The sequence below is a fragment of the Camelus dromedarius genome, chromosome 11 (assembly GCF_036321535.1).
Source record: "Camelus dromedarius isolate mCamDro1 chromosome 11, mCamDro1.pat, whole genome shotgun sequence".
In the NCBI taxonomy this organism is placed as follows: Eukaryota; Metazoa; Chordata; class Mammalia; order Artiodactyla; family Camelidae; genus Camelus; species Camelus dromedarius.
Genome location: NC_087446.1, coordinates 70,933,409 through 71,005,497, shown reverse-complemented (window position 1 = coordinate 71,005,497; position 72,089 = coordinate 70,933,409).

The following is a 72,089-nucleotide window of genomic DNA, read 5'->3' as shown; positions in this document are numbered from 1 at the left end:
GTGTGTGTGAAAGCAGTCATTCACCTAGCTTGTTGGGAATACAAAGTTTCTTTTCAGTTGCAAACTCACTCCATAAATATATATGGGTAGGTAAAAGCTCCAACTCGGTTTTACAGTGAAAACTGGTGGAACTTCAAAACAGCACTAGGAAACAGACTGAGAAACCAGAGTAAAAATTTTTCCTGCAACCCGTTCCCTTTGTGCTAGATGAACGAACGTCTCTCCAAATGCTCAGTTCTGAGAGATAAGTGTGTGTGAAAGCCGTGTTTCACCTAGCTTCTTGGGAACACAAAGTTTCTTTTCTGTTCCAAAATCAATTCCATACATATATATGGGGAGGTACTAGCTCCAAATCGGTTTTACAGTGAAAACTGCAGGAACTTGAAACCGGCACTAGGAAACAGAATGAGAAACCTGAGTAAAGTTTCTCCTGCAAACCGTTCCCTTTGTGCTAGATGAACGAACGTCTCTCCAAATGCCCAGTTCTGAGAAATAAGTGTGTGTGAAAGCCGTCCTTCACCTAGCTTGTTGGGAACACAAAGTTCCTTTTCAGTTGCAAATTCCACACCATACATATATATGGGGAGGTACTAGCTCCAACTCGGTTTTACAGTGAAAACTGCAGGAACTTTAAACCGGCACTAGGAAAAAGACTGAGAGACCAGAGAAAAAGTTTCTCATGCAACCCGTTCCCTTTGTGCTAGATGAACGAACGTCTCTCCACATGCTCAGTTCTGAGATATATGTGTGTGTGAAAGCCGTGTTTCAACTAGCTTTTTGGGAACACAAAGTTTCTTTTCTGTTCCAAACTCCATTCCATACATATATACGGGGAAGTACAAGCTCCAACTCCGTTTTACAGTGAAAACTGCAGGAACTTCAAACCGGCACTAGGAAACAGACTGAGAAAACAGAGTAAAAGATTCCCCTGCAAACCGATCCCTTTGTGCTAGATGAAAGAACGTCTCTCCAAATGCCCATTTCTGAGAGATAAGTGTGTGTGAAAGCCGTGTTTCACCTAGCTTCTTGGGAACACAAAGTTTCTTTTCTGTTTCAAACTCCATTCCATACATATATATGGGGAGGTTCGAGCTCCAAATCGGTTTTACAGTGAAATCTGCAGGAACTTCAAACCGGGACTAGGAAACAGACTAGAGACCAGAGAAAAAGTTTTTCCTGCACCCCGTTCCCTTTGTGCTAGATGAACGTAAGTCTCTCCACATGCTCAGTTCTGAGAGATAAGTGTGTGTGAAAGCCGTCCTTCACCTAGCTTGTTGGGAACCCAAAGTTACTTTTCAGTTGCAAACTCCACTCCATACTTATATATGGGGAGGTACTAGCTCCAACTCTGTTTTACAGTGAAAACTGCAGGAACTTCAAACCGGCACTAGGCAACAGGCTGAGAAACCAGAGTAAAAGTTTCTCCTACAACCCGTTCCCTTTACGCTAGATGAACGAACGTCTCTCCACATGCTCAGTTCTGAGAGATAAGTGTGTGTGAAAGCCGTGTTTCACCTATCTTGTTGGGAACACAAAGTTTCTTTTCTGTTCCAAAATCCATTCCATACATATATATGGGGAGGTACTAACTACAACTCGCTTTTACACTGAAAACTGCAGGAACTTCAAACCGACACTAGGAAACAGACTGAGAAACCAGAGTAAAGTTTTTCCTGCAAACCGTTCCCTTTGTGCTAGATGAAAGAACGTCTCTCCAAATGCCCAGTTCTGAGAGATAAGTGTGTGTGAAAGCCATCCTTCACCTAGCTTGTTGGGAACACATAGTTTCTTTTCAGTTGCAAACTCCACTCCATAAATATATATGGGGAGATACGAGCTCAACTCTGTTTTACAGTGAAAACTGGAGGAATTTCAAACCGGCACTAGGAAACAGACTGAGAGACCAGAGAAAAGGTTCCTCCTGCAAACCGTTACCTTTTTGCTAGATGAACGAACGTCTCTCCAAATGCCCAGTTCTGAGTGATAAGTGTGGGTGAAAGCCGTCCTTCTCCTAGCTTGTTGGGAACACAAAGTTTCTTTTCAGTTGCAAACCCCACTCCATAAATATATATGGGAGGTACGAGCTCCAACTCTATTTTACAGTGAAAACTGCAGGAACTTCAAACCAGCACTTGGAAACAGACTGAGAAACCAGAGTAAAAATTTCTCCTGCAACCCGTTCCGTTTGTGCTACATGAACGAACGTCTCTCCACATGCCAAGTTCTGGGAGATAAGTGTCTGTGAAAGCCGTCCTTCACGTAGCTTGTTGGGAACACAAAATTTCTTTTCAGTTGCAAACTCAACTCCATACATATATATGAGGAGGTGCAAGGTCCAACTCGGATTTACATTGAAAACTGCAGGAACTTCAAACAAGCACTTGGAAACAGACTGAGAAACCAGAGTAAAAGTTTCTCCTGCAAACCGTTCCTTTGTGCTAGATGAACGAAAGTCTGTCCAAGTGTCAAGTTCTGAGAGATAAGTGTGTGTGAAAACCGTCCTTCACTTAGCTTGTTGGGAACACAAAGATTCCCTTCAGTTGCAAACTCCACTCCATAAATATATATGGGGAGGTACGAGCTCCAACTCTGTTTTACAGTGAAAACTGCAGGAACTTCAAACCGGCACTAGGAAACAGACTGAGAGACCAGAGAAAAAGTTTCTCCTGCAACCCGTTACCTTTGTGCTAGATGAACGGAATTGTCTCCAAATGCCCAGTTCTGAGAGATAAGTGTGTGTGAAAGCCGACCTTCACATAGCTTGTTGGGAACACAAAGTTTCTTTTCAGTTGCAAACCCCACTCCTTAAATATATATGGGTAGGTAAAAGCTCCAACTCGGTTTTACAGTGAAAACTGCAGGAAGTTCAAACCGGCACTAGGAAACAGACTGAGAGACCAGAGAAAAAGTTTCCCTACAAACAGTTCCCTTTGTGCTAGATGAACGATCGTCTCTCTACATGCTCAGTTCTGAGAGATAAGTGTGTGTGAAAGCCGTCCTTCAACTAGCTTGTTGGGAACACAAAGTTTCTTTTCAGTTGCAAACTCCACTTCATACATATATATGGGGAGGTACTAGCTCCAAATCGGTTTTACAGTGAAAACTGCAGGAACTTCAAACCGGCACTAGGAAACAGACTGAGAAACCAGAGTAAAAGTTTCTCCTGCAAATCGTTCCCATTGTGCTAGATGAACGAACGTCTCTCCAAATACCCAGTTCTGAGAGATAAGTGTGTGTGAAAGCCGTCCTTCACCTAGCTTGTTGGGAACACAAAGATTCTCTTCAGTTGCAAACTCCACTCCATAAATATATATGGGGAGGTACGAGCTCCAACACTGTTTTACAGTGAAAACTGCAAGAACTTTAAACCGGCACTAGGAAACAGACTGAGAGACCAGAGAAAAAGTTTCTCCTGCAACCCGTTCCCTTTGTGCTAGATGAACGAAAGTCTCTCCACATGATCTCTTCTGAGAGATAAGTGTGTGTGAAAGCAGTCCTTCAGCTAGCTTGTTGGTAACACAAAGTTTCTTTTCAGTTGCAAACTCCACTCCATAAATATATATGGGTAGGTAAAAGCTCCAAATCGGTTTTACAGTGAAAACTGCAGGAACTTCAAAACAGCACTAGGAAAAGGCTGAGAAACCAGAGTAAAAGTTTCTCCTGCAACCCGTTCCGTTTGTGCTAGATGAACGAACGTCTCTCCAAATGCTCAGTTCTGAGAGATAATTGTGTGTGAAAGCCGTGTTTCACCTAGCTTCTTGGGAACACAAAGTTTCTTTTCTATTCCAAAATCCATTCCATACATATATATGGGGAGGTACTAGCTCCAAATCGGTTTTACAGTGAAAACTGCAGGAACTTCAAACCGGCACTAGGAAACAGACTGAGAAACCAGAGTAAAAGTTTCTCCTGCAAACCGTTCCCTTTGTGCTAGATGAACGAACGTCTCTCCAAATGCCCAGTTCTGAGAGATATGTGTGTGTGAAAGCCGTCCTTCACCTAGCTTGTTGGGAACACAAAGTTTCTTTTCAGTTGCAAACTCCACTCCATAAATATATATGGGGAGGTACGAGCTCCAAAACTGTTTTACAGTGAAAACTGCGGGAACTTCAAACCGGCACTAGGAAACACACTGAGAGACCAGAGAAAAAGTTTCTCATGCAAACCGTTCCCTTTGTGCTAGATGAACGAAAGTCTCTCCACATGATCTGTTCTGAGAGATAAGTGTGTGTGAAAGCAGTCCTTCACCTAGCTTGTTGGGAACACAAAGTTTCTTTTCAGTTGCAAACCCCACTCCATAAATTTATATGGGGAGGTAAAAGCTCCAACACTGTTTTACAGTGAAAACTGCAGGAACTTCAAAACAGCACTAGGAAACAAACTGAGAAACCAGAGTAAAAGTTTCTCCTGCAACCCGTTCCATTTGTGCTAGATGAACGAACGTCTCTCCACATGCTCAGTTCTGAGAGATAAGTGTGTGTGAAAGCCGTGTTTCAACTAGCTTGTTGGGAACACAAATTTTCTTTACTGTTCCAAAATCCATTCCATACATATATATGGGGAGGTACTAGCGCCAACTCGGTTTTACAGTGAAAACTGCAGGAACTTCAAAAAGGCTCTAGGAAACAGACTGAGAAACCACAGCAAAAGTTTCTCCTGCAAACCGTTCCATTTGTGCTAGATGAACGAACTTCTCTCCAAATGCCCAGTTCTGAGAGGTAAGTGTGTGGGAAGCCGTCCTTCACCTAGCTTGTTGGGAACACAAAGTTTCTTTTCAGTTGCAAACTCCACTCCATAAATATATATGGGGAGGTACGAGCTTCAACTCTGTTTTACATTGAAAACAGGAGGAACTTCAAACCGGCACTAGGAAACAGACTGAGAGACCAGAGAAAATTTCTCCTGTAACCCGTTCCCTTTGTGCTAGGTGAACGAACGTCTCTCCAAATGCCCAGTTCTGAGTGATAAGTGTGTGTGATAGCCGTGTTTCACCTAGCTTGTTGGGAACACAAAGTTTCTTTTCTGTTCCAAACTCCATTCCATACATATATATGGGGAGGTACTAGCTCCAACTCGGGTTTACAGTGAAAACTGCAGGAACTTCAAACCGGCACTAGGAAACAGACTGAGAAACCAGAGTAAATGATTCTCCTGCAAACCGTTCCCTTTGTGCTAGATGAAAGAACGTCGCTCCAAATGCCCAGTTCTGAGAGATAAGTGTGTGTGAAAGCCGTCCTTCACCTAGCTTGTTGGGAACACAAAGTTTCTTTTCATTTGCAAACTCCACTCCATAAATATATATTTGGAGGTACGAGCTCCAACACTGTTTTACAATGAAAACTGCAGGAACTTCAAACCGGCACAAGGAAACAGACTGAGAGGCCAGAGAAAAATTTCTCCTGCAAACCGTTCCCTTTGTGCTAGATGAACGAACGTCTCTCCAAATGCCCAGTTCTGAGTGATAAGTATGTGTGAAAGCCGTCCTTCACCTAGCTTGTTGAGAACACAAAGTTTATTTTCAGTTGCAAACTCCATTCCATACATATATATGGGGAGGTACGAGCTCCAAATCGGTTTTACAGTGAAAACTGCAGGAACTTCAAACCGGCACTAGGAAACAGACTGAGAGTCCAGAGAAATAGTTTCTCCTGCAAACCGTTCCCTTTGTGCTAGATGAACGATCGTCTCTCTATATGCTCAGTTCTGAGAGATAAGTGTGTGTGAAAGCCGTCCTTCACCTAGCTTGTTGGAAACACAAAGTTTCTTTTCAGTTGCAAACTCCACTCCATACATATATATGGGGAGGTACTAGCTCCAAATCTGTTTTACAGTGAAAACTGCAGGAACTTCAAACCGGCACTAGGAAACAGACTGAGAGACGAGAGAAAAAGTTTCTCCTGTAACCCGTTCCCTTTGTGCTAGATGAACGAACGTCTCTCCAAATGCCCAGTTCTGAGTGATAAGTGTGTGTGAAAGCCGCTTTCACCTAGCTTTTTGGGAACACAAAGTTTCTTTTCAGTTGCAAACTCCACTCCATATATATATATGGGGATTTACGACCTCCAACTCTGTTTCACAGTGAAAACTGCAGGAACTTCAAACCGGCACTAGGAAACAGACTGAGAAACCAGAGTAAAGTTTCTCCTGCAAACAGTTCCCTTTGTGCTAAATGAACGAACGTCTCTCCACATGCTCAGTTCTGAGAGATAAATGTGTGTGAAAGCCGTCCTTCACCTATCTTGTTGGGAACAAAAAGATTCGCTTCAGTTGCAAAATCCACTCCATATATATATATGGGGAGGTACGAGCTCCAACTATGTTTTACAGAGAAAACTGCAGTAACTTCAAACCGGCACTAGGAAACAGACTGAGAGACCAGAGAAAAAGTTTCTCCTGCAAACCGTTCCCTTTGTGCTAGATGAACTAAATTCTCTCCAAAAGCCCAGTTCTGAGACATAAGTGTGTGTAAAAGCCGTCCTTCACCTAGCTTGTTGGGAACACAAAGTTTCTTTTCAGTTGCAAACACCACTCCATAAATATATATGGGGAGGTAAAAGCTCCAACTCTGTTTTACAGTGAAAACTGCAGGAACTTCAAAACAGCACTAGGAAACAATCTGAGAAACCAGAGTAAAAGTTTCTCCTGCAACCGGTTCCATTTGTGCTAGATGAACGAACGTCTCTCCACATGCTCAGTTCTGAGAGGTAAGTGTGTGTGAAAGCCGTGTTTCACCTAGCTCGTTGGGAACACAAAGTTCCTTTACTGTTCCAAAATCCAATCCATACATATATATGGGGAGGTAGTAGCGCCAACTCGGTTTTACAGTGAAAACTGCAGGAACTTCAAACAGGCACTAGGAAACAGACTGAGAATCCAGAGTAAAAGTTTCTCCAGCAAACCGTTCCCATTGTGCTAGATGAACGAACTTCTCTCCAAATGCCCAGTTCTGAGAGATATGTGTGTGTGAAGCCGTCCTTCACCTAGCTTGTTGGGAACACAAAGTTTCTTTTCAGTTGCAAACTCCACTCCATAAATATATATGGAGAGGTACGAGCTCCAAAACTGTTTTACATTGAAAACTGCAGGAACTTCAAACCGGCACTAGAAAACATACTGAGAGTCCAGAGAAAAAGTTTCTCCTGCAACCCGTTCCCTTTGTGCTAAATGAACGAACGTCTTTCCACATGCTCATTTCTGAGATATAAGTGTGTGTGAAAGCCGTGTTTCAACTAACTTGTTGGGAACACAAAGTTTCTTTTCTGTTCCAAAATCCATTCCATACATATATATGGGGAGGTACAAGCTCCAACTCGATTTTACAGTGAAAACTGCAGGAACTTCAAACCGGCACTAGGAAAAAGACTGAGAAACCAGAGTAAAAGATTCTCCTGCAAACCGTTCCCTTTGTGCTAGATGAAAGTACGTCTCTCCAAATGCCCAGTTCTGAGAGATAAGTGTGTGTGAATCCGTCCTTCACCTAGCTTGTTGGGAACACAAAGTTTCTTTTCAGTTTCAAACTCCACTCCATAAATATATATGGGATTTACGACCTCCAACTCTGTTTACAGTGAAAACTGCAGGAACTTCAAACCGGCACTAGGAAACAGACTGAGAAACCAGAATAAAAGATTCTCCTGCAAACCGATCCCTTTGTGCTAGATGAAAGAACGTCTCTCCAAATGCCCAGTTCTGAGAGATAAGTGTGTGCGAAAGCAGTCCTTCAGCTAGCTTGTTGGGAACACAAAGTTTCTTTTCAGTTGCAAACTCCACTCCATAAATATATATGTGGATGTACGAGCTCCAACACTGTTTTACAATGAAAACTGCAGGAACTTCAAACCGGCACAAGTAAACAGACTGACAGACCAAAGAAATATTTCTCCTGCAACACGTTCCCTTTGGCTAGATGTACGAATGTCTCTCCAAATGCCAAGTTCTGAGTGATAAGTATGTGTGAAAGCCGTCCTACACATAGCTTGTTGGGAACACAAAGTTTCTTTTCAGTTGCAAACTCCACTCCATAAATATATATGGGATTTACGACCTCCAACTCTGTTTACAGTGAAAAATGCAGGAACTTCAAACCGGCACTAGGAAAAAGACTGAGAGACCAGAGAAAAAGTTTCTCATGCAACCCGTTCCCTTTGTGCTAGATGAACGAACGTCTCTCCACATGCTGAGTTCTGAGATATATGTGTGTGTGAAAGCCGTGTTTCAACTAGCTTGTTGGGAACACAAAGTTTCTTTTCTGTTCCAAACTCCATTCCATACATATATATGGGTGGTACAAGCTCCAACTCCGTTTTACAGTGAAAACTGCAGGAACTTCAAACCGGCACTAGGAAACAGACTGAGAAACCAGAGTAAAAGATTCTCCTGCAAAGCGATCCCTTTGTGCTAGATGAAAGAACGTCTCTCCAAATGCCCAGTTCTGAGAGATAAGTGTGTGTGAAAGCAGTCCTTCACCTAGCTTGTTGGGAACACAAAGTTTCTTTTCAGTTGCAAACTCCACTCCATAAATATATATGGAGATGTACGAGCTCCAAAACTGTTTTACATTGAAAACTGCAGGAACTTCAAACCGGCACTAGAAAACATACTGAGAATCCAGAGAAAAAGTTTCTCCTGCAACCCGTTCCCTTTGTGCTAAATGAACGAACGTCTTTCCACATGCTCATTTCTGAGATATAAGTGTGTGTGAAAGCCGTGTTTCAACTAACTTGTTGGGAACACAAAGTTTCTTTTCTGTTCCAAACTCCATTCCATACATATATATGGGGAGGTACAAGCTCCAACTCGATTTTACAGTGAAAACTGCAGGAACTTCAAACCGGCACTAGGAAACAGACTGAGAAACCAGAGTAAAAGATTCTCCTGCAAACCGTTCCCTTTGTGCTAGATGAAAGAACGTCTCTCCAAATGCCCAGTTCTGAGAGATAAGTGTGTGTGAATCCGTCCTTCACCTAGCTTGTTGGGAACACAAAGTTTCTTTTCAGTTTCAAACTCCACTCCATAAATATATATGGGATTTACGACACCCAACTCTGTTTACAGTGAAAACTGCAGGAACTTCATACCGGCACTAGGAAAAAGACTGAGAGACCAGAGAAAGAGTTTCTCATGCAATCCGTTCCCTTTGTGCTAGATGAACGAACGTCTCTCCACATGCTCAGTTCTGAGATATATGTGTGTGTGAAAGCCGTGTTTCAACTAGCTTGTTGGGAACACAAAGTTTCTTTTCTGTTCCAAACACCATTCCATACATATATATGGGGAGGTACAAGCTCCAACTCGGTTTTACAGTGAAAACTGCAGGAACTTCAAACCGGCACTAGGAAACAGACTGAGAAACCAGAGTAAAAGATTCTCCTTCATACCGATCCCTTTGTGCTAGATGATAGAACGTCTCTCCAAATGCCCAGTTCTGAGAGATAAGTTTGTGTGAAAGCAGTCCTTCAACTAGCTTGTTGGGAACACAAAGTTTCTTTTCAGTTGCAAACTCCACTCCATAAATATATATGTGGATGTACTAGCTCCAACACTGTTTTACAATGAAAACTGCAGGAACTTCAAACCGGCACAAGTAAACAGACTGAGAGACCAAAGAAAAATTTCTCCTGCAACCCGTTCCCTTTGGCTAGATGTACGAATGTCTCTCCAAATGCCAAGTTCTGAGTGATAAGTATGTGTGAAAGCCGTCCTACACATAGCTTGTTGGGAACACAAAGTTTCTTTTCAGTTGCAAAATCCACTCCATAAATATATATGGGATTTACGACCTCCAACTCTGTTTACAGTGAAAACTGCAGGAACTTCAAACCGGCACTAGGAAAAAGACTGAGAAACCAGAGTAAAGTTTCTCCTGCAAACCGTTCCATTTGTGCTAGATGAACGATCGTCTCTCCAAATGCCCAGTTCTGAGAAATAATTGTGTGTGAAAGCCGTCCTTCACCTAGCTTGTTGGGAACACAAAGTTCCTTTTCAGTTGCAAATTCCTCTCCATACATATATATGGGGAGGTACTAGCTCCAACTCCGATTTACAGTGAAAAATGCAGAAACTTCAAACCGGCACTAGGCAACAGACTGAGAATCCAGACTTAAAGTTTCTCCTGCAACCCGTTCCCTTTGTGCTAGATGAACGAAAGTCTCTCCACATGATCAGATCTGAGAGATAATTGTGTGTGAAAGCAGTCCTTCACCTAGCTTGTTGGGAACACAAAGTTTCTTTTCAGTTGCAAACTCACTCCATAAATATATATGGGTAGGTAAAAGCTCCAACTCGGTTTTACAGTGAAAACTGCAGGAACTTCAAAACAGCACTAGGAAACAGACTGAGAAACCAGAGTAAAAGTTTCTCCTTCAACCCGTTCCCTTTGTGCTAGATGAACGAACGTCTCTCCAAATGCTCAGTTCTGAGAGATAAGTGTGTGTGAAAGCCGTGTTTCACCTAGCTTCTTGGGAACACAAACTTTCTTTTCTGTTCCAAAATCCATTCCATACATATATATGGGGAGGTACTAGCTCCAATTCTGTTTTACAGTGAAAACTGCAGGAACTTCAAACCGGCACTAGGAAACAGAATGAGAAACCTGAGTAAAGTTTCTCCTGCAAACCGTTCCCTTTGTGCTAGATGAACGAACGTCTCTCCAAATGCCCAGTTCTGAGAAATAAGTGTGTGTGAAAGCCGTCCTTCACCTAGCTTGTTGGGAACACAAAGTTTCTTTTCAGTTGCAAATTCCACACCATACATATATATGGGGAGGTACTAGCTCCAACTCGGTTTTACAGTGAAAACTGCAGGAACTTTAAACCGGCACTAGGAAACAGACTGAGAGACCAGAGAAAAAGTTTCTCCTGCAACCCGTTCCCTTTGTGCTAGATGAACGAAAGTCTCTCTACATGATCAGTTCTGAGAGATAAGTGTGTGTGGAAGCAGTCCTTCACCTAGCTTGTTGGGAACACAAAGTTCCTTTTCAGTTGCAAATTCCCCTCCATACATATATATGGGGAGGTACTAGCTCCAACTCGGTTTTACAGTGAAATCTGCAGAAACTTCAAACCGGCACTAGGCAACATACTGAGAATCCAGACTTAAAGTTTCTCCTGCAACCCGTTCCCTTTTTGCTAGATGAACGAATGTCTCTCCACATGATCAGATCTGAGAGATAAGTGTGTGTGAAAGCAGTCCTTCACCTAGCTTGTTGGGAACACAAAGTTTCTTTTCAGTTGCAAACCCCACTCCATAAATATATATGGGTAGGTAAAAGCTCCAACTCGGTTTTACAGTGAAAACTGCAGGAACTTCAAAACAGCACTAGGAAACAGACTGAGAAACCAGAGTAAAAGTTTCTCCTGCAACCCGTTCCCTTGTGCTAGATGAACGAACGTCTCTCCAAATGCTCAGTTCTGAGAGATAAGTGTGTGAGAAAGCCGTGTTTCACCTAGCTTGTTGGGAACACAAAGTTTCTTTTCTGTTCCAAAATCCATTCCATACATATATATGGGGAGGTACTAGCTCCAAATCGGTTTTACAGTGAAAACTGCAGGAACTTCAAACCGGCACTAGGAAACAGACTGAGAAACCAGAGTAAAGTTTCTCCTGCAAAACGTTCCCTTTGTGCTAGATGAACGAACGTCTCTCCAAATGCCCAGTTCTGAGAAATAAGTGTGTGTGAAAGCCGTCCTTCACCTAGCTTGTTGGGAACACAAAGTTCCTTTTCAGTTGCAAATTCCAAACCATACATATATATGGGGAGGTACTAGCTCCAACTCGGTTTTACAGTGAAAATTGCAGGAACTTTAAACCGGCACTAGGAAACAGACTGAGAGACCAGAGAAAAAGTTTCTCCTGCAACCCGTTCCCTTTGTGCTAGATGAACGAAAGTCTCTCCACATGATCAGTTCTGAGAGATAAGTGTGTGTGAAAGCAGTCCTTCACCTAGCTTGTTGGGAACACAAAGTTTCTTTTCAGTTGCAAACTCCACTCCATAAATATATATGGGTAGGTAAAAGCTCCAACTCGGTTTTACAGTGAAAACTGCAGGAACTTCAAAACAGCACTAGGAAACAGACTGAGATACCAGAGTAAAAGTTTCTCCTGCAACCCGTTCCCTTTGTGCTAGATGAACGAACGTCTCTCCAAATGCTCATTTCTGAGAGATAAGTGTGTGTCAAAGCCATGTTTCACCTAGCTTCTTGGGAACACAAAGTTTCTTTCTGTTCCAAAATCCATTCCTTACATATATATGGGGAGGTACTAGCTCCAACTCGATTTTACAGTGAAAACTGCAGGAACTTCAAACAGGCACTAGGAAACAGACTGAGAAACCAGAGAAAAAGTTTCTCTTGCAAACCGTTCCCTTTGTGCTAGATGAAAGAACGTCTCTCCAAATGCCCAGTTCTGAGAGATAAGTGTGTGTGAATGCCGTTCTTCACCTAGCTTGTTGGGAACACATAGTTTCTTTTCAGTTGCAAACTCCACTCCATAAATATATATGGGGAAGTACGAGCTCCAACTCTGTTTTACAGTGAAAACTACAGGAAATTCAAACCGGCACTAGGAAACAGACTGAGAGACCAGAGAAAAAGTTTCTCCTGCAACCCGTTCCCTTTGTGCTAGATGAACGAACGTCTCTCCAAATGCCCAGTTCTGAGTGATAAGTGTGTGTAAAAGCCGTCCTTCACCTAGCTTGTTGGGAACACAAAGTTTCTTTTCAGTTGCAAACCCCACTCCATAAATATATATGGGTAGGTAAAAGCTCCAACTCGGTTTTACAGTGAAAACTGCAGGAACTTCAAAACAGCACTAGGAAACAGACTGAGAAACCAGAGTAAAAGTTTCTCCTGCAACCCGTTCCCTTGTGCTAGATGAACGAACGTCTCTCCAAATGCTCAGTTCTGAGAGATAAGTGTGTGAGAAAGCCGTGTTTCACCTAGCTTATTGGGAACACAAAGTTTCTTTTCTGTTCCAAAATCCATTCCATACATATATATGGGGAGGTACTAGCTCCAAATCGGTTTTACAGTGAAAACTGCAGGAACTTCAAACCGGCACTAGGAAACAGACTGAGAAACCAGAGTAAAGTTTCTCCTGCAAAACGTTCCCTTTTTGCTAGATGAACGATCGTCTCTCCAAATGCCCAGTTCTGAGAAATAAGTGTGTGTGGAAGCTGTCCTTCACCTAGCTTGTTGGGAACACAAAGTTCCTTTTCAGTTGCAAATTCCCCTCCATACATATATATGGGGAGGTACTAGCTCCAACTCGGTTTTACAGTGAAATCTGCAGAAACTTCAAACCGGCACTAGGCAACAGACTGAGAATCCAGACTTAAAGTTTCTCCTGCAACCCGTTCCCTTTTTGCTAGATGAACGAATGTCTCTCCACATGATCAGATCTGAGAGATAAGTGTGTGTGAAAGCAGTCCTTCACCTAGCTTGTTGGGAACACAAAGTTTCTTTTCAGTTGCAAACCCCACTCCATAAATATATATGGGTAGGTAAAAGCTCCAACTCGGTTTTACAGTGAAAACTGCAGGAACTTCAAAACAGCACTAGGAAACAGACTGAGAAACCAGAGTAAAAGTTTCTCCTGCAACCCGTTCCCTTGTGCTAGATGAACGAACGTCTCTCCAAATGCTCAGTTCTGAGAGATAAGTGTGTGAGAAAGCCGTGTTTCACCTAGCTTATTGGGAACACAAAGTTTCTTTTCTGTTCCAAAATCCATTCCATACATATATATGGGGAGGTACTAGCTCCAAATCGGTTTTACAGTGAAAACTGCAGGAACTTCAAACCGGCACTAGGAAACAGACTGAGAAACCAGAGTAAAGTTTCTCCTGCAAAACGTTCCCTTTGTGCTAGATGAACGAACGTCTCTCCAAATGCCCAGTTCTGAGAAATAAGTGTGTGTGAAAGCCGTCCTTCACCTAGCTTGTTGGGAACACAAAGTTCCTTTTCAGTTGCAAATTCCAAACCATACATATATATGGGGAGGTACTAGCTCCAACTCGGTTTTACAGTGAAAATTGCAGGAACTTTAAACCGGCACTAGGAAACAGACTGAGAGACCAGAGAAAAAGTTTCTCCTGCAACCCGTTCCCTTTGTGCTAGATGAACGAAAGTCTCTCCACATGATCAGTTCTGAGAGATAAGTGTGTGTGAAAGCAGTCCTTCACCTAGCTTGTTGGGAACACAAAGTTTCTTTTCAGTTGCAAACTCCACTCCATAAATATATATGGGTAGGTAAAAGCTCCAACTCGGTTTTACAGTGAAAACTGCAGGAACTTCAAAACAGCACTAGGAAACAGACTGAGATACCAGAGTAAAAGTTTCTCCTGCAACCCGTTCCCTTTGTGCTAGATGAACGAACGTCTCTCCAAATGCTCATTTCTGAGAGATAAGTGTGTGTCAAAGCCATGTTTCACCTAGCTTCTTGGGAACACAAAGTTTCTTTCTGTTCCAAAATCCATTCCTTACATATATATGGGGAGGTACTAGCTCCAACTCGATTTTACAGTGAAAACTGCAGGAACTTCAAACAGGCACTAGGAAACAGACTGAGAAACCAGAGAAAAAGTTTCTCTTGCAAACCGTTCCCTTTGTGCTAGATGAAAGAACGTCTCTCCAAATGCCCAGTTCTGAGAGATAAGTGTGTGTGAATGCCGTTCTTCACCTAGCTTGTTGGGAACACATAGTTTCTTTTCAGTTGCAAACTCCACTCCATAAATATATATGGGGAAGTACGAGCTCCAACTCTGTTTTACAGTGAAAACTACAGGAAATTCAAACCGGCACTAGGAAACAGACTGAGAGACCAGAGAAAAAGTTTCTCCTGCAACCCGTTCCCTTTGTGCTAGATGAACGAACGTCTCTCCAAATGCCCAGTTCTGAGTGATAAGTGTGTGTAAAAGCCGTCCTTCACCTAGCTTGTTGGGAACACAAAGTTTCTTTTCAGTTGCAAACCCCACTCCATAAATATATATGGGTAGGTAAAAGCTCCAACTCGGTTTTACAGTGAAAACTGCAGGAACTTCAAAACAGCACTAGGAAACAGACTGAGAAACCAGAGTAAAAGTTTCTCCTGCAACCCGTTCCCTTGTGCTAGATGAACGAACGTCTCTCCAAATGCTCAGTTCTGAGAGATAAGTGTGTGAGAAAGCCGTGTTTCACCTAGCTTATTGGGAACACAAAGTTTCTTTTCTGTTCCAAAATCCATTCCATACATATATATGGGGAGGTACTAGCTCCAAATCGGTTTTACAGTGAAAACTGCAGGAACTTCAAACCGGCACTAGGAAACAGACTGAGAAACCAGAGTAAAGTTTCTCCTGCAAAACGTTCCCTTTGTGCTAGATGAACGAACGTCTCTCCAAATGCCCAGTTCTGAGAAATAAGTGTGTGTGAAAGCCGTCCTTCACCTAGCTTGTTGGGAACACAAAGTTCCTTTTCAGTTGCAAATTCCAAACCATACATATATATGGGGAGGTACTAGCTCCAACTCGGTTTTACAGTGAAAATTGCAGGAACTTTAAACCGGCACTAGGAAACAGACTGAGAGACCAGAGAAAAAGTTTCTCCTGCAACCCGTTCCCTTTGTGCTAGATGAACGAAATTCTCTCCACATGATCAGTTCTGAGAGATAAGTGTGTGTGAAAGCAGTCCTTCACATAGCTTGTTGGGAACACAAAGTTTCTTTTCAGTTGCAAACTCCACTCCATAAATATATATGGGTAGGTAAAAGCTCCAACTCGGTTTTACAGTGAAAACTGCAGGAACTTCAAAACAGCACTAGGAAACAGACTGAGATACCAGAGTAAAAGTTTCTCCTGCAACCCGTTCCCTTTGTGCTAGATGAACGAACGTCTCTCCAAATGCTCATTTCTGAGAGATAAGTGTGTGTCAAAGCCATGTTTCACCTAGCTTCTTGGGAACACAAAGTTTCTTTCTGTTCCAAAATCCATTCCTTACATATATATGGGGAGGTACTAGCTCCAACTCGATTTTACAGTGAAAACTGCAGGAACTTCAAACAGGCACTAGGAAACAGACTGAGAAACCAGAGAAAAAGTTTCTCTTGCAAACCGTTCCCTTTGTGCTAGATGAAAGAACGTCTCTCCAAATGCCCAGTTCTGAGAGATAAGTGTGTGTGAATGCCGTTCTTCACCTAGCTTGTTGGGAACACATAGTTTCTTTTCAGTTGCAAACTCCACTCCATAAATATATATGGGGAAGTACGAGCTCCAACTCTGTTTTACAGTGAAAACTACAGGAAATTCAAACCGGCACTAGGAAACAGACTGAGAGACCAGAGAAAAAGTTTCTCCTGCAACCCGTTCCCTTTGTGCTAGATGAACGAACGTCTCTCCAAATGCCCAGTTCTGAGTGATAAGTGTGTGTAAAAGCCGTCCTTCACCTAGCTTGTTGGGAACACAAAGTTTCTTTTCAGTTGCAAACTCCACTCCATAAATATATATGGGGAGGTATGAGCTCTAACTCTGTTTTACAGTGAAAACTGCAGGAACTTCAAACCGGCACTAGGAAACAGACTGAGAAACCAGAGTAAAGTTTCTCCTGCAACCCATTCCCTTTACGCTAGATGAACGAACGTCTCTCCACATGCTCAGGTCTGAGAGATAAGTGTGTGTGAAAGACGTGTTTCACCAATCTTGTTGGGAACCCAAAGTTTCTTTTCTGTTCCAAAATCCATTCCATACATATATATGGGGAGGTACTAACTCCAACTCGCTTTTACAGTGAAAACTGCAGGAACTTCAAACCGACACTAGGAAACAGACTGGGAAACCAGAGTAAAGTTTTTCCTGCAAACAGTTCCCTTTGTGCTAGATGAAAGAACGTCTCTCCAAATGCCCAGTTCTGAGAGATAAGTGTGTGTGAAAGCCGTCCTTCACCTAGCTTGTTGGGAAAACATAGTTTCTTTTCAGTTGCAAACTCCAATCCATAAATATATATGGGGAGATACGAGCTCAACTCTGTTTTACAGTGAAAACTGCAGGAACTTCAAACCGGCACTAGGAAAAAGACTGAGAGACCAGAGAAAAGGTTTCTCCTGCAAACCGTTCCCTTTTTGCTAGATGAACGAAAGTCTCTCCAAATGCCCAGTTCTGAGTGATAAGTGTGTGTGAAAGCCGTCCTTCAACTAGCTTGTTGGGAACACAAAGTTTCTTTTTAGTTGCAAACTCCACTCCATAAATATATATGGGAGGTACGAGCTCCAACTCTATTTTACAGTGAAAACTGCAGGAACTTCATACCGGCACTAGGCAACAGACTGAGGATCCTGAGTTAAAGTTTCTCCTGCAACCCATTCCATTTGTGCTAGATGAACGAATGTCTCTCCACATGCCTAGTTTTGAGAGATAAGTGTGTGTGAAAGCCGCACTTCACCTAGCTTGTTGGGAACACAAAGTTCCTTTTCAGTTGCAAATTCCACTCCATACATATATATGGGGAGTTACTAGCTCCAACTCGGTTTTACAGTGAAAACTGCAGGAACTTCAAACCGGCACTAGGAAACAGACTGAGAAACCAGAGACAAAAGTTTCTCCTGCAACCCGTTACGTTTGTGCTACATGAACGAACGTCTCTCCACATGCTAATTTCTGAGAGATAAGTGTGTGTGAAAGCCGTGTTTCACCAATCTTGTTGGGAACACAAAGTTTCTTTTCTGTTCCAAAATCCATTCCATACATATATATAGGGAGGTACTAATTCCAACTCGGTTTTACAGTGAAAACTGCAGGAACTTCAAACCGACACTAGGAAACAGACTGAGAAACCAGAGTAAAGTTTCTCCTGCAAAACTTTCCCTTTGTGCTAGATGAAAGAACGTCTCTCCAAATGCCCAGTTCTGAGAGATAAGTGTGTGTGAAAGCCGTCCTTCACCTAGCTTGTTGGGAACACATAGTTTCTTTTCAGTTGCAAACCCCACTACATAAATATATATGGGGAGATACGAGCTCCAAATCTGATTTACAGTGAAAACTGCAGGAACTTCAAACCGACACTAGGAAACAGACTGAGAGACCAGAGAAAAAGTTTCTCCTGCAACCCGTTCCCTTTGTGCTAGATGAACGAACGTCTCTCCAAATGCCCAGTTCTGAGTGATAAGTGTGTGTGTAAGCCGTCCTACACCTAGCTTGTTGGGAACACAAAGTTTCTTTTCAGTTGCAAACTCCACTCCATACTTATATATGGGGAGGTACTAGCTCCAACTCGGATTTGCAGTGAAAACTGCAGGAACTTCAAACCGGCACTAGGCAACAGACTGAGAAACCAGAGTAAAAGTTTCTCCTGCAACCCGTTCCATTTGTGCTAGATGAACGAACATCTCTCCACATCCCAGTTCTGAGAGATAAGTGTGTGTGAAAGCCGTTCTTCACCTAGCTTGTTGGGAACACAAAGTTTCTTTTCAGTTGCAAATTCCACTCCATACATATATATGGGGAGGTACTAGCTCCAAATCGGTTTTACAGTGAATACTGCAGGAACTTCAAACCGGCACTAGGAAACAGACTGAGAAACAAGAGCAAAATGTTTCTCCTGCAACCCGTTCCGTTTGTGCTACATGAACGAAAGTTTCTCCACATGCCAAGTTCTGAGAGATAAGTGTGTGTGAAAGCCGTCCTTCACCTAGCTTGTTGGGAACACAAAGTTTCTTTTCAGTTGCAAACTCCACTCCATAAATATATATGGGTAGGTAAAAGCTCCAACTCGGTTTTACAGTGAAAACTGCAGGAACTTCAAAACAGCACTAGGAAACAGACTGAGATACCAGAGTAAAAGTTTCTCCTGCAACCCGTTCCCTTTGTGCTAGATGAACGAACGTCTCTCCAAATGCTCATTTCTGAGAGATAAGTGTGTGTCAAAGCCATGTTTCACCTAGCTTCTTGGGAACACAAAGTTTCTTTCTGTTCCAAAATCCATTCCTTACATATATATGGGGAGGTACTAGCTCCAACTCGATTTTACAGTGAAAACTGCAGGAACTTCAAACAGGCACTAGGAAACAGACTGAGAAACCAGAGAAAAAGTTTCTCTTGCAAACCGTTCCCTTTGTGCTAGATGAAAGAACGTCTCTCCAAATGCCCAGTTCTGAGAGATAAGTGTGTGTGAATGCCGTTCTTCACCTAGCTTGTTGGGAACACATAGTTTCTTTTCAGTTGCAAACTCCACTCCATAAATATATATGGGGAAGTACGAGCTCCAACTCTGTTTTACAGTGAAAACTACAGGAAATTCAAACCGGCACTAGGAAACAGACTGAGAGACCAGAGAAAAAGTTTCTCCTGCAACCCGTTCCCTTTGTGCTAGATGAACGAACGTCTCTCCAAATGCCCAGTTCTGAGTGATAAGTGTGTGTAAAAGCCGTCCTTCACCTAGCTTGTTGGGAACACAAAGTTTCTTTTCAGTTGCAAACTCCACTCCATAAATATATATGGGGAGGTATGAGCTCTAACTCTGTTTTACAGTGAAAACTGCAGGAACTTCAAACCGGCACTAGGAAACAGACTGAGAAACCAGAGTAAAGTTTCTCCTGCAACCCATTCCCTTTACGCTAGATGAACGAACGTCTCTCCACATGCTCAGGTCTGAGAGATAAGTGTGTGTGAAAGACGTGTTTCACCAATCTTGTTGGGAACCCAAAGTTTCTTTTCTGTTCCAAAATCCATTCCATACATATATATGGGGAGGTACTAACTCCAACTCGCTTTTACAGTGAAAACTGCAGGAACTTCAAACCGACACTAGGAAACAGACTGGGAAACCAGAGTAAAGTTTTTCCTGCAAACAGTTCCCTTTGTGCTAGATGAAAGAACGTCTCTCCAAATGCCCAGTTCTGAGAGATAAGTGTGTGTGAAAGCCGTCCTTCACCTAGCTTGTTGGGAAAACATAGTTTCTTTTCAGTTGCAAACTCCAATCCATAAATATATATGGGGAGATACGAGCTCAACTCTGTTTTACAGTGAAAACTGCAGGAACTTCAAACCGGCACTAGGAAAAAGACTGAGAGACCAGAGAAAAGGTTTCTCCTGCAAACCGTTCCCTTTTTGCTAGATGAACGAAAGTCTCTCCAAATGCCCAGTTCTGAGTGATAAGTGTGTGTGAAAGCCGTCCTTCAACTAGCTTGTTGGGAACACAAAGTTTCTTTTTAGTTGCAAACTCCACTCCATAAATATATATGGGAGGTACGAGCTCCAACTCTATTTTACAGTGAAAACTGCAGGAACTTCATACCGGCACTAGGCAACAGACTGAGGATCCTGAGTTAAAGTTTCTCCTGCAACCCATTCCATTTGTGCTAGATGAACGAATGTCTCTCCACATGCCTAGTTTTGAGAGATAAGTGTGTGTGAAAGCCGCACTTCACCTAGCTTGTTGGGAACACAAAGTTCCTTTTCAGTTGCAAATTCCACTCCATACATATATATGGGGAGTTACTAGCTCCAACTCGGTTTTACAGTGAAAACTGCAGGAACTTCAAACCGGCACTAGGAAACAGACTGAGAAACCAGAGTAAAGTTTCTCCTGCAAAACTTTCCCTTTGTGCTAGATGAAAGAACGTCTCTCCAAATGCCCAGTTCTGAGAGATAAGTGTGTGTGAAAGCCGTCCTTCACCTAGCTTGTTGGGAACACATAGTTTCTTTTCAGTTGCAAACCCCACTACATAAATATATATGGGGAGATACGAGCTCCAAATCTGATTTACAGTGAAAACTGCAGGAACTTCAAACCGACACTAGGAAACAGACTGAGAGACCAGAGAAAAAGTTTCTCCTGCAACCCGTTCCCTTTGTGCTAGATGAACGAACGTCTCTCCAAATGCCCAGTTCTGAGTGATAAGTGTGTGTGTAAGCCGTCCTACACCTAGCTTGTTGGGAACACAAAGTTTCTTTTCAGTTGCAAACTCCACTCCATACTTATATATGGGGAGGTACTAGCTCCAACTCGGATTTGCAGTGAAAACTGCAGGAACTTCAAACCGGCACTAGGCAACAGACTGAGAAACCAGAGTAAAAGTTTCTCCTGCAACCCGTTCCATTTGTGCTAGATGAACGAACATCTCTCCACATCCCAGTTCTGAGAGATAAGTGTGTGTGAAAGCCGTTCTTCACCTAGCTTGTTGGGAACACAAAGTTTCTTTTCAGTTGCAAATTCCACTCCATACATATATATGGGGAGGTACTAGCTCCAAATCGGTTTTACAGTGAATACTGCAGGAACTTCAAACCGGCACTAGGAAACAGACTGAGAAACAAGAGCAAAATGTTTCTCCTGCAACCCGTTCCGTTTGTGCTACATGAACGAAAGTTTCTCCACATGCCAAGTTCTGAGAGATAAGTGTGTGTGAAAGCCGTCCTTCACCTAGCTTGTTGGGAACACAAAGTTTCTTTTCAGTTGCAAACTCCACTCCATACATCTATATGAGGAGGTACAAGTTCCAACTCGGATTTACAGTGAAAACTGCAGGAACTTCAAACCAGCACTTGGAAACAGACTGAGAAACCAGAGTAAAAATTCTCCTGCAACCCGTTCCGTTTGTCCTACATGAACGAACGTCTCTCCAAATGTCAAGTTCTGAGAGATAAGTGTGTGTGAAAGCCGTCCTTCACCTAGCTTGTTGGGAACACAAAGTTTCTTTTCAGTTGCAAACTCCACTCCATACATATATATGGGGAGGTACTAGCTCCAAATCGGTTTTACAGTGAAAACTGCAGGAACTTCAAACCGGCACTAGGAAACAGACTGAGAAACCAGAGTAAAAGTTTCTCCTGCAAATCGTTCCCATTGTGCTAGATGAACGAACGTCTCTCCAAATGCCCAGTTCTGAGAGATATGTGTGTGTGAAAGCCGTCCTTCACCTAGCTTGTTGGGAACACAAAGTTTCTTTTCAGTTGCAAACTCCACTCCATAAATATATATGGGGAGGTACGAGCTCCAAAACTGTTTTACAGTGAAAACTGCGGGAACTTCAAACCGGCACTAGGAAACACACTGAGAGACCAGAGAAAAAGTTTCTCATGCATCCCGTTCCCTTTGTGCTAGATGAACAAAGTCTCTCCACATGATCTGTTCTGAGAGATAAGTGTGTGTGAAAGCAGTCCTTCACCTAGCTTGTTGGGAACACAAAGTTTCTTTTCAGTTGCAAACTCCACTCCATAAATATATATGGGTAGGTAAAAGCTCCAACTCGGTTTTACAGTGAAAACTGCAGGAACTTCAAAACAGCACTAGGAAACAGACTGAGAAACCAGAGTAAAAGTTTCTCCAGCAACCCGTTTCGTTTGTGATAGATGAACGAACGTCTCTCCAAATGCTCAGTTCTGAGAGATAATTGTGTGTGAAAGCCGTGTTTCACCTAGCTTCTTGGGAACACAAAGTTTCTTTTCTGTTCCAAAATCCATTCCATACATATATATTGGGAAGTACTAGCTCCAACTCGGTTTTACAGTGAAAACTGCAGGAACTTCAAACCGGCACTAGGAAACAGACTGAGAATCCAGAGTAAATTTTCTCCTGCAAACCGTTCCCTTTGTGCTAGATGAACGAACGTCTCTCCACATGCTCAGTTCTGAGATAAAAGTGTGGGTGAAAGCCGTGTTTCAACTAGCTTGTTGGGAACACAAAGTTTCTTTTCTGTTCCAAACCCCATTCCATACATATATATGGGGAGGTACAAGCTCCAACTCGATTTTACAGTGAAAACTGCAGGTACTTCAAACAGGCACTAGGAAACAGACTGAGAAACCAGAGTGAAAGATTCTCCTGCAAACCGTTCCCTTTGTGGTAGATGAAAGAACGTCTCTCCAAATGCCCAGTTCTGAGAGATAAGTGTGTGTGAAGCCGTCCTTCCCCTAGCTTGTTGTGAACACAAAGTTTCTTTTCAGTTGCAAACTCCACTCCATATATATATATGGGATTTAAGACCTCCAACTCTGTTTACAGTGAAAACTGCAGGAACTTCAAACCGGCACTAGGAAACAGACTGAGAGACCAGAGATAAATTTCTCCTGCCACCCGTTCCCTTTGTGCTAGATGAACGAACGTCTCTCCACATGCTCAGTTCTGAGAGATAAGTGTGTGTGAAAGCAGTCCTTCACCTAGCTTGTTGAGAACACAAAGTTTCTTTTCAGTTGCAAACTCCACTCCATAAATATATATGGAGATGTACGAGCTCCAAAACTGTTTTACATTGAAAACTGCAGGAACTTCAAACCGGCACTAGAAAACATACTGAGAGTCCAGAGAAAAAGTTTCTCCTGCAACCCGTTCCCTTTGTGCTAAATGAACGAACGTCTTTCCACATGCTTATTTCTGAGATATAAGTGTGTGTGAAAGCCGTGTTTCAACTAACTTGTTGGGAACACAAAGTTTCTTTTCTGTTCCAAACTCCATTCCATACATATATATGGGGAGGTACAAGCTCCAACTCGATTTTACAGTGAAAACTGCAGGAACTTCAAACCGGCACTAGGAAACAGACTGAGAAACCAGAGTAAAAGATTCTCCTGCAAACCGTTCCCTTTGTGCTAGATGAAAGAACGTCTCTCCAAATGCCCAGTTCTGAGAGATAAGTGTGTGTGAATCCGTCCTTCACCTAGCTTGTTGGGAACACAAAGTTTCTTTTCAGTTTCAAACTCCACTCCATAAATATATATGGGATTTACGACCTCCAACTCTGTTTACAGTGAAAACTGCAGGAACTTCAAACCGGCACTAGGAAAAAGACTGAGAGACCAGAGAAAGAGTTTCTCATGCAATCCGTTCCCATTGTCCTAGATGAACGAACGTCTTTCCACATGCTCAGTTCTGAGATATATGTGTGTGTGAAAGCCGTGTTTCAACTAGCTTGTTGGGAACACAAAGTTTCTTTTCTGTTCCAAACCCCATTCCATACATATATATGGGGAGGTACAAACTCCAACTCGGTTTTACAGTGAAAACTGCAGGAACTTCAAACCGGCACTAGGAAACAGACTGAGAAACCAGAGTAAAAGATTCTCCTGCATACCGATCCCTTTGTGCTAGATGAAAGAACGTCTCTCCAAATGCCCAGTTCTGAGAGATAAGTTTGTGTGAAAGCAGTCCTTCAACTAGCTTGTTGGGAACACAAAGTTTCTTTTCAGTTGCAAACTCCACTCCATAAATATATATGTGGATGTACTAGCTCCAACACTGTTTTACAATGAAAACTGCAGGAACTTCAAACCGGCACAAGTAAACAGACTGAGAGACCAAAGAAAAATTTCTCCTGCAACCCGTTCCCTTTGGCTAGATGTACGAATGTCTCTCCAAATGCCAAGTTCTGAGTGATAAGTATGTGTGAAAGCCGTCCTACACATAGCTTGTTGGGAACACAAAGTTTCTTTTCAGTTGCAAACTCCACTCCATAAATATATATGGGATTTACGACCTCCAACTCTGTTTACAGTGAAAACTGCAGGAACTTCAAACCGGCACTAGGAAAAAGACTGAGAGACCAGAGAAAGAGTTTCTCATGCAACCCGTTCCCTTTGTGCTAGATGAACGAACGTCTCTCCACATGCTGAGTTCTGAGATATATGTGTGTGTGAAAGCCGTGTTTCAACTAGCTTGTTGGGAACACAAAGTTTCTTTTCTGTTCCAAACTCCATTCCATACATATATATGGGGATGTACAAGCTCCAAATCCGTTTTACAGTGAATACTGCAGGAACTTCAAACTGGCACTAGGAAACAGACTGAGAAACCAGAGTAAATATTCTCCTGCAAAGCGATCCCTTTGTGCTAGATGAAAGAACGTCTCTCCAAATGCCCAGTTCTGAGAGATAAGTGTGTGTGAAAGCAGTCCTTCACCTAGCTTGTTGGGAACACAAAGTTTCTTTTCAGTTGCAAACTCCACTCCATAAATATATATGTGGAGGTACGAGCTCCAACACTGTTTTACAAAGAAAACTGCAGGAACTTCAAACCGGCACAAGTAAACAGACTGAGAGACCAAAGAAAAATTTCTCCTGCAACCCGTTCCCTTTGGCTAGATGTACGAATGTCTCTACAAATGCCCAGTTCTGAGTGATAAGTATGTGTGAAAGCCGTCCTTCACCTATCTTGTTGGGAACACAAAGTTTCTTTTCAGTTGCAAACTCCACTCCATAAATATATATGGGGAGGTACAAGCTCCAAATCTGTTTTACAGTGAAAACTGCAGGAACTTCAAACCGGCACTAGGAAACAGACTGAGAGACCAGAGAAAAAGTTTTTCCTGCAACCCGTTCCCTTTGTGCTAGATGAACGAACGTCTCTCCACATGCTCAGTTCTGAGAGATAAGTGTGTGTGAAAGCCGTCCTTCACCTAGCTTGTTGGGAACACAAAGTTTCTTTTCAGTTGCAACTCCACTCCATACATATATATGGGGAGGTACTAGCTCCAAATCGGTTTTACAGTGAAAACTGCAGGAACTTCAAACCGGCACTAGGAAACAGACTGAGAAACCAGAGTAAAGTTTCTCCTGCAAACCGTTCCATTTGTGCTAGATGAAAGATCGTCTCTCCAAATGCCCAGTTCTGAGAAATAATTGTGTGTGAAAGCCGTCCTTCACCTAGCTTGTTGGGAACACAAAGTTCCTTTTCAGTTGCAAATTCCTCTCCATACATATATATGGGGAGGTACTAGCTCCAACTCCGTTTTACAGTGAAAACTGCAGAAACTTCAAACCGGCACTAGGCAACAGACTGAGAATCCAGACTTAAAGTTTCTCCTGCAACCCGTTCCCTTTGTGCTAGATGAACGAAAGTCTCTCCACATGATCAGATCTGAGAGATAAGTGTGTGTGAAAGCAGTCCTTAAACTAGCTTGTTGGGAACACAAAGTTTCTTTTCAGTTGCAAACTCACTCCATAAATATATATGGGTAGGTAAAAGCTCCAACTCGGTTTTACAGTGAAAACTGCAGGAACTTCAAAACAGCACTAGGAAACAGACTGAGAAACCAGAGTAAAAGTTTCTCCTGCAACCCGTTCCCTTTGTGCTAGATGAACGAACGTCTCTCCAAATGCTCAGTTCTGAGAGATAAGTGTGTGTGAAAGCCTTGTTTCACCTAGCTTCTTGGGAACACAAAGTTTCTTTTCTGTTCCAAAATCCATTCCATACATATATATGGGGAGGTACTAGCTCCAATTCGGTTTTACAGTGAAAACTGCAGGAACTTCAAACCGGCACTATGAAACAGAATGAGAAACCTGAGTAAAGTTTCTCCTGCAAACCGTTCCCTTTGTGCTAGATGAACGAACGTCTCTCCAAATGCCCAGTTCTGAGAAATAAGTGTGTGTGAAAGCCGTCCTTCACCTAGCTTGTTGGGAACACAAAGTTTCTTTTCAGTTGCAAATTCCACACCATACATATATATGGGGAGGTACTAGCTCCAACTCGGTTTTACAGTGAAAACTGCAGGAACTTTAAACCGGCACTAGGAAACAGACTGAGAGACAAGAGAAAAAGTTTCTCCTGCAACCCGTTTCCTTTGTGCTAGATGAACGAAAGTCTCTCCACATGATCAGTTCTGAGAGATAAATGTGTGTGAAAGCAGTCCTTCACCTAGCTTTTTGGGAACACAAAGTTTCTTTTCAGTTGCAAACTCCACTCCATAAATATATATGGGGAGGTACTAGCTCCAACTCGGTTTTACAGTGAAAACTGCAGGAACTTCAAACCGGCACTAGGAAACAGACTGAAAAACCAGAGTAAAGTTTCTCCTGCAAACCGTTCCATTTGCGCTAGATGAACGATCGTCTCTCCAAATGCCCAGTTCTGAGAAATAAGTGTGTATGAAAGCTGTCCTTCACCTAGCTTGTTGGGAACACAAAGTTCCTTTTCAGTTGCAAATTCCCCTCCATACATATATATGGGGAGGTACTAGCTCCAACTCGGTTTTACAGTGAAAACTGCAGAAACTTCAAACCGGCACTAGGCAACAGACTGAGAATCCAGACTTAAAGTTTCTCCTGCAACCCGTTCCCTTTTTGCTAGATGAACGAATGTCTCTCCACATGATCAGATCTGAGAGATAAGTGTGTGTGAAAGCAGTCCTTCACCTAGCTTGTTGGGAACACAAAGTTTCTTTTCAGTTGCAAACCCCACTCCATAAATATATATGGGTAGGTAAAAGCTCCAACTCGGTTTTACAGTGAAAACTGCAGGAACTTCAAAACAGCACTAGGAAACAGACTGAGAAACCAGAGTAAAAGTTTCTCCTGCAACCCGTTCCCTTGTGCTAGATGAACGAACGTCTCTCCAAATGCTCAGTTCTGAGAGATAAGTGTGTGAGAAAGCCGTGTTTCACCTAGCTTATTGGGAACACAAAGTTTATTTTCTGTTCCAAAATCCATTCCATACATATATATGGGGAGGTACTAGCTCCAAATCGGTTTTAGAGTGAAAACTGCAGGAACTTCAAACCGGCACTAGGAAACAGACTGAGAAACCAGAGTAAAGTTTCTCCTGCAAAACGTTCCCTTTGTGCTAGATGAACGAACGTCTCTCCAAATGCCCAGTTCTGAGAAATAAGTGTGTGTGAAAGCCGTCCTTCACCTAGCTTGTTGGGAACACAAAGTTCCTTTTCAGTTGCAAATTCCAAACCATACATATATATGGGGAGGTACTAGCTCCAACTCGGTTTTACAGTGAAAACTGCAGGAACTTTAAACCGGCACTAGGAAACAGACTGAGAGACCAGAGAAAAAGTTTCTCCTGCAACCCGTTCCCTTTGTGCTAGATGAACGAAAGTCTCTCCACATGATCAGTTCTGAGAGATAAGTGTGTGTGAAAGCAGTCCTTCACCTAGCTTGTTGGGAACACAAAGTTTCTTTTCAGTTGCAAACTCCACTCCATAAATATATATGGGTAGGTAAAAGCTCCAACTCGGTTTTACAGTGAAAACTGCAGGAACTTCAAAACAGCACTAGGAAACAGACTGAGATACCAGAGTAAAAGTTTCTCCTGCAACCCGTTCCCTTTGTGCTAGATGAACGAACGTCTCTCCAAATGCTCATTTCTGAGAGATAAGTGTGTGTCAAAGCCATGTTTCACCTAGCTTCTTGGGAACACAAAGTTTCTTTCTGTTCCAAAATCCATTCCTTACATATATATGGGGAGGTACTAGCTCCAACTCGATTTTACAGTGAAAACTGCAGGAACTTCAAACCGGCACTAGGAAACAGACTGAGAAACCAGAAAAATAGTTTCTCCTGCAAACCGTTCCCTTTGTGCTAGATGAAAGAACGTCTCTCCAAATGCCCAGTTCTGAGAGATAAGTGTGTGTGAATGCCGTTCTTCACCTAGCTTGTTGGGAACACATAGTTTCTTTTCAGTTGCAAACTCCACTCCATAAATAACTATGAGGAGGTATGAGCTCCAACTCTGTTTTACAGTGAAAACTGCAGGAACTTCAAACCGGCACTAGGAAACAGACTGAGAAACCAGAGTAAAGTTTCTCCTGCAACCCGTTCCCTTTACGCTAGATGAACGAACGTCTCTCCACATGCTCAGGTCTGAGAGATAAGTGTGTGTGAATGCCGTTCTTCACCTAGCTTGTTGGGAACACATAGTTTCTTTTCAGTTGCAAACTCCAATCCATAAATATATATGGGGAGATACGAGCTCATCTCTGTTTTACAGTGAAAACTGAAGGAACTTCAAACCGGCACTAGGAAAAAGACTGAGAGACCAGAGAAAAGGTTTCTCCTGCAAACCGTTCCCTTTTTGCTAGATGAACGAAAGTCTCTCCAAATGCCCAGTTCTGAGTGATAAGTGTGTGTGAAAGCCGTCCTTCACCTAGCTTGTTGGGAACACAAAGTTTCTTTTCAGTTGCAAACTCCACTCCATAAATATATATGGGAGGTACGAGCTCCAACTCTATTTTACAGTGAAAACTGCAGGAACTTCAAACCGGCACTAGGCAACAGACTGAGGATCCTGAGTTAAAGTTTCTCCTGCAACCCATTCCATTTGTGCTAGATGAACGAATGTCTCTCCACATGCCTAGTTTTGAGAGATAAGTGTGTGTGAAAGCCGCACTTCACCTAGCTTGTTGGGAACACAAAGTTCCTTTTCAGTTGCAAATTCCACTCCATACATATATATGGGGAGTTACTAGCTCCAACTCGGTTTTACAGTGAAAACTGCAGGAACTTCAAACCGGCACTAGGAAACAGACTGAGAAACCAGAGAAAAAAGTTTCTCCTGCAACCCGTTACGTTTGTGCTACATGAACGAACGTCTCTCCACATGCTAATTTCTGAGAGATAAGTGTGTGTGAAAGCCGTGTTTCACCTATCTTGTTGGGAACACAAAGTTTCTTTTCTGTTCCAAAATCCATTCCATACATATATATAGGGAGGTACTAATTCCAACTCGGTTTTACAGTGAAAACTGCAGGAACTTCAAACCGACACTAGGAAACAGACTGAGAAACCAGAGTAAAGTTTCTCCTGCAAACCTTTCCCTTTGTGCTAGATGAAAGAACGTCTCTCCAAATGCCCAGTTCTGAGAGATAAGTGTGTGTGAAAGCCGTCCTTCACCTAGCTTGTTGGGAACACATAGTTTCTTTTCAGTTGCAAACTCCACTCCATAAATATATATGGGGAGATACGAGCTCCAAATCTGTTTTACAGTGAAAACTGCGGGAAATTCAAACCGGCACTAGGAAACAGACTGAGAGACCAGAGAAAAAGTTTCTCCTGCAACCCGTTCCCTTTGTGCTAGATGAACGAACGTCTCTCCAAATGCCCAGTTCTGAGTGATAAGTGTGTGTGTAAGCCGTCCTACACCTAGCTTGTTGGGAACACAAAGTTTCTTTTCAGTTGCAAACTCCACTCCATTCTTATATATGGGGAGGTACTAGCTCCAACTCGGATTTGCAGTGAAAACTGCAGGAACTTCAAACCGGCACTAGGCAACAGACTGAGAAACCAGAGTAAAAGTTTCTCCTGCAACCCGTTCCATTTGTGCTAGATGAACGAACATCTCTCCACATCCCAGTTCTGAGAGATAAGTGTGTGTGAAAGCCGTTCTTCACCTAGCTTGTTGGGAACACAAAGTTTCTTTTCAGTTGCAAATTCCACTCCATACATTTATATGGGGAGGTACTAGCTCCAAATCGGTTTTACAGTGAATACTGCAGGAACTTCAAACCGGCACTAGGAAACAGACTGAGAAACAAGAGCAAAATGTTTCTCCTGCAACCCGTTCCGTTTGTGCTACATGAACGAAAGTTTCTCCACATGCCAAGTTCTGAGAGATAAGTGTGTGTGAAAGCCGTCCTTCACCTAGCTTGTTGGGAACACAAAGTTTCTTTTCAGTTGCAAACTCCACACCATACATCTATATGAGGAGGTACAAGTTCCAACTCGGATTTACAGTGAAAACTGCAGGAACTTCAAACCAGCACTTGGAGACAGACTGAGAAACCAGAGTAAAAATTCTCCTGCAGCCCGTTCCGTTTGACCTACATGAACGAACGTCTCTCCACATGCCAAGTTTTGGGAGATAAGTGTGTGTGAAAGCCGTCCGTCACCTAGCTTGTTGGGAACACAAAGTTACTTTTCAGTTGCCAACTCAACTCCATACATATATATGAGGAGGTGCAAGTTCCAACTCGGATTTACAGTGAAAACTGCAGGAACTTCAAACAAGCACTTGGAAAAAGACTGAGAAACCAGAGTAAAAGTTTCTCCTGCAAACCGTTCTTTTGTGCTAGATGAACGAACGTCTGTCCAAATGTCAAGTTCTGAGAGATAAGTGTGTGTGAAAGCCGTCCTTCACTTAGCTTGTTGGGAACACAAAGATTCTCTTCAGTTGCAAACTCCACTCCATAAATATATATGGGGAGGTACGAGCTCCAACACTGTTTTACAGTGAAAACTGCAGGAAATTCAAACCGGCACTAGGAAACAGACTGAGAGACCAGAGAAAAAGTTTCTAATGCAACCCTTTACCTTTGTGCTAGATGAACGAAATTGTCTCCAAATGCCCAGTTCTGAGAGATAAGTGTGTGTGAAAGCCGTCCTTCACCTAGCTTGTTGGGAACACAAAGTTTCTTTTCAGTTGCAAACCCCACTCCATAAATATATATGGGTAGGTAAAAGCTCCAACTCGGTTTTACAGTGAAAACTGCAGGAACTTCAAACCGGCACTAGGAAACAGAATGAGAGACCAGAGAATAAGTTTCTCCTGCAAACCGTTCCCTTTGTGCTAGATGAACGATCGTCTCTCTACATGCTCAGTTCTGAGAGATAAGTGTGTGTGAAAGCCGTCCTTCACCTAGCTTGTTGGGAACACAAAGTTTCTTTTGAGTTGCAAACTCCACTCCATACATATATATGGGGAGGTACTAGCTCCAACTCGATTTTACAGTGAAAACTGCAGGAACTTCAAACCGGCACTAGGAAACAGACTGAGAAACCAGAGAAATAGTTTCTCCTGCAAACCGTTCCCTTTGTGCTAGATGAAAGAACGTCTCTCCAAATGCCCAGTTCTGAGAGATAAGTGTGTGTGAATGCCGTTCTTCACCTAGCTTGTTGGGAACACATAGTTTCTTTTCAGTTGCAAACTCCACTCCATAAATAACTATGAGGAGGTATGAGCTCCAACTCTGTTTTACAGTGAAAACTGCAGGAACTTCAAACCGGCACTAGGAAACAGACTGAGAACCAGAGTAAAGTTTCTCCTGCAACCCGTTCCCTTTACGCTAGATGAACGAACGTCTCTCCACATGCTCAGGTCTGAGAGATAAGTGTGTGTGAATGCCGTTCTTCACCTAGCTTGTTGGGAACACATAGTTTCTTTTCAGTTGCAAACTCCAATCCATAAATATATATGGGGAGATACGAGCTCATCTCTGTTTTACAGTGAAAACTGAAGGAACTTCAAACCGGCACTAGGAAAAAGACTGAGAGACCAGAGAAAAGGTTTCTCCTGCAAACCGTTCCCTTTTTGCTAGATGAACGAAAGTCTCTCCAAATGCCCAGTTCTGAGTGATAAGTGTGTGTGAAAGCCGTCCTTCACCTAGCTTGTTGGGAACACAAAGTTTCTTTTCAGTTGCAAACTCCACTCCATAAATATATATGGGAGGTACGAGCTCCAACTCTATTTTACAGTGAAAACTGCAGGAACTTCAAACCGGCACTAGGCAACAGACTGAGGATCCTGAGTTAAAGTTTCTCCTGCAACCCATTCCATTTGTGCTAGATGAACGAATGTCTCTCCACATGCCTAGTTTTGAGAGATAAGTGTGTGTGAAAGCCGCACTTCACCTAGCTTGTTGGGAACACAAAGTTCCTTTTCAGTTGCAAATTCCACTCCATACATATATATGGGGAGTTACTAGCTCCAACTCGGTTTTACAGTGAAAACTGCAGGAACTTCAAACCGGCACTAGGAAACAGACTGAGAAACCAGAGAAAAAAGTTTCTCCTGCAACCCGTTACGTTTGTGCTACATGAACGAACGTCTCTCCACATGCTAATTTCTGAGAGATAAGTGTGTGTGAAAGCCGTGTTTCACCTATCTTGTTGGGAACACAAAGTTTCTTTTCTGTTCCAAAATCCATTCCATACATATATATAGGGAGGTACTAATTCCAACTCGGTTTTACAGTGAAAACTGCAGGAACTTCAAACCGACACTAGGAAACAGACTGAGAAACCAGAGTAAAGTTTCTCCTGCAAACCTTTCCCTTTGTGCTAGATGAAAGAACGTCTCTCCAAATGCCCAGTTCTGAGAGATAAGTGTGTGTGAAAGCCGTCCTTCACCTAGCTTGTTGGGAACACATAGTTTCTTTTCAGTTGCAAACTCCACTCCATAAATATATATGGGGAGATACGAGCTCCAAATCTGTTTTACAGTGAAAACTGCGGGAAATTCAAACCGGCACTAGGAAACAGACTGAGAGACCAGAGAAAAAGTTTCTCCTGCAACCCGTTCCCTTTGTGCTAGATGAACGAACGTCTCTCCAAATGCCCAGTTCTGAGTGATAAGTGTGTGTGTAAGCCGTCCTACACCTAGCTTGTTGGGAACACAAAGTTTCTTTTCAGTTGCAAACTCCACTCCATTCTTATATATGGGGAGGTACTAGCTCCAACTCGGATTTGCAGTGAAAACTGCAGGAACTTCAAACCGGCACTAGGCAACAGACTGAGAAACCAGAGTAAAAGTTTCTCCTGCAACCCGTTCCATTTGTGCTAGATGAACGAACATCTCTCCACATCCCAGTTCTGAGAGATAAGTGTGTGTGAAAGCCGTTCTTCACCTAGCTTGTTGGGAACACAAAGTTTCTTTTCAGTTGCAAATTCCACTCCATACATTTATATGGGGAGGTACTAGCTCCAAATCGGTTTTACAGTGAATACTGCAGGAACTTCAAACCGGCACTAGGAAACAGACTGAGAAACAAGAGCAAAATGTTTCTCCTGCAACCCGTTCCGTTTGTGCTACATGAACGAAAGTTTCTCCACATGCCAAGTTCTGAGAGATAAGTGTGTGTGAAAGCCGTCCTTCACCTAGCTTGTTGGGAACACAAAGTTTCTTTTCAGTTGCAAACTCCACACCATACATCTATATGAGGAGGTACAAGTTCCAACTCGGATTTACAGTGAAAACTGCAGGAACTTCAAACCAGCACTTGGAGACAGACTGAGAAACCAGAGTAAAAATTCTCCTGCAGCCCGTTCCGTTTGACCTACATGAACGAACGTCTCTCCACATGCCAAGTTTTGGGAGATAAGTGTGTGTGAAAGCCGTCCGTCACCTAGCTTGTTGGGAACACAAAGTTACTTTTCAGTTGCCAACTCAACTCCATACATATATATGAGGAGGTGCAAGTTCCAACTCGGATTTACAGTGAAAACTGCAGGAACTTCAAACAAGCACTTGGAAAAAGACTGAGAAACCAGAGTAAAAGTTTCTCCTGCAAACCGTTCTTTTGTGCTAGATGAACGAACGTCTGTCCAAATGTCAAGTTCTGAGAGATAAGTGTGTGTGAAAGCCGTCCTTCACTTAGCTTGTTGGGAACACAAAGATTCTCTTCAGTTGCAAACTCCACTCCATAAATATATATGGGGAGGTACGAGCTCCAACACTGTTTTACAGTGAAAACTGCAGGAAATTCAAACCGGCACTAGGAAACAGACTGAGAGACCAGAGAAAAAGTTTCTAATGCAACCCTTTACCTTTGTGCTAGATGAACGAAATTGTCTCCAAATGCCCAGTTCTGAGAGATAAGTGTGTGTGAAAGCCGTCCTTCACCTAGCTTGTTGGGAACACAAAGTTTCTTTTCAGTTGCAAACCCCACTCCATAAATATATATGGGTAGGTAAAAGCTCCAACTCGGTTTTACAGTGAAAACTGCAGGAACTTCAAACCGGCACTAGGAAACAGAATGAGAGACCAGAGAATAAGTTTCTCCTGCAAACCGTTCCCTTTGTGCTAGATGAACGATCGTCTCTCTACATGCTCAGTTCTGAGAGATAAGTGTGTGTGAAAGCCGTCCTTCACCTAGCTTGTTGGGAACACAAAGTTTCTTTTGAGTTGCAAACTCCACTCCATACATATATATGGGGAGGTACTAGCTCCAAATCGGTTTTACAGTGAAAACTGCAGGAACTTCAAACCGGCACTAGGAAACAGACTGAGAAACCAGAGTAAAAGTTTCTCCTGCAAATCGTTCCCATTGTGCTAGATGAACGAACGTCTCTCCAAATGCCCAGTTCTGAGAGATTAGTGTGTGTGAAAGCCGTCCTTCACCTAGCTTGTTGGGAACACAAAGATTCTCTTCAGTTGCAAACTCCACTCCATAAATATATATGGGGAGGTACGAGCTCCAACACTGTTTTACAGTGAAAACTGCAGGAACTTTAAACCGGCACTAGGAAACAGACTGAGAGACCAGAGAAAAAGTTTCTCCTGCAACCCGTTCCCTTTGTGCTAGATGAACGAAAGTCTCTCCACATGATCTCTTCTGAGAGATAAGTGTGTGTGAATGCCGTCCTTCACCTAGCTTGTTGGTAACACAAAGTTTCTTTTCAGTTGCAAACTCCACTCCATAAATATATATGGGTAGGTAAAAGCTCCAAATCGGTTTTACAGTGAAAACTGCAGGAACTTCAAACCGGCACTAGGAAACAGACTGAAAAACCAGAGTAAAGTTTCTCCTGCAAACCGTTCCATTTGCGCTAGATGAACGATCGTCTCTCCAAATGCCCAGTTCTGAGAAATAAGTGTGTATGAAAGCTGTCCTTCACCTAGCTTGTTGGGAACACAAAGTTCCTTTTCAGTTGCAAATTCCCCTCCATACATATATATGGGGAGGTACTAGCTCCAACTCGGTTTTACAGTGAAAACTGCAGAAACTTCAAACCGGCACTAGGCAACAGACTGAGAATCCAGACTTAAAGTTTCTCCTGCAACCCGTTCCCTTTTTGCTAGATGAACGAATGTCTCTCCACATGATCAGATCTGAGAGATAAGTGTGTGTGAAAGCAGTCCTTCACCTAGCTTGTTGGGAACACAAAGTTTCTTTTCAGTTGCAAACCCCACTCCATAAATATATATGGGTAGGTAAAAGCTCCAACTCGGTTTTACAGTGAAAACTGCAGGAACTTCAAAACAGCACTAGGAAACAGACTGAGAAACCAGAGTAAAAGTTTCTCCTGCAACCCGTTCCCTTGTGCTAGATGAACGAACGTCTCTCCAAATGCTCAGTTCTGAGAGATAAGTGTGTGAGAAAGCCGTGTTTCACCTAGCTTATTGGGAACACAAAGTTTATTTTCTGTTCCAAAATCCATTCCATACATATATATGGGGAGGTACTAGCTCCAAATCGGTTTTAGAGTGAAAACTGCAGGAACTTCAAACCGGCACTAGGAAACAGACTGAGAAACCAGAGTAAAGTTTCTCCTGCAAAACGTTCCCTTTGTGCTAGATGAACGAACGTCTCTCCAAATGCCCAGTTCTGAGAAATAAGTGTGTGTGAAAGCCGTCCTTCACCTAGCTTGTTGGGAACACAAAGTTCCTTTTCAGTTGCAAATTCCAAACCATACATATATATGGGGAGGTACTAGCTCCAACTCGGTTTTACAGTGAAAACTGCAGGAACTTTAAACCGGCACTAGGAAACAGACTGAGAGACCAGAGAAAAAGTTTCTCCTGCAACCCGTTCCCTTTGTGCTAGATGAACGAAAGTCTCTCCACATGATCAGTTCTGAGAGATAAGTGTGTGTGAAAGCAGTCCTTCACCTAGCTTGTTGGGAACACAAAGTTTCTTTTCAGTTGCAAACTCCACTCCATAAATATATATGGGTAGGTAAAAGCTCCAACTCGGTTTTACAGTGAAAACTGCAGGAACTTCAAAACAGCACTAGGAAACAGACTGAGATACCAGAGTAAAAGTTTCTCCTGCAACCCGTTCCCTTTGTGCTAGATGAACGAACGTCTCTCCAAATGCTCATTTCTGAGAGATAAGTGTGTGTCAAAGCCATGTTTCACCTAGCTTCTTGGGAACACAAAGTTTCTTTCTGTTCCAAAATCCATTCCTTACATATATATGGGGAGGTACTAGCTCCAACTCGATTTTACAGTGAAAACTGCAGGAACTTCAAACCGGCACTAGGAAACAGACTGAGAAACCAGAGAAATAGTTTCTCCTGCAAACCGTTCCCTTTGTGCTAGATGAAAGAACGTCTCTCCAAATGCCCAGTTCTGAGAGATAAGTGTGTGTGAATGCCGTTCTTCACCTAGCTTGTTGGGAACACATAGTTTCTTTTCAGTTGCAAACTCCACTCCATAAATAACTATGAGGAGGTATGAGCTCCAACTCTGTTTTACAGTGAAAACTGCAGGAACTTCAAACCGGCACTAGGAAACAGACTGAGAAACCAGAGTAAAGTTTCTCCTGCAACCCGTTCCCTTTACGCTAGATGAACGAACGTCTCTCCACATGCTCAGGTCTGAGAGATAAGTGTGTGTGAATGCCGTTCTTCACCTAGCTTGTTGGGAACACATAGTTTCTTTTCAGTTGCAAACTCCAATCCATAAATATATATGGGGAGATACGAGCTCATCTCTGTTTTACAGTGAAAACTGAAGGAACTTCAAACCGGCACTAGGAAAAAGACTGAGAGACCAGAGAAAAGGTTTCTCCTGCAAACCGTTCCCTTTTTGCTAGATGAACGAAAGTCTCTCCAAATGCCCAGTTCTGAGTGATAAGTGTGTGTGAAAGCCGTCCTTCACCTAGCTTGTTGGGAACACAAAGTTTCTTTTCAGTTGCAAACTCCACTCCATAAATATATATGGGAGGTACGAGCTCCAACTCTATTTTACAGTGAAAACTGCAGGAACTTCAAACCGGCACTAGGCAACAGACTGAGGATCCTGAGTTAAAGTTTCTCCTGCAACCCATTCCATTTGTGCTAGATGAACGAATGTCTCTCCACATGCCTAGTTTTGAGAGATAAGTGTGTGTGAAAGCCGCACTTCACCTAGCTTGTTGGGAACACAAAGTTCCTTTTCAGTTGCAAATTCCACTCCATACATATATATGGGGAGTTACTAGCTCCAACTCGGTTTTACAGTGAAAACTGCAGGAACTTCAAACCGGCACTAGGAAACAGACTGAGAAACCAGAGAAAAAAGTTTCTCCTGCAACCCGTTACGTTTGTGCTACATGAACGAACGTCTCTCCACATGCTAATTTCTGAGAGATAAGTGTGTGTGAAAGCCGTGTTTCACCTATCTTGTTGGGAACACAAAGTTTCTTTTCTGTTCCAAAATCCATTCCATACATATATATAGGGAGGTACTAATTCCAACTCGGTTTTACAGTGAAAACTGCAGGAACTTCAAACCGACACTAGGAAACAGACTGAGAAACCAGAGTAAAGTTTCTCCTGCAAACCTTTCCCTTTGTGCTAGATGAAAGAACGTCTCTCCAAATGCCCAGTTCTGAGAGATAAGTGTGTGTGAAAGCCGTCCTTCACCTAGCTTGTTGGGAACACATAGTTTCTTTTCAGTTGCAAACTCCACTCCATAAATATATATGGGGAGATACGAGCTCCAAATCTGTTTTACAGTGAAAACTGCGGGAAATTCAAACCGGCACTAGGAAACAGACTGAGAGACCAGAGAAAAAGTTTCTCCTGCAACCCGTTCCCTTTGTGCTAGATGAACGAACGTCTCTCCAAATGCCCAGTTCTGAGTGATAAGTGTGTGTGTAAGCCGTCCTACACCTAGCTTGTTGGGAACACAAAGTTTCTTTTCAGTTGCAAACTCCACTCCATTCTTATATATGGGGAGGTACTAGCTCCAACTCGGATTTGCAGTGAAAACTGCAGGAACTTCAAACCGGCACTAGGCAACAGACTGAGAAACCAGAGTAAAAGTTTCTCCTGCAACCCGTTCCATTTGTGCTAGATGAACGAACATCTCTCCACATCCCAGTTCTGAGAGATAAGTGTGTGTGAAAGCCGTTCTTCACCTAGCTTGTTGGGAACACAAAGTTTCTTTTCAGTTGCAAATTCCACTCCATACATTTATATGGGGAGGTACTAGCTCCAAATCGGTTTTACAGTGAATACTGCAGGAACTTCAAACCGGCACTAGGAAACAGACTGAGAAACAAGAGCAAAATGTTTCTCCTGCAACCCGTTCCGTTTGTGCTACATGAACGAAAGTTTCTCCACATGCCAAGTTCTGAGAGATAAGTGTGTGTGAAAGCCGTCCTTCACCTAGCTTGTTGGGAACACAAAGTTTCTTTTCAGTTGCAAACTCCACACCATACATCTATATGAGGAGGTACAAGTTCCAACTCGGATTTACAGTGAAAACTGCAGGAACTTCAAACCAGCACTTGGAGACAGACTGAGAAACCAGAGTAAAAATTCTCCTGCAGCCCGTTCCGTTTGACCTACATGAACGAACGTCTCTCCACATGCCAAGTTTTGGGAGATAAGTGTGTGTGAAAGCCGTCCGTCACCTAGCTTGTTGGGAACACAAAGTTACTTTTCAGTTGCCAACTCAACTCCATACATATATATGAGGAGGTGCAAGTTCCAACTCGGATTTACAGTGAAAACTGCAGGAACTTCAAACAAGCACTTGGAAAAAGACTGAGAAACCAGAGTAAAAGTTTCTCCTGCAAACCGTTCTTTTGTGCTAGATGAACGAACGTCTGTCCAAATGTCAAGTTCTGAGAGATAAGTGTGTGTGAAAGCCGTCCTTCACTTAGCTTGTTGGGAACACAAAGATTCTCTTCAGTTGCAAACTCCACTCCATAAATATATATGGGGAGGTACGAGCTCCAACACTGTTTTACAGTGAAAACTGCAGGAAATTCAAACCGGCACTAGGAAACAGACTGAGAGACCAGAGAAAAAGTTTCTAATGCAACCCTTTACCTTTGTGCTAGATGAACGAAATTGTCTCCAAATGCCCAGTTCTGAGAGATAAGTGTGTGTGAAAGCCGTCCTTCACCTAGCTTGTTGGGAACACAAAGTTTCTTTTCAGTTGCAAACCCCACTCCATAAATATATATGGGTAGGTAAAAGCTCCAACTCGGTTTTACAGTGAAAACTGCAGGAACTTCAAACCGGCACTAGGAAACAGAATGAGAGACCAGAGAATAAGTTTCTCCTGCAAACCGTTCCCTTTGTGCTAGATGAACGATCGTCTCTCTACATGCTCAGTTCTGAGAGATAAGTGTGTGTGAAAGCCGTCCTTCACCTAGCTTGTTGGGAACACAAAGTTTCTTTTGAGTTGCAAACTCCACTCCATACATATATATGGGGAGGTACTAGCTCCAAATCGGTTTTACAGTGAAAACTGCAGGAACTTCAAACCGGCACTAGGAAACAGACTGAGAAACCAGAGTAAAAGTTTCTCCTGCAAACCGTTCCCTTTGTGCTAGATGAACGAACGTCTCTCCAAATGCCCAGTTCTGAGAGATATGTGTGTGTGAAAGCCGTCCTTCACCTAGCTTGTTGGGAACACAAAGTTTCTTTTCAGTTGCAAACTCCACTCCATAAATATATATGGGGAGGTACGAGCTCCAAAACTGTTTTACAGTGAAAACTGCGGGAACTTCAAACCGGCACTAGGAAACACACTGAGAGACCAGAGAAAAAGTTTCTCATGCTACCCGTTCCCTTTGTGCTAGATGAACGAAAGTCTCTCCACATGATCTGTTCTGAGAGATAAGTGTGTGTGAAAGCAGTCCTTCACCTAGCTTGTTGGGAACACAAAGTTTCTTTTCAGTTGCAAACTCCACTCCATAAATATATATGGGTAGGTAAAAGCTCCAACTCGGTTTTACAGTGAAAACTGCAGGAACTTCAAAACAGCACTAGGAAACAGACTGAGAAACCAGAGTAAAAGTTTCTCCAGCAACCCGTTTCGTTTGTGATAGATGAACGAACTTCTCTCCAAAAGCTCAGTTCTGAGAGATAATTGTGTGTGAAAGCCGTGTTTCACCTAGCTTCTTGGGAACACAAAGTTTCTTTTCTGTTCCAAAATCCATTCCATACATATATATTGGGAAGTACTAGCTCCAACTCGGTTTTACAGTGAAAACTGCAGGATCTTCAAACCGGCACTAGGAAACAGACTGAGAATCCAGAGTAAAGTTTCTCCTGCAAACCGTTCCCTTTGTGCTAGATGAACGAACGTCTCTCCACATGCTCAGTTCTGAGATAAAAGTGTGGGTGAAAGCCGTGTTTCAACTAGCTTGTTGGGAACACAAAGTTTCTTTTCTGTTCCAAATTCCATTCCATACATATATATGGGGAGGTACAAGCTCCAACTCGATTTTACAGTGAAAACTGCAGGTACTTCAAACAGGCACTAGGAAACAGACTGAGAAACCAGAGTGAAAGATTCTCCTGCAAACCGTTCCTTTTGTGCTAGATGAAAGAACGTCTCTCCAAATGCCCAGTTCTGAGAGATAACTGTGTGTGAAGCCGTCCTTCCCCTAGCTTGTTGTGAACACAAAGTTTCTTTTCAGTTGCAAACTCCACTCCATAAATATATATGGGATTTAAGACCTCCAACTCTGTTTACAGTGAAAACTGCAGGAACTTCAAACCGGCACTAGGAAACAGACTGAGAGACCAGAGAAAAATTTCTCCTGCAACCCGTTCCCTTTGTGCTAGATGAACGAACGTCTCTCCACATGCTCAGTTCTGAGATATAAGTGTGTGTGAAAGCCGTGTTTCAAATAGCTTGTTGGGAACACAAAGTTTCTTTTCTGTTCCAAACCCCATTCCATATATATATACGGGGAGGTACAAGCTCCAACTCGGTTTTACAGTGAAAACTGCAGGAACTTCAAACCGGCACTAGGAAACAGACTGAGAAACCAGAGTAAAAGATTCTCCTGCAAACCGTTCCCTTTGTGCTAGATGAAAGAACGTCTCTCCAAATGCCCAATTCTGAGAGATAAGGGTGTGTGAAAGCCGTCCTTCACCTAGCTTGTAGGGAACACAAAGTTTCTTTTCAGTTGCAAACTCCACTCCATAGATATATATGTGGAGGCACGAGCTCCAACACTGTTTTACAATGAAAACTGCAGGAACTTCAAACCGGCACAAGGAAACAGACTGAGAGACCAAAGAAAAATTTCTCCTGCAACCCTTTCCCTTTGTGCTAGATGTAAGAATGTCTCTCCAAATGCCCATTTCTGAGTGATAAGTATGTGTGAAAGCCGTCCTTCACCTAGCTTGTTGGGAACACAAAGTTTCTTTTCAGTGGCAAACGCCACTCCATAAATATATATGGGGAGGTACGAGCTCCAAATCAGTTTTACAGTGAAAACTGCAGGAACTCAAACCGGCACTAGGAAACAGACTGAGAGACCAGAGAAAAAGATTTTCCTGCAACCCGTTCCCTTTGTGCTAGATGAACGAACGTCTCTCCACATGCTCAGATCTGAGAGATAAGTGTGTGTGAAAGCCGTCCTTCAACTAGCTTGTTGGGAACACAAAGTTTCTTTTCAGTTGCAAACTCCACTTCATACATTTATATGGGGAGGTACTAGCTCCAAATCAGTTTTACAGTGAAAACTGCAGGAACTTCAAACCGGCACTAGGAAACAGACTGAGAAACCAGAGTAAAGTTTCTCCTGCAAACCTTTCCATTTGTCCTAGATGAACGATCGTCTCTCCAAATGCCCAGGTCTGAGAAATAAGTGTGTGTGAAAGCCGTCCTTCACCTAGCTTGTTGGGAACACAAAGTTCCTTTTCATTTGCAAATTCGTCTCCATAAATATATATGGGGAGGTGCTAGCTCCAACTCGGTTTTACAGTGAAAACTGCAGGAACTTCAAACCGGCACTAGGAAACAGACTTAGAGACCAGAAAAAAGTTTCTCCTGCAACCCGTTCCCTTTGGGCTAGATGAATGAAAGTCTCTCCACATGATCAGTTCTGAGAGATAAGTGTGTGTGAAAGCAGTCCTTCAACTAGCTTGTTGGGAACACAAAGTTTCTTTTCAGTTGCAAACTCCACTCCATAAATATATATGGGTAGGTAAAAGCTCCTACTCGGTTTTACAGTGAAAACTGCAGGAACTTCAAACCGGCACTAGGAAACAGAATTAGAGGCCAGAGAAAAAGATTCTCCTGCAACCCGTTCCCTTTGTGCTAGATGAACAAACGTCTCTCCACATGCTCAGTTCTGAGATATAAGTGTGTGTGAAAGCCGTGTTTCAAATAGCTTGTTGGGAACACAAAGTTTCTTTTCAGTGGCAAACTCCACTCCATAAATATATATGGGGAGGTACGAGCTCCAACTCGGTTTTACAGTGAAAACTGCAGGAACTCAAACCGGCACTAGGAAACAGACTGAGAGACCAGAGAAAAAGATTTTCCTGCAACCCGTTCCCTTTGTGCTAGATGAACGAACGTCTCTCCACATGCTCAGATCTGAGAGATAAGTGTGTGTGAAAGCCGTCCTTCACCTAGCTTGTTGGGAACACAAAGTTTCTTTTCAGTTGCAAACTCCACTCCATACATTTATATGGGGAGGTACTAGCTCCAACTCGGTTTTACAGTGAAAACTGCAGGAACTTCAAACCGGCACTAGGAAACAGACTTAGAGACCAGAGAAAAAGTTTCTCCTGCAACCCGTTCCCTTTGGGCTAGATGAACGAAATTCTCTCCACATGATCAATTCTGAGAGATAAGTGTGTGTGAAAGCAGTCCTTCAACTAGCTTGTTGGGAACACAAAGTTTCTTTTCAGTTGCAAACTCCACTCCATAAATATATATGGGTAGGTAAAAGCTCCTACTCGGTTTTACAGTGAAAACTGCAGGAACTTCAAAACAGCACTAGGAAACAGACTGAGATACCAGAGTATAAGTTTCTCCTGCAACCCGTTCCATTTGTGCTAGATGAACGAACGTCTCTCCATTGCCAAGTTCTGAGTGATAAGTGTGTGTGAAAGCCGTCCTTCACCTAGCTTGTTGGGAACACAAAGTTTCTTTTCAGTTGCAAACTCCCCTCCATAAATATATATGGGAGGTACGAGATAAAGCTCTGTTTTACAGTGAAAACTGCAGGAACTTCAAACCGGCACTAGGCAACAGACTGAGAATCCAGAGTTAAAGTTTCTCCTGCAACCCGTTCCCTTTGTGCTAGATGAACGAATGTCTCTCCACATGCCCAGTTCTGAGAGATAAGTGTGTGTGAAAGCCGTCCTTCAACTAGCTTGTTGGGAACACAAAGTTCCTTTTCAGTTGCAAATTCCACACCATACATATATATGGGGAGGTACTAGCTCCAACTCGGTTTTACAGTGAAAACTGCAGGAAATTCAAACCGGCACTAGGAAACAGACTTAGAGAACAGAGAAAAAGTTTCTCCTGCAACCCGTTCCCTTTGTGCTAGAATGAACGAAAGTCTCTCCACATGATCAGTTCTGAGAGATAAGTGTGTGTGAAAGCAGTCCTTCAACTAGCTTGTTGGGAACACAAAGTTTCTTTTCAGTTGCAAACTCCACTCCATAAATATATATGGGTAGGTAAAAGCTCCTACTCGGTTTTACAGTGAAAACTGCAGGAACTTCAATACAGCACTAGGAAACAGACTGAGATACCAGAGTAAAAGTTTCTCCTGCAACCCGTTCCCTTTGTGCTAGATGAACGAACGTCTCTCCATTGCCCATTTCTGAGTGATAAGTGTGTGTGAAAGCCGTCCTTCACCTAGCTTGTTGGGAACACAAAGTTTCTTTTCAGTTGCAAACTCCACTCCATAAATATATATGGGATGTACGAGCTAAAACTCTGTTTTACAGTGAAAACTGCAGGAACTTCAAACCGGCACTAGGCAACAGACTGATAATCTAGAGTTAAAGTTTCTCCTGCAACCCGTTCCCTTTGTGCTAGATGAACGAATGTCTCTCCACATGCCCAGTTCTTAGAGATAAGTGTGTGTGAAAGCCGCCTTTCACCAAGCTTGTTGGGAACACAAAGTTTCTTTTCAGTTGCAAATTCCAATCCATACATATATATGGGGAGATACTAGCTCCAACTCGGTTTTACAGTGAAAACTGCAGGAACTTCAAACCGGCACTAGGAAACAGACTGAGAAACCAGAGCAAAATGTTTCTCATGCAACCCGTTACGTTTGTGCTACATGAACGAACGTCTCTCCACATGATCAGTTCTGAGAGATAAGTGTGTGTGAAAGCCGGGTTTCAACTATCTTGTTGGGAACACAAAGTTTCTTTTCTGTTCCAAAATCCATTCCATACATATATCTGGGGAGGTACTAACTCCAACTCGGTTTTACAGTGAAAACTGCAGGAACTTCAAACCGACACTAGGAAACAGGCTGAGAAACCAGAGTAAAGTTTCTCCTCCAAACCGTTCCCTTTGTGCTAGATGAAAGAACGTCTCTCCAAATGCCCAGTTCTGAGAGATAAGTGTGTGTGAAAGCCGTCCTTCACCTAGCTTGTTGGGAACACATAGTTTCTTTTCAGTTGCAAACTCCACTCCATAAATATATATGGGGAGATACGAGCTCCAAATCTGTTTTACAGTGAAAACTGCAGGAACTTCAAACCGGCACTAGGAAACAGACTGAGAGACCAGAGAAAAAGTTTCTCCTGCAACCCGTTCCCTTTGTGCTAGATGAACGAACGTCTCTACAAATGCCCAGTTCTGAGTGATAAGTGTGTGTGAAAGCCGTCCTTCACCTAGCTTGTTGGGAACACAAAGTTTCTTTTCAGTTGCAAACTCCACTCCATACATATATATGAGGAGGTGCAAGTTCCAACTCGTATTTAGAGTGAAAACTGCAGGAACTTCAAACCAGCACTTGGAAACAGACTGAGAAACCAGAGTAAAAGTTTCTCCTACAACCCGTTCCCTTTGTGTTAGATGAACGAACGTCTCTCCACATGCTCAGTTCTGAGAGATAAGTGTGTGTGAAAGCCGTCCTTCACCTAGCTTGTTGGGAACACAAAGTTTCTTTACTGTTCCAAAATCCTTTCCATACATATATATGGGGAGGTACTAGCGCCAACTCGGTTTTACAGTGAAATCTGCAGTAACTTCAAACCGGCACTAGGAAACACACTGAGAATCCAGAGTAAAAGTTTCTTCTGCAAACCGTTCCCTTTGTGCTAGATTAACGAACGTCTCTCCAAATGCCCAGTTCTGAGAGATAAGTGTGTGTGAAGCCGTCCTTAACCTAGCTTGTTGGGAACACAAAGTTTCTTTTCAGTTGCCAACTCCACTCCATAAATATATATGGGGAGGTACGATCTCCAACTCTGTTTTACATTGAAAACTGCAGGAACTTCAAACCGGCACTAGGAAACAGACTGAGAGACCAGAGAAAAAGTTTCTCCTGCAAACCGTTCCCTTTGTGCTAGGTGAACGATCGTCTCTCTACATGCTTTGTTCTGAGAGATAAGTGTGTGTGAAAGCCGTCCTTCAACTAGCTTGTTGGGAACACAAAGTTTCTTTTCAGTTGCAAACTCCACTCCATACATATATATGGGGATGTACTAGCCCCAAATCGGTTTTACAGTGAAAACTGCAGGAACTTCAAACCGGCACTATGAAACAGACTGAGAAACCAGAGTAAAAGTTTCTCCTGCAAACCGTTCCCTTTGTGCTAGATGAACGAACGTCTCTCCAAATGCCCAGTTCTGAGAGATAAGTGTGTGTGAAAGCCGTCCTTCACCTAGCTTGTTGGGAACACAAAGATTCTCTTCAGTTGCAAACTCCAATCCATAAATATATATGGGGAGGTACGAGCTCCAACACTCTTTTACAGTGAAAACTGCAGGAACTTTAAACCGGCACTAGGAAACAGACTGAGAGACCAGAGAAAAAGTTTCTCCTGCAACCCGTTCCCTTTGTGCTAGATGAACGAAAGTCTCTCCACATGATTTCTTCTGAGAGATAAGTGTGTGTGAAAGCAGTCCTTCACCTAGCTTGTTGGTAACACAAAGTTTCTTTTCAGTTGCAACTCCACTCCATAAATATATATGGGTAGGTAAATGCTCCAACTCTGTTTTACAGTGAAAACTGCAGGAACTTCAAACCGGCACTAGGCAACAGACTGATAATCTAGAGTTAAAGTTTCTCCTGCAACCCGTTCCCTTTGTGCTAGATGAACGAATGTCTCTCCACATGCCCAGTTCTTAGAGATAAGTGTGTGTGAAAGCCGCCTTTCACCAAGCTTGTTGGGAACACAAAGTTCCTTTTCAGTTGCAAATTCCAATCCATACATATATATGGGGAGGTACTAGCTCCAACTCGGTTTTACAGTGAAAACTGCAGGAACTTCAAACCGGCACTAGGAAACAGACTGAGAAACCAGAGCAAAATGTTTCTCCTGCAACCCGTTAGGTTTGTGCTACATGAACGAACGTCTCTCCACATGATCAGTTCTGAGATATAAGTGTGTGTGAAAGCCGTGTTTCAACTATCTTTTTGGGAACACAAAGTTTCTTTTCTGTTCCAACATCCATTCCATACATATATCTGGGGAGGTACTAACTCCAACTCGGTTTTACAGTGAAAACTGCAGGAACTTCAAACCGACACTAGGAAACAGACTGAGAAACCAGAGTAAAGTTTCTCCTGCAAACCGTTCCCTTTGTGCTAGATGAAAGAACGTCTCTCCAAATGCCCAGTTCTGAGAGATAAGTGTGTGTGAAAGCCGTCCTTCACCTAGCTTGTTGGGAACACATAGTTTCTTTTCAGTTGCAAACTCCACTCCATAAATATATATGGGGAGATACGAGCTCCAACTCTGTTTTACAGTGAAAACTGCAGGAACTTCAAACCGGCACTAGGAAACAGACTGAGAGACCAGAGAAAAAGTTTCTCCTGCAACCCGTTCCCTTTGTGCTAGATGAACGAACGTCTCTACAAATGCCCAGTTCTGAGTGATAAGTGTGTGTGAAAGCCGTCCTTCACCTAGCTTGTTGGGAACACAAAGTTTCTTTTCAGTTGCAAACTCCACTCCATACATATATATGAGGAGGTGCAAGTTCCAACTCGTATTTACAGTGAAAACTGCAGGAACTTCAAACCAGCACTTGGAAACAGACTGAGAAACCAGAGTAAGAGTTTCTCCTGAAACCCGTTCCCTTTGTTTTAGATGAACGAACGTCTCTCCACATGCTCAGTTCTGAGAGATAAGTGTGTGTGAAAGCCGTCCTTCACCAAGCTTGTTGGGAACACAAAGTTTCTTTTCTGTTCCAAACTCCATTCCATAAATATATATGGGGAGGTACTAGCTCCAAATCGGTTTTACAGTGAAAACTGCAGGAACTTCAAACCGGCACTAGGAAGCAGACTGAGAAACCAGAGTAAAAGTTTCTCCTGCAAACAGTTCATTTGTGCTAGATGAACGAACGTCTGTCCAAATGCCCAGTTCTGAGAGATAAGTGTGTGTGAAAGCCGTCCTTCACTTAGCTTGTTGGGAACACAAAGATTCTCTTCAGTTGCAAACTCCATTCCATAAATATATATGGGGATGTACGAGCTCCAACTCTGTTTTACAGTGAATACTGCAGGAACTTCAAACCGACACTAGGAAACAGACTGAGAGACCAGAGAAAAAGTTTCTCCAGCAACCCGTTCCCTTTGTGCTAGATGAACGAACGTCTCTCCATTGCCCAGTTCTGAGTGATAAGTGTGTGTGAAAGCCGTCCTTCACCTAGCTTGTTGGGAACACAAAGTTTCTTTTCAGTTGCAAACTCCACTCCATATATATATATGGGTAGGTAAAAGCTCCTACTCGTTTTACAGTGAAAACTTCAGGAACTTCAATACAGCACTAGGAAACAGACTGAGATACCAGAGTAAAAGTTTCTCCTGCAACCCGTTCCCTTTGTGCTAGATGAACGAACGTCTCTCCATTGCCCAGTTCTGAGTGATAAGTGTGTGTGAAAGCCGTCCTTCACCTAGCTTGTTGGGAACACAAAGTTTCTTTTCAGTTGCAAACTCCTCTCCATAAATATATATGGGATGTACGAGCTAAAACTCTGTTTTACAGTGAAAACTGCAGGAACTTCAAACCGGCACTAGGCAACAGACTGATAATCTAGAGTTAAAGTTTCTCCTGCAACCCGTTAACTTTGTGCTAGATGAACGAATGTCTCTCCACATGCCCAGTTCTTAGAGATAAGTGTGTGTGAAAGCCGCCTTTCACCAAGCTTGTTGGGAACACAAAGTTTCTTTTCAGTTGCAAATTCCAATCCATACATATATATGGGGAGGTACTAGCTCCAACTCGGTTTTACAGTGAAAACTGCAGGAACTTCAAACCGGCACTAGGAAACACACTGAGAAACCAGAGCAAAATGTTTCTCCTGCAACCCGTTACGTTTGTGCTACATGAACGAACGTCTCTCCACATGATCAGTTCTGAGAGATAAGTGTGTGTGAAAGCCGGGTTTCAACTATCTTGTTGGGAACACAAAGTTTCTTTTCTGTTCCAAAATCCATTCCATACATATATCTGGGGAGGTACTAGCTCCAACTCGGTTTTACAGTGAAAACTGCAGGAACTTCAAACCGGCACTAGGAAGCAGACTGAGAAACCAGAGTAAAAGTTTCTCCTGCAAACAGTTCATTTGTGCTAGATGAACGAACGTCTGTCCAAATGCCCAGTTCTGAGAGATAAGTGTGTGTGAAAGCCGTCCTTCACTTAGCTTGTTGGGAACACAAAGATTCTCTTCAGTTGCAAACTCCACTCCATAAATATATATGGCGATGTACGAGCTCCAACTCTGTTTTACAGTGAAAACTGCAGGAACTTCAAACCGACACTAGGAAACAGACTGAGAGACCAGAGAAAAAGTTTCTCCAGCAACCCGTTCCCTTTGTGCTAGATGAACGAACGTCTCTCCATTGCCCAGTTCTGAGTGATAAGTGTGTGTGAAAGCCGTCCTTCACCTAGCTTGTTGGGAACACAAAGTTTCTTTTCAGTTGCAAACTCCACTCCATATATATATATGGGTAGGTAAAAGCTCCTACTCGGTTTTACAGTGAAAACTGCAGGAACTTCAATACAGCACTAGGAAACAGACTGAGATACCAGAGTAAAAGTTTCTCCTGCAACCCGTTCCCTTTGTGCTAGATGAACGAACGTCTCTCCATTGCCCAGTTCTGAGTGATAAGTGTGTGTGAAAGCCGTCCTTCACATAGCTTGTTGGGAACACAAAGTTTCTTTTCAGTTGCAAACTCCACTCCATAAATATATATGGGATGTACGAGCTAAAACTCTGTTTTACAGTGAAAACTGCAGGAACTTCAAACCGGCACTAGGCAACAGACTGATAATCTAGAGTTAAAGTTTCTCCTGCAACCCGTTCCCTTTGTGCTAGATGAACGAATGTCTCTCCACATGCCCAGTTCTTAGAGATAAGTGTGTGTGAAAGCCGTCCTTCAACTAGCTTGTTGGGAACACAAAGTTTCTTTTCAGTTGCAAACTCCACTCCATACATATATATGAGGAGGTGCAAGTTCCAACTCGTATTTACAGTGAAAACTGCAGGAACTTCAAACCAGCACTTGGAAACAGACTGAGAAACCAAAGTAAAAGTTTCTCCTACAACCCGTTCCCTTTGTGTTAGATGAACGAACGTCTCTCCACATGCTCAGTTCTGAGAGATAAGTGTGTGTGAAAGCCGTCCTTCACCTAGCTTGTTGGGAACACAAAGTTTCTTTACTGTTCCAAAATCCTTTCCATACATATATATGGGGAAGTACTAGCGCCAACTCGGTTTTACAGTGAAATCTGCAGTAACTTCAAACCGGCACTAGGAAACAGACTGAGAATCCAGAGTAAAAGTTTCTTCTGCAAACCGTTCCCTTTGTGCTAGATTAACGAACGTCTCTCCAAATGCCCAGTTCTGAGAGATAAGTGTGTGTGAAGCCGTCCTTAACCTAGCTTGTTGGGAACACAAAGTTTCTTTTCAGTTGCCAACTCCACTCCATAAATATATATGGGGAGGTACGAGCTCCAACTCTGTTTTACATTGAAAACTGCAGGAACTTCAAACCGGCACTAGGAAACAGACTGAGAGACCAGAGAAAAAGTTTCTCCTGCAAACCGTTCCCTTTGTGCTAGGTGAACGATCGTCTCTCTACATGTTTTGTTCTGAGAGATAAGTGTGTGTGAAAGCCGTCCTTCAACTAGCTTGTTGGGAACACAAAGATTCTTTTCAGTTGCAAACTCCACTCCATACATATATATGAGGAGGTGCAAGTTCCAACTCGTATTTACAGTGAAAACTGCAGGAACTTCAAACCAGCACTTGGAAACAGACTGAGAAACCAGAGTAAGAGTTTCTCCTGAAACCCGTTCCCTTTGTTTTAGATGAACGAACGTCTCTCCACATGCTCAGTTCTGAGAGATAAGTGTGTGTGAAAGCCGTCCTTCACCAAGCTTGTTGGGAACACAAAGTTTCTTTTTTGTTCCAAACTCCATTCCATAAATATATATGGGGAGGTACTAGCTCCAAATCGGTTTTACAGTGAAAACTGCAGGAACTTCAAACCGGCACTAGGAAGCAGACTGAGAAACCAGAGTAAAAGTTTCTCCTGCAAACAGTTCATTTGTGCTAGATGAACGAACGTCTGTCCAAATGCCCAGTTCTGAGAGATAAGTGTGTGTGAAAGCCGTCCTTCACTTAGCTTGTTGGGAACACAAAGATTCTCTTCAGTTGCAAACTCCACTCCATAAATATATATGGCGATGTACGAGCTCCAACTCTGTTTTACAGTGAAAACTGCAGGAACTTCAAACCGACACTAGGAAACAGACTGAGAGACCAGAGAAAAAGTTTCTCCAGCAACCCGTTCCCTTTGTGCTAGATGAACGAACGTCTCTCCATTGCCCAGTTCTGAGTGATAAGTGTGTGTGAAAGCCGTCCTTCACCTAGCTTGTTGGGAACACAAAGTTTCTTTTCAGTTGCAAACTCCACTCCATATATATATATGGGTAGGTAAAAGCTCCTACTCGTTTTACAGTGAAAACTTCAGGAACTTCAATACAGCACTAGGAAACAGACTGAGATACCAGAGTAAAAGTTTCTCCTGCAACCCGTTCCCTTTGTGCTAGATGAACGAACGTCTCTCCATTGCCCAGTTCTGAGTGATAAGTGTGTGTGAAAGCCGTCCTTCACCTAGCTTGTTGGGAACACAAAGTTTCTTTTCAGTTGCAAACTCCTCTCCATAAATATATATGGGATGTACGAGCTAAAACTCTGTTTTACAGTGAAAACTGCAGGAACTTCAAACCGGCACTAGGCAACAGACTGATAATCTAGAGTTAAAGTTTCTCCTGCAACCCGTTCCCTTTGTGCTAGATGAACGAATGTCTCTCCACATGCCCAGTTCTTAGAGATAAGTGTGTGTGAAAGCCGCCTTTCACCAAGCTTGTTGGGAACACAAAGTTTCTTTTCAGTTGCAAATTCCAATCCATACATATATATGGGGAGGTACTAGCTCCAACTCGGTTTTACAGTGAAAACTGCAGGAACTTCAAACCGGCACTAGGAAACAGACTGAGAAACCAGAGCAAATTGTTTCTCCTGCAACCCGTTACGTTTGTGCTACATGAACGAACGTCTCTCCACATGATCAGTTCTGAGAGATAAGTGTGTGTGAAAGCCGGGTTTCAACTATCTTGTTGGGAACACAAAGTTTCTTTTCTGTTCCAAAATCCATTCCATACATATATCTGGGGAGGTACTAGCTCCAACTCGGTTTTACAGTGAAAACTGCAGGAACTTCAAACCGGCACTAGGAAGCAGACTGAGAAACCAGAGTAAAAGTTTCTCCTGCAAACAGTTCATTTGTGCTAGATGAACGAACGTCTGTCCAAATGCCCAGTTCTGAGAGATAAGTGTGTGTGAAAGCCGTCCTTCACTTAGCTTGTTGGGAACACAAAGATTCTCTTCAGTTGCAAACTCCACTCCATAAATATATATGGCGATGTACGAGCTCCAACTCTGTTTTACAGTGAAAACTGCAGGAACTTCAAACCGACACTAGGAAACAGACTGAGAGACCAGAGAAAAAGTTTCTCCAGCAACCCGTTCCCTTTGTGCTAGATGAACGAACGTCTCTCCATTGCCCAGTTCTGAGTGATAAGTGTGTGTGAAAGCCGTCCTTCACCTAGCTTGTTGGGAACACAAAGTTTCTTTTCAGTTGCAAACTCCACTCCATATATATATATGGGTAGGTAAAAGCTCCTACTCGGTTTTACAGTGAAAACTGCAGGAACTTCAATACAGCACTAGGAAACAGACTGAGATACCAGAGTAAAAGTTTCTCCTGCAACCCGTTCCCTTTGTGCTAGATGAACGAACGTCTCTCCATTGCCCAGTTCTGAGTTATAAGTGTGTGTGAAAGCCGTCCTTCACATAGCTTGTTGGGAACACAAAGTTTCTTTTCAGTTGCAAACTCCACTCCATAAATATATATGGGATGTACGAGCTAAAACTCTGTTTTACAGTGAAAACTGCAGGAACTTCAAACCGGCACTAGGCAACAGACTGATAATCTAGAGTTAAAGTTTCTCCTGCAACCCGTTCCCTTTGTGCTAGATGAACGAATGTCTCTCCACATGCCCAGTTCTTAGAGATAAGTGTGTGTGAAAGCCGCCTTTCACCAAGCTTGTTGGGAACACAAAGTTTCTTTTCAGTTGCAAATTCCAATCCATACATATATATGGGGAGGTACTAGCTCCAACTCGGTTTTACAGTGAAAACTGCAGGAACTTCAAACCGGCACTAGGAAACAGACTGAGAAACCAGAGCAAAATGTTTCTCCTGCAACCCGTTACGTTTGTGCTACATGAACGAACGTCTCTCCACATGATCAGTTCTGAGAGATAAGTGTGTGTGAAAGCCGGGTTTCAACTATCTTGTTGGGAACACAAAGTTTCTTTTCTGTTCCAAAATCCATTCCATACATATATCTGGGGAGGTACTAACTCCAACTCGGTTTTACAGTGAAAACTGCAGGAACTTCAAACCGACACTAGGAAACAGGCTGAGAAACCAGAGTAAAGTTTCTCCTGCAAACCGTTCCCTTTGTGCTAGATGAAAGAACGTCTCTCCAAATGCCCAGTTCTGAGAGATAAGTGTGTGTGAAAGCCGTCCTTCACCTAGCTTGTTGGGAACACATAGTTTCTTTTCAGTTGCAAACTCCACTCCATAAATATATATGGGGGATACGAGCTCCAACTCTGTTTTACAGTGAAAACTGCAGGAACTTCAAACCGGCACTAGGAAACAGACTGAGAGACCAGAGAAAAAGTTTCTCCTGCAACCCGTTCCCTTTGTGCTAGATGAACGAACGTCTCTACAAATGCCCAGTTCTGAGTGATAAGTGTGTGTGAAAGCCGTCCTTCAACTAGCTTGTTGGGAACACAAAGTTTCTTTTCAGTTGCAAACTCCACTCCATACATATATATGAGGAGGTGCAAGTTCCAACTCGTATTTACAGTGAAAACTGCAGGAACTTCAAACCAGCACTTGGAAACAGACTGAGAAACCAGAGTAAAAGTTTCTCCTACAACCCGTTCCCTTTGTGTTAGATGAACGAACGTCTCTCCACATGCTCAGTTCTGAGAGATAAGTGTGTGTGAAAGCCGTCCTTCACCTAGCTTGTTGGGAACACAAAGTTTCTTTACTGTTCCAAAATCCTTTCCATACATATATATGGGGAAGTACTAGCGCCAACTCGGTTTTACAGTGAAATCTGCAGTAACTTCAAACCGGCACTAGGAAACAGACTGAGAATCCAGAGTAAAAGTTTCTTCTGCAAACCGTTCCCTTTGTGCTAGATTAACGAACGTCTCTCCAAATGCCCAGTTCTGAGAGATAAGTGTGTGTGAAGCCGTCCTTAACCTAGCTTGTTGGGAACACAAAGTTTCTTTTCAGTTGCCAACTCCACTCCATAAATATATATGGGGAGGTACGAGCTCCAACTCTGTTTTACATTGAAAACTGCAGGAACTTCAAACCGGCACTAGGAAACAGACTGAGAGACCAGAGAAAAAGTTTCTCCTGCAAACCGTTCCCTTTGTGCTAGGTGAACGATCGTCTCTCTACATGTTTTGTTCTGAGAGATAAGTGTGTGTGAAAGCCGTCCTTCAACTAGCTTGTTGGGAACACAAAGATTCTTTTCAGTTGCAAACTCCACTCCATACATATATATGGGGATGTACTAGCCCCAAATCGGTTTTACAGTGAAAACTGCAGGAACTTTAAACCGGCACTAGGAAACAGACTGAGAGACCAGAGAAAAAGTTTCTCCTGCAACCCGTTCCCTTTGTGCTAGATGAACGAAAGTCTCTCCACATGATCTCTTCTGAGAGATAAGTGTGTGTGAAAGCAGTCCTTCACCTAGCTTGTTGGTAACACAAAGTTTCTTTTCAGTTGCAACTCCACTCCATAAATATATATGGGTAGGTAAATGCTCCAACTCTGTTTTACAGTGAAAACTGCAGGAACTTCAACCGGCACTAGGCAACAGACTGATAATCTAGAGTTAAAGTTTCTCCTGCAACCCGTTCCCTTTGTGCTAGATGAACGAATGTCTCTCCACATGCCCAGTTCTGAGAGATAAGTGTGTGTGAAAGCCGCCTTTCACCAAGCTTGTTGGGAACACAAAGTTCCTTTTCAGTTGCAAATTCCAATCCATACATATATATGGGGAGGTACTAGCTCCAACTCGGTTTTACAGTGAAAATTGCAGGAACTTCAAACCGGCACTAGGAAACAGACTGAGAAACCAGAGCAAAATGTTTCTCCTGCAACCCGTTAGGTTTGTGCTACATGAACGAACGTCTCTCCACATGATCAGTTCTGAGAGATAAGTGTGTGTGAAAGCCGTGTTTCAACTATCTTGTTGGGAACACAAAGTTTCTTTTCTGTTCCAAAATCCATTCCATACATATATCTGGGGAGGTACTAACTCCAACTCGGTTTTAGAGTGAAAACTGCAGGAACTTCAAACCGACACTAGGAAACAGACTGAGAAACCTGAGTAAAGTTTCTCCTGCAAACCGTTCCCTTTGTGCTAGATGAAAGAACGTCTCTCCAAATGCCCAGTTCTGAGAGATAAGTGTGTGTGAAAGCCGTCCTTCACCTAGCTTGTTGGGAACACATAGTTTCTTTTCAGTTGCAAACTCCACTCCATAAATATATATGGGGAGATACGAGCTCCAAATCTGTTTTACAGTGAAAACTGCAGGAACTTCAAACCGGCACTAGGAAACAGACTGAGAGACCAGAGAAAAAGTTTCTCCAGCAACCCGTTCCCTTTGTGCTAGATGAACGATCGTCTCTACAAATGCCCAGTTCTGAGTGATAAGTGTGTGTGAAAGCCGTCCTTCACCTAGCTTGTTGGGAACACAAAGTTTCTTTTCAGTTGCAAACTCCACTCCATACATATATATGAGGAGGTGCAAGTTCCAACTCGTATTTACAGTGAAAACTGCAGGAACTTCAAACCAGCACTTGGAAACAGACTGAGAAACCAGAGTAAGAGTTTATCCTGCAACCCGTTCCCTTTGTGTTAGATGAACGAACGTCTCTCCACATGCTCAGTTCTGAGAGATAAGTGTGTGTGAAAGCCGTCCTTCACCAAGCTTGTTGGGAACACAAAGTTTCTTTTCTGTTCCAAACTCCATTCAATACATATATATGGGGAGGTACTAGCTCCAAATCGGTTTTACAGTGAAAACTGCAGGAACTTCAAACCGGCACTAGGAAGCAGACTGAGAAACCAGAGTAAAAGTTTCTCCTGCAAACAGTTCATTTGTGCTAGATGAACGAACGTCTGTCCAAATGCCCAGTTCTGAGAGATAAGTGTGTGTGAAAGCCGTCCTTCACTTAGCTTGTTGGGAACACAAAGATTCTCTTCAGTTGCAAACACCACTCCATAAATATATATGGGGATGTACGAGCTCCAACTCTGTTTTACAGTGAAAACTGCAGGAACTTCAAACCGACACTAGGAAACAGACTGAGAGATCAGAGAAAAAGTTTCTCCAGCAACCCGTTCCCTTTGTGCTAGATGAACGAAATTGTCTCCAAATGCCCAGGTCTGAGAGATAAGTGTGTGTGAAAGCCGTCCTTCAGCTAGCTTGTATGGAACACAAAGTTTCTTTTCAGTTGCAAAACCCACTCCATAAATATATATGGGTAGGTAAAAGCTCCAACTCGGTTTTACAGTGAAAACTGCAGGAACTTCAAAACAGCACTAGGAAACACACTGAGAGACCAGAGTAAAAGTTTCTCCTGGAACCCGTTCCATTTGTGCTAGATGAACGAACGTCTCTCCACATGCTCAGTTCTGAGAGATAAGTGTGTGTGAAAGCCGTGTTTAACCTAGCTTGTTGGGAACACAAAGTTTCTTTACTGTTCCAAAATCCTTTCCATATATATATATGGGGAGGTACTAGCGCCAACTCGGTTTACAGTGAAATCTGCAGTAACTTCAAACCTGCACTAGGAAACAGACTGAGAATCCAGAGTAAAAGTTTCTTCTGCAAACAGTTCCCTTTGTGCTAGATTAACGAACGTCTCTCCAAATGCCCAGTTCTGAGAGATAAGTGTGTGTGAAGCCGTCCTTAACCTAGCTTGTTGGGAACACAAAGTTTCTTTTCAGTTGCAAACTCCACTCCATACATATATATGGGGATGTACTAGCTCCAAATCGCTTTTACAGTGAAAACTGCAGGAACTTCAAACCGGCACTAGGAAACAGACTGAGAAACCAGAGTAAAAGTTTCTCCTGCAAACCGTTCCCTTTGTGCTAGATGAACGAACGTCTCTCCAAATGCCCAGTTCTGAGAGATAAGTGTGTGTGAAAGCCGTCCTTCACCTAGCTTGTTGGGAACACAAAGATTCTCTTCAGTTGCAAACTCCAATAAATACATATATATGGGGAGGTACGAGCTCCAACACTGTTTTACAGTGAAAACTGAGGGAAATTTAAACCGGCACTAGGAAACAGACTGAGAGACCAGAGAAAAAGTTCTCCTGCAACCCGTTCCCTTTGTGCTAGATGAACGAAAGTCTCCCCACATGATCTCTTCTGAGAGATAAGTGTGTGTGAAAGCAGTCCTTCACTTTGCTTGTTGGTAACACAAAGTTTCTTTACAGTTGCAACTCCACTCCATAAATATATATGGGTAGGTAAATGCTCCAACTCTGTTTTACAGTGAAAACTGCAGGAACTTCAAACCGGCACTAGGCAACAGACTGAGAAACCAGAGTAAAAGTTTCTCCTGCAAACCGTTCCCTTTGTGCTAGATGAACGAACGTCTCTCCACATGCTCAGTTCTGAGAGATAAGTGTGTGTGAAAGCCGTGTTTCACCTATCTTGTTGGGAACACAAAGTTTCTTTTCTGTTCCAAAATCCATTCCATACATATATATGGGGAGGTACTAAATCCAACTCGTTTTTACAGTGAAAACTGCAGGAACTTCAAACCGACACTAGGAAACAGACTGAGAGACCAGAGAAAAAGTTTCTCCTGCAACCCGTTCCCTTTGTGCTAGATGAACGAACGTCTCTCCAAATGCCCAGTTCTCAGTGATAAGTGTGTGTGAAAGCCGTCCTTCACCTAGCTTGTTGGGAACACAATGTTTCTTTTCAGTTGCAAACTCCACTCCATAAATATATATGGGGAGGTACGAGCTCCAACTCTGTTTTACAGTGAAAACTGCAAGAATTTCAAACCGGCACTAGGAAACAGACTGAGAGACCAGAGAAAAAGTTTCTCCTGCAACCCGTTCCCTTTGTGCTAGATGAACGAACGTATCTCCACATGCTCAGTTCTGAGAGATAAGTGTGTGTGAAAGCCGTCCTTCACCTAACTTGTTGGGAACACAAAGTTACTTTTCAGTTGCAAACTCCACTCCATACTTATATCTGGGGAGGTACTAGCTCCAACTCGATTTTATAGTGAAAACTGCAGGAACTTCAAACCGGCACTAGGCAACAGACTGAGAAACCTGAGTAAAAGTTTCTCCTGCAACCCGTTACGTTTGTGCTACATGAACCAACGTCTCTCCACATGCCAAGTTCTGAGAGATAAGTGTGTGTGAAAGCCGTCCTTCACCTAGCTTGTTGGGAACACAAAGTTTCTTTCCAGTTTCAAACTCCACTCCATAAATATATATGGGTAGGTACAAGCTCCAACTCGGTTTTACAGTGAAAACTGCAGGAACTTCAAACCAGCACTAGGAAACAGACAGAGAAACCAGAGAAAAAGTTTCTCCTGCAAACCGTTCCCTATGTGGTAGATGAACGAACGTCTCTCCACATGCTCAGTTCTGAGAGATAAGTGTGTGTGAAAGCCGTGATTCACCTAGCTTGTTATGAACACAAAGATTCTTTTCTGTTTCAAACTCCATTCCATACATATATATGGGGAGGTAATAGCTCAAACTCAGTTTCACAGTGAAAACAGCAGGAACTTCAAAAGCGGCACTAGGAAACAGCCTGAGAGACCAGAGAAAAAGTTTCTCCTGCAAAACGTTCCCTTTGTGCTAGATGAACGAACGTCTCACCACATGCTCAGTTCTGAGAGTTAAGTGTGTGTGAAAGCCGTCCTTCACCAAGCTTGTTGGGAACACAAATTTTCTTTTCAGTTGCAAACCCCTCTCCATACTTATATATGGTAAGGTACTAGCTCCAAATCTTTTTTACAGTGAAAACTGCAGGAAATTCAAACCGGCACTAGGCAACAGACTGAGAAACCAGAGTAAAAGTTTCTTCTGCAAACCGTTCCCTTTGTGCTAGATTAACGAACGTCTCTCCAAATGCCCAGTTCTGAGAGATAAGTGTGTGTGAAGCCGTCCTTAACCTAGCTTGTTGGGAACACAAAGTTTCTTTTCAGTTGCAAACTCCACTCCATACATATATATGGGGATGTACTAGCTCCAAATCGCTTTTACAGTGAAAACTGCAGGAACTTCAAACCGGCACTAGGAACAGACTGAGAAACCAGAGTAAAAGTTTCTCCTGCAAACCGTTCCCTTTGTGCTAGATGAACGAACGTCTCTCCAAATGCCCAGTTCTGAGAGATAAGTGTGTGTGAAAGCCGTCCTTCACCTAGCTTGTTGGGAACACAAAGATTCTCTTCAGTTGCAAACTCCAATCCATACATATATATGGGGAGGTACGAGCTCCAACACTGTTTTACAGTGAAAACTGAGGGAAATTTAAACCGGCACTAGGAAACAGACTGAGAGACCAGAGAAAAAGTTCTCCTGCAACCCGTTCCCTTTGTGCTAGATGAACGAAAGTCTCCCCACATGATCTCTTCTGAGTGATAAGTGTGTGTGAAAGCAGTCCTTCACTTAGCTTGTTGGTAACACAAAGTTTCTTTACAGTTGCAACTCCACTCCATAAATATATATGGGTAGGTAAATGCTCCAACTCTGTTTTACAGTGAAAACTGCAGGAACTTCAAACCGGCACTAGGCAACAGACTGAGAAACCAGAGTAAAAGTTTCTCCTGCAAACCGTTCCCTTTGTGCTAGATGAACGAACGTCTCTCCACATGCTCAGTTCTGAGAGATAAATGTGTGTGAAAGCCATCCTTCACCTAGCTGGTTGGGAACACAAAGTTTCTTTTCAGTTGCTAACCCCACTCCATATTTATATATGGGGAGGTACTAGCTCCAACTCGGTTTTACAGTGAAAACTGCAGGAACTTCAAACCGGCACTAGGCAACAGACTGAGAAACCAGAGTAAAAGTTTCTCCTGCAACCCGTTCCCTTTATGCTACATGAACGAACGTCTCTCCACATGCTCAGTTCTGAGAGATAAGTGTGTGTGAAAGCCGTGTTTCACCTATCTTGTTGGGAACACAAAGTTTCTTTTCTGTTCCAAAATCCATTCCATACATATATATGGGGAGGTACTAAATCCAACTCGTTTTTACAGTGAAAACTGCAGGAACTTCAAACCGACACTAGGAAACAGACTGAGAGACCAGAGAAAAAGTTTCTCCTGCAACCCGTTCCCTTTGTGCTAGATGAACGAACGTCTCTCCAAATGCCCAGTTCTCAGTGATAAGTGTGTGTGAAAGCCGTCCTTCACCTAGCTTGTTGGGAACACAATGTTTCTTTTCAGTTGCAAACTCCACTCCATAAATATATATGGGGAGGTACGAGCTCCAACTCTGTTTTACAGTGAAAACTGCAAGAATTTCAAACCGGCACTAGGAAACAGACTGAGAGACCAGAGAAAAAGTTTCTCCTGCAACCCGTTCCCTTTGTGCTAGATGAACGAACGTATCTCCACATGCTCAGTTCTGAGAGATAAGTGTGTGTGAAAGCCGTCCTTCACCTAACTTGTTGGGAACACAAAGTTACTTTTCAGTTGCAAACTCCACTCCATACTTATATCTGGGGAGGTACTAGCTCCAACTCGATTTTATAGTGAAAACTGCAGGAACTTCAAACCGGCACTAGGCAACAGACTGAGAAACCTGAGTAAAAGTTTCTCCTGCAACCCGTTACGTTTGTGCTACATGAACCAACGTCTCTCCACATGCCAAGTTCTGAGAGATAAGTGTGTGTGAAAGCCGTCCTTCACCTAGCTTGTTGGGAACACAAAGTTTCTTTTCAGTTTCAAACTCCACTCCATAAATATATATGGGTAGGTACAAGCTCCAACTCGGTTTTACAGTGAAAACTGCAGGAACTTCAAACCAGCACTAGGAAACAGACAGAGAAACCAGAGAAAAAGTTTCTCCTGCAAACCTTTCCCTATGTGGTAGATGAACGAACGTCTCTCCACATGCTCAGTTCTGAGAGATAAGTGTGTGTGAAAGCCGTGATTCACCTAGCTTGTTATGAACACAAAGATTCTTTTCTGTTTCAAACTCCATTCCATACATATATATGGGGAGGTAATAGCTCAAACTCAGTTTCACAGTGAAAACAGCAGGAACTTCAAAAGCGGCACTAGGAAACAGCCTGAGAGACCAGAGAAAAAGTTTCTCCTGCAAAACGTTCCCTTTGTGCTAGATGAACGAACGTCTCACCACATGCTCAGTTCTGAGAGTTAAGTGTGTGTGAAAGCCGTCCTTCACCAAGCTTGTTGGGAACACAAATTTTCTTTTCAGTTGCAAACCCCTCTCCATACTTATATATGGTAAGGTACTAGCTCCAAATCTTATTTACAGTGAAAACTGCAGGAAATTCAAACCGGCACTAGGCAACAGACTGAGAAACCAGAGTAAAAGTTTCTTCTGCAAACCGTTCCCTTTGTGCTAGATGAACGAACGTCTCTCCACATCCTAGTTCTGAGAGATAAGTGTGTGTGAAAGCCGCCCTTCACCTAGCTGTTAGGAACACAATGTTTCTTTTCAGTTGCAAATTCCACTCCATACATATATATGGGGAAGTAAGAGCTCCAAATCGGTTTTACAGTGAAAACTGCAGGAACTTCAAAGCGGCACTAGGAAACAGACTGAGAAACCAGAGTAAAATTTCTCCTGCAACCCGTTCCCTTTGTGCTAGATGAACGAACGTCTCTCCACATGCTCAGTTCTGAGAGATAAGTGTGTGTGAAAGCCGTGATTCACCTAGCTTGTTATGAACACAAAGATTCTTTTCTGTTTCAAACTCCATTCCATACATATATATGGGGAGGTAATAGCTCAAACTCAGTTTCACAGTGAAAACAGCAGGAACTTCAAAAGCGGCACTAGGAAACAGCCTGAGAGACCAGAGAAAAAGTTTCTCCTGCAAAACGTTCCCTTTGTGCTAGATGAACGAACGTCTCACCACATGCTCAGTTCTGAGAGTTAAGTGTGTGTGAAAGCCGTCCTTCACCAAGCTTGTTGGGAACACAAATTTTCTTTTCAGTTGCAAACCCCTCTCCATACTTATATATGGTAAGGTACTAGCTCCAAATCTTATTTACAGTGAAAACTGCAGGAAATTCAAACCGGCACTAGGCAACAGACTGAGAAACCAGAGTAAAAGTTTCTTCTGCAAACCGTTCCCTTTGTGCTAGATGAACGAACGTCTCTCCACATCCTAGTTCTGAGAGATAAGTGTGTGTGAAAGCCGCCCTTCACCTAGCTGTTAGGAACACAATGTTTCTTTTCAGTTGCAAATTCCACTCCATACATATATATGGGGAAGTAAGAGCTCCAAATCGGTTTTACAGTGAAAACTGCAGGAACTTCAAAGCGGCACTAGGAAACAGACTGAGAAACCAGAGTAAAATTTCTCCTGCAACCCGTTCCCTTTGTGCTAGATGAACGAACGTCTCTCCACATGCTCAGTTCTGAGATATAAGTGTGTGTGAAAGCCTTGTTTCACCTAGCTTGTTGGGAACAAAAACTTTCTTTTCTGTTCCAAAACCCATTCCATAAATATATATGGGGAGGTACTATCTCCAACTCGGTTTTACAGTGAAAACTGCAGGAACTTCAAACCGGCACTAGGAAACAGACTGAGAGACCAGAGAAAAAGTTTCTCCTGCAAACCGTTCCCTTTGTGCTATATGAAAGAACGTCTCTCTACATGCTCATTTCTGAGAGATAATTGTGTGTGAAAGCCGTCCTTCACCTAGCTTTTGGGAACACAAAGTTTCTTTTCAGTTGCAAACTCCACTCCTTACATATATATGGGGAGGTACTAGCTTCAACACAGTTTTACAGTGAAAACTGCAGGAACTTCAAACCGGCACTAGGAAACAGACTGAGAAACCAGAGTAAAAGTTTCTCCTGCAAACCTTTCCCTTTGTGCTAGATGAACGAACGTCTCTCCAAATGCCCAGTTCTGAGAGATAAGTGTGTGTGAAAGATGTACTTCACCTAGCTTGTTGGGATCACAAAGTTTCTTTTCAGTTGCAAACTCCACTCCATAAATATATATGGGTAGGTAAAAGCTCCAACTCGGTTTTACAGTGAAAACTGCAGGAACTTCAAACTGGCACTAGGAAACAGACTGAGAAACCAGACTAATAGTTTCTCCTGCAATCCATTCCCTTTGTGCTAGATGAACGAAGGTCTATCCAAATGACCAGTTCTGAGAGATATGTGTGTGTGAAAGCCGTCCTTCACCTAGCTTGTTGGGAACAGAAAGTTTCTTTTCAGTTGCAAACTCCAATCCATATATATATATGGGGAGGTACGAGCTCCAACTCTATTTTACAGTGAAAACTGCAGGAACTTCAAACCGGCACTAGGAAACAGACTGAGAGACCAGAGAAAAAGTTTCTCCTGCAACCCGTTCCCTTTGTGCTATATGAAGGAACGTCTCTCCAAATGCCCAGTTCTGAGTGATAAGTGTGTGTGAAAGCCGTCCTTCACCTAGCTTGTTGGGAACACAAAGTTTCTTTTCAGTTGCAAACTCCACTCCATATATATATATGGGGAGGTACGATCTCCAACTCTGTTTTACAGTGAAAACTGCAGGTACATCAAACCGGCACTAGGAAACAGACTGAGAGACCAGAGAAAAAGTTTCTCCTGCTAACCGTTCCTTTATGCTAGATGAACGAACGTCTTTCCACATGCTCAGTTCTGAGAGATAATTGTGTGTGAAAGCCGTGTTTCACCTATCTTGTTGGGAACACAAAGTTTCTTTTCTGTTCCCAAATCCAATCCATACATATATATGGGGAGGTACTAACTCCAACTCTGTTTTACAGTGAAAAATGCAGGAACTTCAAACCGACACTAGGAAACAGACTGAGAAACCAGAGTAAAGATTCCCCTGCAAACCGTTCCCTATTTGCTAGATGAAAGAACGTCTCTCCAAATGCCCAGTTCTGAGTGATAAGTGTGTGTGAAAGCCGTCCTTCACCTAGCTTGTTGGGAACACATAGTTTCTTTTCAGTTGCAAACTCCACTCCATAAATATATATGGGGAGGTACGAGCTCCAACTCGGTTTTACAGTGAAAACTGCAGGAACTTCAAACCGGCACTAGGAAACAGACTCAGAGACCAGAGAAAAAGTTTCTCCTGCAACCCGTTCCCTTTGTGCTAGATGAACGAACGTCTCTCCACATGCTCAGTTCTGAGAGATAAGTGTGTGTGAAAGCCGTCCTTCACCTAGCTTGTTGGGAACACAAAGTTTCTTTTCAGTTGCAAAAACCACTCCATACTTATATATGGTTAGGTACTAGCTCCAACTCGGTTTTACAGTGAAAACTGCAGGAACTTCAAACCGGCACTAGGCAACAGACTGAGAAACCAGAGTAAAATTTCTCCTGCAAGCCGTTCCCTTTGTGTTAGATGAACGAACGTCTCTCCACATGCCCAGTTCTGAGAGATAAGTGTGTGTGAAAGCCGCCCTTCACCTAGCTTGTTGGGAACACAAAGATTCTCTTCAGTTGCAAACTCCACTCCATAAATATATATGGGTAGGTACGAGCTCCAACACTGTTTTACAGTGAAATCTGCAGGAACTATAAACCGGCACTAGGAAACAGACTGAGAGACCAGAGAAAAAGTTTCTCCTGCAACCCGTTCCCTTTGTGCTAGATGAACGAACGTCTCTCCAAATGCCCAGTTCTGAGTGATATGTGTGTGTGAAAGATGTACTTCACCTAGCTTGTTGGGATCACAAAGTTTCTTTTCAGTTGCAAACTCCACTCCATAAATATATATTGGTAGGTAAAAGCTCCAACTCGGTTTTACTGTGAAAACTGCAGGAACTTAAAAACAGCACTAGGAAACAGACTGAGAAACCAGAGTAAATGTTTCTCCTGCAAACCGTTCCCTTTGTGCTAGATGAACGAACGTCTCTCCACATCCCAGTTCTGAGAGATAAGTGTGTGTGAAAGCCGCCCTTCACCTAGCTTGTTAGGAACACAAAGTTTCTTTTCAGTTGCAAATTCCACTCCATACATATATATGGGGAGGTACTAGCTCCAACTCGGTTTTACAGTGAAAACTGCAGGAACTTCAAACCGGCACTAGGAAACAGACTGAGAGACCAGAGAAAAAGTTTCTCCAGCAACCCGTTCCCTTTGTGCTAGATGAACGAACGTCTCTCCAAATGCCCAGTTCTGAGTGATAAGTGTGTGTGAAAGCCGTCCTTCACCTAGCTTGTTGGGAACACAAAGTTTCTTTTCAGTTGCAAACCCCTCTCCATAAATATATATGGGGAGGTACGAGCTCCAACTCTGTTTTACAGTGAAAACTGCAGGAACTTCAACCCGGCACTAGGAAACAGACTGAGAGACCAGAGAAAAAGTTTCTCCTGCAAACCGTTCCCTTTGTGCTAGATGAACGAACGTCTCTCCACATGCTCAGTTCTTAGAGATAAGTGTGTGTGAAAGCCATCCTTCACCTAGCTGGTTGGGAACACAAAGTTTCTTTTCAGTTGCAAACCCCACTCCATACTTATATATGGGGAGGTACTAGCTCCAACTCGGTTTTACAGTGAAAACTGCAGGAACTTCAAACCGGCACTAGGCAACAGACTGAGAAACCAGAGTAAAAGTTTCTCCTGCAACCCGTTCCCTTTATGCTACATGAACGAAAGTCTCTCCACATGCTCAGTTCTGAGAGATAAGTGTGTGTGAATGCCGTGTTTCACCTAGCTTATTGGGAAAACAAAGTTTCTTTTCAGTTGCAAACTCCACTCCATAAATATATATGGGTAGGTACAAGCTCCAACTCGGTTTTACAGTGAAAACTGCAGGAACTTCAAACCAGCACTAGGAAACAGACAGAGAAACCAGAGAAAAAGTTTCTCCTGCAAACCGTTCCCTATGTGGTAGATGAACGGTCGTCTCTCCACATGCTCAGTTCTGAGAGATAAGTGTGTGTGAAAGCCGTGATTCACCTAGCTTGTTATGAACACAAAGATTCTTTTCTGTTCCAAACTCCATTCCATACATATATATGGGGAGGTAACAGGTCCAAATCGGTTTTACAGTGAAAACAGCAGGAACATCAAACCGGCACTAGGAAACATTCTGAGAGACCAGAGAAAAAGTTTCCCCTGCAAACCGTTCCCTTTGTGCTAGATGAACGAACGTCTCACCACATGCTCAGTTCTGAGAGATAAGTGTGTGTGAAAGCCGTCCTTCACCTAGCTTGTTGGGAACACAAAGTTTCTTTTCAGTTGCAAACTCCTATCCATACATATATATGGGGAGGTACTAGCTCCAACTCTGTTTTACAGTGAAAACTGCAGGAACTTCAAAACGGCACTAGGCAACAGACTGAGAAACCAGAGTAAAAGTTTCTCCTGCAACCCGTTCCCATTGTGCTAGATGAACGAACGTCTCTCCACATCCTATTTCTGAGAGATAAGTGTGTGTGAAAGCCGCCCTTCACCTAGCTTGTTAGGAACACAAAGTTTCTTTTCAGTTGCAAATTCCACTCCATACATATATATGGGGAGGTACTAGCTCCAACTCGGTTTTACAGTGAAAACTGCAGGAACTTCAAACAGGCACTAGGAAACAGACTGAGAGACCAGAGAAAATGTTTCTCCAGCAACCCGTTCCCTTTGTGCTAGATGAACGAACGTCTCTCCAAATGCCCATTTCTGAGTGATAAGTGTGTGTGAAAGCCGTCCTTCACCTAGCTTGTTGGGAACACAATGTTTCTTTTCAGTTGCAAACCCCTCTCCATAAATATATATGGGGAGGTACGAGCTCCAACTCTGTTTTACAGTGAAAACTGCAGGAACTTCAACCCGGCACTAGGAAACAGACAGAGAGAGCAGAGAAACAGTTTCTCCTGCAACCCGTTCCCTTTGTGCTAGATGAACGAACGTCTCTCCACATGCTCAGTTCTTAGAGATAAGTGTGTGTGAAAGCCATCCTTCACCTAGCTGGTTGGGAAAACTAAGTTTCTTTTCAGTTGCAAACCCCACTCCATACTTATATATGGGGAGGTACTAGCTCCAACTCGGTTTTACAGTGAAAACTGTAGGAACTTCAAACGGGACTAGGCAACAGACTGAGAAACCAGAGTAAAAGTTTCTCCTGCAACCCGTTCCCTTTATGCTAGATGAACGAACGTCTCTCCACATGCTCAGTTCTGAGAGATAAGTGTGTGTGAAAGCCGTGTTTCACCTATCTTTTTGGGAACACAAAGTTTATTTACTTTTCAAAAATCCATTCCATACATATATATGGGGAGGTACTAAATCCAACTCGGTTTTACAGTGAAAACTGCAGGTACTTCAACCGACACTAGGAAACAGACTGAGAGACCAGAAAAAAGTTTCCCCTGCAACCCGTTCCCTTTGTGCTAGCTGAACGAACGTCTCTCCAAATGCCCAGTTCTCAGTGATAAGTGTGTGTGAAAGCCGTCCTTCACCTAGCTTGTTGGGAACACAAATTTTCTTTTCAGTTGCAAACTCCACTCCATAAATATATATGGGGAGGTACGAACTCCAACTCTGTTTTACAGTGAAAACTGCAGGAACTTCAAACCGGCACTAGGAAACAGACTGACAGACCAGAGAAAAGTTTCTCGTGCAACCCGTTCCCTTTGTGCTAGATGAACGAACGTCTCTCCACATGCTCAGTTCTGAGAGATAAGTGTGTGTGAAAGCCGTCCTTCACCTAGCTTGTTGGGAACACAAAGTTACTTTTCAGTTGCAAACTCCACTCCATACTTATATATGGGGAGGTACTAGCTCCAACTCGATTTTACAGTGAAAACTGCAGGAACTTCAAACCGGCACTAGGCAACAGACTGAGAAACCTGAGTAAAAGTTTCTCCTGCAACCCGTTACGTTTGTGCTACATGAACCAACGTCTCTCTACATGCCAAGTTCTGAGAGATAAGTGTGTGTGAAAGCCGTCCTTCACCTAGCATGTTGGGAACACAAAGTTTCTTTTCAGTTGCAAACTCCACTCCATAAATATATATGGGTAGGTACAAGCTCCAACTCGATTTTACAGTGAAAACTGCAGGAAATTCAAACCAGCACTAGGAAACCGACAGAGAAACCAGATAAAAAGTTTCTCCTGCAAACCGTTCCCTATGTGGTAGATGAACGAACGTCTCTCCACATCCTATTTCTGAGAGATAAGTGTGTGTGAAAGCCGCACTTCACCTAGCTTGTTAGGAACACAAAGTTTCTTTTCAGTTGCAAAATCCACTCCATACATATATATGGGGAGGTACGAGCTCCAAATCGGTTTTACAGTGAAAACTGCAGGAACTTCAAAGCGGCACTAGGATACAGACTGAGAAACCAAAGCAAAAACTCTCTCCTTCTATCCGTTCCGTTTGTGCTACATGAACGAACGTCTCTCCACATGCCAAGGTCTGAGAGATAAGTGTGTGTGAAAGCCGTACTTCACCTAGCTTGTTGGGAACACAAAGTTTCTTTTCTGTTCCAAACTCCATTCCATACATATATATGGGGAGGTACTAGCTCCAACTCGGTTTTACAGTGAAAACTGCAGGAACTTCAAACCGGCACTAGGAAACAGACTGAGAAACCAGAGTAAAAGTTTTTCATGCAAACCGTTCCTTTGTGCTAGATGAACGAACGTCTCTCCAAATGCCCAGTTCTGAGAGATAAGTGTGTGTGAAAGCCGTCCTTCACCTAGCTTGTTGGGAACACAAAGATTCTCTTCAGTTGCAAACTCCACTCCATAAATATATATGGGGAGTTACGAGCTCCAAATCTGTTTTACAGTGTAAACTGCAGGAACTTCAATCCGGCACTAGGAAACAGACTGAGAGACCAGAGAAAAAGTTTCTCTTGCAACCCGTTCCCTTTGTGCTAGATGAACGAACGTCTCTCCAAATGATCTGTTCTGAGAAATAAGTGTGTGTGAAAGCCATCCTTCACATAGCTTGTTGGGAACACAAAGTTTCTTTTCAGATGCAAACTACACTCCATAAATATATATGGGTAGGTAAAAGCTCTAACTCGGTTTTACAGTGAAAACTGCAGGAACTTAAAAACAGCACAAGGGAACAGACTGAGAAACCAGAGTAAAAGTTTCTCCTGCAACCCGTTCAATTTGTGCTAGATGAATGAACGTCTCACCAAATGCTCAGTTCCGAGAGATAAGTGTGTGTGAAAGCCGTGTTTCACCTAGCTTCTTGGGAACAGAAAGTTTCTTTTCTGTTGCAAAATCCATTCCATACATATATATGGGGAGGTACTAGCTCCAACTCTTTTTTACAGTGAAAACTGCAGGAACTTCTAACTGGCACTAGGAAACAGACTGAGAAACCAGAGTAATAGTTTCTCCTGCAAACCGTTCCATTTGTGCTAGATGAACGAACGTCTCTCCAAATGCCCAGTTCTGAGAGATATGTGTGTGTGAAAGCCGTCCTTCACCTACCTTGTTGGGAACACAAAGTTTCTTTTCAGTTTCAAACTCCACTCCATATATATATATGGGGAGGTACGAGCTCCAACTCTGTTTTACAGTGAAAACTGCAGGAACTTCAAACCGGCACTAGGAAACAGACTGAGAGACCAGAGAAAAAGTTTCTCCTGCAAACCGTTCCCTTTGTGCTATATGAAGGAACGTCTCTCCAAATGCCCAGTTCTGAGTGATAAGTGTGTGTGAAAGCCGTCCTTCACCTAGCTTGTTGGGAACATAAAGTTTCTTTTCAGTTGCAAACTCCACTCCATAAATATATATGGGGAGGTACGAGCTCCAACTCTGTTTTACAGTGAAAACTGCAGGAACTTCAAACCGGCACTAGGAAACAGACTGAGAGACCAGAGAAAAAGTTTCTCCTGCAACCCGTTCCCTTTGTGCTAGATGAACGAACGTCTCTCCACATTCTCAGTTCTGAGAGATAAGTGTGTGTGAAAGCCGTCCTTCACCTAGCTTGTTGGGAACACAAAGTTACTTTTCAGTTGCAAACTCCACTCCATACATATATATGGGGGGTACTAGCTCCAACTCGATTTTACAGTAAAAACTGCAGTAACTTCAAACCGGCACTAGGCAACAGACTGAGAAACCTGAGTAAAAGTTTCTCCTGCAACCCGTTACGTTTGTGCTACATGAACCAACGTCTCTCCACATGCCAAGTTCTGAGAGATAATTGTGTGTGAAAGCCGTCCTTCAACTAGCTTGATGGGAACACAAAGTTTCTTTTCAGTTGCAAACTCCACTCCATAAATATATATGGGTAGGTACAAGCTCCAACTCGGTTTTACAGTGAAAACTGCAGGAACTTCAAACCAGCACTAGGAAACAGACAGAGAAACAAGAGAAAAAGTTTCTCCTGCAAACCGTTCCCTATGTGGTAGATGAACGGACGTCTCTCCACATGCTAAGTTCTGAGAGATAAGTGTGTGTGAAAGCCGTGATTCACCTAGCTTGTTATGAACACAAAGATTCTTTTCTGTTCCAATCTCCATTCCATACATATATATGGGGAGGTAATAGCTCCAACTCGGTTTTACAGTTAAAACAGCAGGAACTTCAAACCGGCACTAATAAACATTCTGAGATACCAGAGAAAAAGTTTCCCCTGCAAACCGTTCCCTTTGTGCTAGATGAACGAACGTCTCACCACATGCTCAGTTCTGAGAGATAAGTGTGTGTGAAAGCCGTCCTTCACCTAGCTTGTTGGGAACACAAAGTTTCTTTTCAGTTGCAAACCCCTCTCCATACTTATATATGGGGAGGTACTAGCTCCAACTCTGTTTTACAGTGAAAACTGCAGGAACTTCAAACCGTCACTAGGCAACAGACTGAGAAACCAGAGTAAAAGTTTCTCCTGCAAACCGTTCCCTTTGTGCTAGATGAACGAACGTCTCTCCACATCCTATTTCTGAGAGATAAGTGTGTGTGAAAGCCGCCCTTCACCTAGCTTGTTAGGAACACAAAGTTTCTTTTCAGTTGCAAATTCCACTCCATACATATATATGGGGAGGTACGAGCTCCAAATCGGTTTTACAGTGAAAACTGCAGGAACTTCAAAGCGGCACTAGGAAACAGACTGAGAAACCAAAGCAAAAACTCTCTCCTGCAACCCGTTCCGTTTGTGCTACATGAACGAACGTCTCTCCACATGCCAAGGTCTGAGAGATAAGTGTGTGTGAAAGCCGTACTTCACCTAGCTTGTTGGGAACACAAAGTTTCTTTTCTGTTCCAAACTCCATTCCATACATATATATGGGGAGGTACTAGCTCCAACTCGGTTTTACAGTGAAAACTGCAGGAACTTCAAACCGGCACTAGGAAACAGACTGAGAAACCAGGGTAAAAGTTTTTCATGCAAACCATTCCTTTGTGCTAGATGAACGAACGTCTCTCCAAATGCCCAGTTCTGAGAGATAAGTGTGTGTGAAAGCCGTCCTTCACCTAGCTTGTTGGGAACACAAAGATTCTCTTCAGTTGCAAACTCCACTCCATAAATATATATGGGGTGTTACGAGCTCCAAATCTTTTTTACAGTGTAAACTGCAGGAACTTCAATCCGGCACTAGGAAACAGACTGAGAGACCAGAGAAAAAGTTTCTCTTGCAAACCGTTCCCTTTGTGCTAGATGAACGAACGTCTCTCCAAATGATCTGTTCTGAGAAATAAGTGTGTGTGAAAGCCATCCTTCACATAGCTTCTTGGGAAC